Source organism: Procambarus clarkii, chromosome 79, assembly GCF_040958095.1.
Source record: "Procambarus clarkii isolate CNS0578487 chromosome 79, FALCON_Pclarkii_2.0, whole genome shotgun sequence".
Classification (NCBI taxonomy): Eukaryota; Metazoa; Arthropoda; class Malacostraca; order Decapoda; family Cambaridae; genus Procambarus; species Procambarus clarkii.
The window spans coordinates 13,742,259-13,814,347 of NC_091228.1; the positions used below are offsets into that span (position 1 = coordinate 13,742,259).

Consider the following 72,089-nt stretch of genomic DNA (forward strand, 5'->3'; position numbering starts at 1 on the left):
TAGCTCTGGGACGACTCTCGTTGCAAACCTCTGAACCTTTTCCAGTTTCTTTATATGCTTCTTCAGATGGGGACTCAATGATGAGGCAGCATACTCTAAGACTGGCTTCATGTAGGCAGCGTAAAGTGCCCTAAAGGCCTCCTTACTTAGGTTTCTGAATGATGTTCTAACTTTTGACAGTGTAGAGTATGCTGCTGTCGTTATCCTATTTATATGTGCCTCAGGAGATAGATTTGGTGTTACGTCCACGCCCAGGTCTCTTTCTCGCGTCGTCTCAGGTAGGCTGTTCCTCTTCATTGTGTTCTGTCCCTTTGGTCTCCTATCTCCTAGTCCCATTTCTATATCTTTACATTTGCTCGTGTTGAATTCCAGTAGCCATTTCTCTGACCATCTTTGCAACCTGTTCAGGTCCTCTTTGAGGATCCTGCAACCCTCATCTGTCACAACTCTTCTCATCAACTTTGCGTCATCCGCAAACATCGACATGTAGGACTACTCCTGTAAACATGTCGTTAACATATACTAGAAATAGAATTGGTCCCAGCACAGATCCTTGTGGTACTCCACTTGTTGCTGTTCGCCAGTCCGACTTCTCGCCCCTTACCGTAACTCTTTGGCTCCTTCCTCTTAGGTAGTTCCTTATCCATGCTAGGACCTTTCCCCCAACCCCCACCTGCCTCTCAAGTTTGAACAGCAGTCTCATATGCGGTACTGTATTAAATGCTTTTTGGCAGTCCAGAAATATGACTGCCAAAAACCATCTCTGTCCTGTCTTATCCTCGTTATTTTATCATAGAATTCCAAAAGGTTTGTTAGGCACGATTTCCCTGTCCAGAACCCATGTTGATGTTTCTTCACAAACCTAACGTTCTCCAGGTGTGCAACCAGTCGTAGCCTAATTATTCTTTCCAGTATTTTACAGGGGATGCTTGTCAGTGATACAGGTCTATAGTTAAGTGCCTCCTCCCCTATCGCCTTTCTTGAAGATCGGTACGACATTTGCCTTCTTCCAGCAACTGGGCAATTCTCCCGACATAAGTGACTCATTAAAGATCATTGCCAGAGGCACGCTGAGGGCCTGCGCTGCTTCTTTTAGTATCCACGGTGATACTTTGTCTGGTCCAACGGCATTAGTTGCATCTAGAGTTATCAAATGTTTCATTACCTCCTCTGCTGTCACCTCTATATCTGATAATCTTTCAACTAGGGGTAAACCCTTCCAACAATGGGAGCTGCTGAGGCTGTCGTGACGCTGAACCCCGGTTCATTCCGAACACAGCGATTACACAACACATAACACCTTGCCTCAGCAACCGTTACTACCACCGTGTACTCCTACACACACCAGACCCTTGAGGCGTACCACTAGGTTTGTACTGGAACACAATGAGTGAACACATGGAAGGTATTTAAAGGCCGTCGTGTTTTGTCATTTAATTACAAAGAATAGACTCTGACAAACAATAATATATTAACATAATCCACATTTCATCTTATCCATAAGACTTACCCACTCCGACACACCATCACCTCTGGTCATCCCAACCACTGATGACCTCATTATAACGCCACACATCCCTACAACCACTTCCTGCGTCCTAACGCACCGACCTTGCTATGCCAATACTCACCTTACCGACCACTACATGGCGCCCCTGCGCCACCATATACTCCACAACACCACACTCCATACCAGGCGTCCAAACGCCACTACACTACACCACCCAATGGCGTCCCCAACGCCCTCAACACAACACACTGCGTCCCCAACGCCCTCAACACAACACCCGGCGTCCCCAACGCCCTCAACACAACACACGGCGTCCAAACGCCCTCAACACAACACCCGGCGTCCTCAACGCCCTCAACACAACACACGGCGTCCAAACGCCCTCAACACAACACCCGGCGTCCCCAACGCCCTCAACACAACACCCGGCGTCCCCAACGCCCTCAACACAACACACGGCGTCCCCAACGCCCTCAACACAACACACGGCGTCCCCAACGCCCTCAACACAACACACGGCGTCCCCAACGCCCTCAACACAACACACGGCGTCCCCAACGCCATTACCACCACAGGCATATGCCTTGCGCCAGCGCGCATCAAAACACCACGAGACGTCACCACCAATAAGTAACCAGACGCCACACACACTCCCTTTTTTCTCGTAATCCGTTAATTACCTGACCAACACTCGTCAGGCATAATTTCTTGTGTAGTGGCCACCCGCCACACTCTACCACCTGCGTTAACATACTTCAACGCTAATGTCTACAATACACCCGGTGTTACAACAACCAGTTATGCTACACATGCTACACCTTGGCGCTACAATGCCAACAATGTCATGCACTATACTACATCCATAATATCAACAGTCAAAACATGCACATTACACTACAGTAAACTAGTCATTACGCTGGCGTCTAATACGCCACTACACGTGCATTACACTACACACCCCGGCGTACAATCGCCAATACACAACCATGCACTACTCTTGGCGTCCAAACACCAATACACAACCATGCACTACACTTGGCGTCCAAACACCAATACACAACCATGCACTACACTTGGCGTCCAAACACCAATACACAACCATGCACTACACTTGGCGTCCAAACACCAATACACACTGCGTCGCCACCTCCGGACGCCACACACCCCCACCGACGGGACACGCTCCCCGTGTCCCAGGTAACACTCTCCATAATGCTACCTGCACCCACTAAAAAATCTCCATGGACCTCTCCACGGTACACGAGACATCGAACCCCAGACGCCAAATTACGCGTCGCTCGCTATGCCTAGGAGTTCACAATTCACTGCGCCTATTTTTCTGTATCTACACCTGACAACGCCGGAACTCGCACAGTACTTTAGGTAATATTTCATTATCCTTAAAATATTCGATTTACACGTTACATGAAATTTAATTAACTTTAAATTACGTAGTTTTCACTCTTAATTTCACCTTAGCAACGGTTTCTCACTATTTCCGCCTTACCAACGATATAAAACAAGCTCCAAGGTGCGGCTCGCTTGGCCCACCCATCGCTTGGCCCGCACATGGCCGCACATGGCCCACGCTGGCCCACATTCACCCGCGCTAGTTTACCTCGCCACGCTGTATTATCCGCACTACGAACACTGTATAATCCGCACTACGAACACTGTATAATCCGCACTACGAACACTGTATAATCCGCACTACGAACACTGCACTTGTTTTGGATCCCGATGCTTCAGTGGTCCAGACTTGCCTCTTAGCCGTCTCTCGTTGCGGGAATCTGGAAAGAAAGAAATAAACCCCACATGTGCCCCACAATGGCCTAGTCCCTTTAATTAACTAACTCCTCTGACCTGGTCTCACCTGACCCTTCTTTCCTCCGTCTAGTCACCACCATTCTCACCACAACCCGACGTCTACCATTTCCCGAACATTCCCTCACCAACTAAACCAGAACCACACTTCCTTCATCTCGCACAGTGTTCCAAACCTGTTTGCGCTGCCACGAAATATGTCGTCTACCAATTCCCTAACATTCCCTCACCAACCAAACCAGGAACACTATGAAGGGACACATGGAAGGTCTTTAAGGGCTGTCGGGTTTTGTCATTTAATTACAAAGAATAGACTCTGACAAACAATAATATATTAACATACTCTATTAGGTCAATACACTTCCAATACCTATAGACCACTTGACCTCTGCGATCACCACACACACTCGTAACTTCCGCCTAAGTCCCTAATACGGAATGATTACTACAACGCTCCACACCCGGTTAGTCTTACATTCAATACTCACATACTGCAGACTTAACTTGGTCACTAAGATCACAACAGGCTCTCGCATAGCTGTCTGCTACACTTCGCTGCTGCCACAAACGGAGACCTCGGAGGACTTGCTAGTTCCACTTCCACAACCAGACTGCCTCCAGTCAGCCATGGCCTCAAACATTTCACCACTCCTCTCAAGGAAGGTATAATCCGATTAACCTTATCCCTAGAGCGGTAACCTTGATCCTAGAAGCCTGACGACGAATAATTCCTCTTTCCAGGAATTATTAATTTGGCTAAACAGCTTCGGTCTTAATCCATTGACCTTTCTTAGATATGTGATCCATAGTCTGTCTACTTACATGTACTTCCAATCATCATTCGTTAAGTGTTGTAGTAATGATCCTCTAGCTAATAATTCCTACTAACTTGTGGATTACAACAAGGCTCGTTAGTGAACACTCAATGGAAACTGGCATTCAGTGCCTCGCACATTTCCTTGTCACTTTCAGTATATGCCCCCTCTGTTTTCCTTAGTCTTGTCACTTGGTCGTTCACCGACAATTTTCTTCTTATATGGCTATGTAGTAACTTAGGTTGCTTTTTCGCTTTGATTGCAATATCGTTCTCATAGTCCCTTTCCGATGTTCGCCGTATGGTAATGTAATCATTCCTAGCTCTGTTGCATCTGATCATTTTGTCCTCTGTTCTTTGTCTTCTGTACTTCCTCCACTCCCGCCTGCTGGCCATTTTTGCTTCCTGACACTGTCTATTAAAGCATGGGTTATTATATTCCTAATTATTTTTTCCTTTTACTGTTGGTATAAATCTCTCTTCGGCCTCCTGGCATTTCTGTAAGACTAGGTCCATCATATCTTGGACTGTTTTTCCTCTAATTTCTTCCTCCCACTGCACTTCACCCAGATAGTCCCTTATCCTCTTATAGAGGATATCTTACAGATAGATAGATATCTTATAGTCCCCTTTCCTGTAGTCAACTCTCCTTTCCCAGATCTCTTGTCCCATGGTCATAAGTTTGAATTCCATCATGTAGTCAAAGAATAGGACACAATGGTCATTGGCCCCTAGAGGTATTTCATGCTCCAAATTCTCGATATCTTCTACGTTCTGGGTGAAAATCAGGTCTAATAGGCTCGGTGCATCTTCTCCTCTTTCCCTTGGGTCTTTCTTCACATGTTGTGTTAGGAAATTCCTGTCAATAACATCTACTAGCTTTGCTCTCCACGTTTCGTCCTCTACATGGGGATTCCTTGATTCCTAATTTATCTCTCCATGATTTAGGTCTCCCATGATCAGCAGCTTCGCTCTCATTCTGTGTGCTAGTGTTGCTGCCTTCTGCAGTTCATCTATGAATGCCTTGTTGTCATCATACTCCTGCCTGGGTCTTCTACTGTTTGGTAGGGTATTGTAGATTACCAAGATCACAATCTTCCTCCCATCTACTGTCAGAGTTCCATGTATGAACCTTGTGCACTCATTGGTAACCCGATTTCCTACGTCTTCAAACTTCCATTTCTGCTTTATTAGGAGTGCCACTCCCCCTCCCTGTCTCTGTGTCCTCTCTTTTCGTATCTTCTGGTACCCTGCTGGAAAGATTGCATCTGAGATCATGTCATTAATTTTAGTTTCCACAATTGCAACTATGTTAGGATCTGCCTCACTCACTCTTTCTTTTATCTCTTCTGCTTTATTAGATACCCCATCAGCATTGGTGTACCAAACCTTGAGATTCTTTATGGAAACTCTTGCACCAGAGTTCGCCCTTTCTCTGGGGGGACCTGGGGGGTGTCTAGGGGGTGACTGGGGGCTGGGGGGACCTGGGGGATCTGGGGGGTGTCTGGGGATGACTGGGGGTGGGGGGATCCGGGGGTGTCTGGGGGGATCCGGGGGGAGTCTGGGGGGATCCGGGGGGTGTATGGGGGGGTGAAAGAGGTCGAGAGGGGTGCTTTGGGGGGGGGGGGGGAATAATGCGGGCTGGGCATCTAGGAAGGTAGGTAAGAAGGTCTGGGTTAGGTCCTGGGTAGGTAGGTCTAGAGTGGGAAGGGCATACTGGGTCTGAAGATTAGGGAGGGTCTGATAGGCATAAAGGGGTTGGGAGATAGTGTAAGGTTGGGAGTCAGATAGAGGTTGAGAGGTTGGGGGGGGGGGGAAGGATTGAGGGGGGGGGGAACCTCCCATCCCCCCCTCGCAAGGGTGGGGTGGTCACATGGAAGGAGAGGGGATGAGGAGGGGTGAGTGCTGGGCGGGTTTTGGGGGTTTAGGGGATGAGGGCTGGGTGGGTTTTTGGGGTTGAGAGGATGAGGGCTGGGCGGGTTTTGGGGGTTGAGGGGATGAGGGCTGGGTGGGTTTTGGGGGTTGAGGGGATGAGGGCTGGGCAGGTTTTGGGGGTTGAGGTGATGAGGGGTTCCTTGGAATGTGGAATGAATTTGAATGCAGTGGGGTCAGAGGGGTCAAGAGAGGTGTTGAGGGAGATAAGCAGGGGCAGGGAGGGCTGATTTGGGGAGGGAGTGACCTGAGAAGCAGTTGTGAGCTGGTTAGCATGGGGTGGGTTAGCACTGGGGTGTGTAGCTATGCTCATATGGAAAGAGTTGTATAGTGGACGTCTGCTTGCCCTGTGGGCTATCTGTTCCTCTTTCGTCATGAATTTGTCAATATATACGTTGTAGTAATTTTGGCTACCTCAGAATAAGTGTTTGTGATGCAGTATGTAATTCACTGCCTCTTCGTTAGTGAACTGTACCAGGACAGGTCGTTTCTTGTAACAATTGTATGGCCAAATGCGTCGGTGCACATGCACCTCATTCCCTGCCATCTGGGCTCTCATGTCTCTCAAGATCTCCTGTAGCTCCAAATCTTCAATCTCCATCCTTCCCTGCCTCGATGGTGCCTTGGCTTCAAGCAATCCATGGGTTATGATTGTCCTCTTTCTCAGTGCAGGGTCATGCTGGTCGCCCCCCGCCCCCTGGCTGACCCCCACCCCTCCTACACCCACTACTCCGTCCACTACTACTCCTCCTTCCCCTGTCAAGCTTCTTTTATTCCTGTCAAATTCACTTATAAGCCTATTTATTTCTCCTTTCCATCCCTTTCATTCTGTTTGTTGCACATTTGCAGCTGTGAAATAAAATGCAATGTCACACAAAATAATTAAATCAAACTGAAAATAAACCAAAATCTATGAAAATTCAATATATCGATGCAATTGGAAACATTAAAATTGAATCGTAACATATCTTGTATATCGTATGTTGCTCTTACATACAACAGATGGCACTTTTTTTCAAAAATTGCATGTTTTTACCTGTCACAGTTGTTGCATCTAAATAGTCGGTATATCAAAACACACACGTATTCGAAAGGAACGGCGTGTCAAAATTTCAAAGCAATCGGTGAAGAACTTTTGTAGAATACAGCGTGTATTGCTCATACGTTCTACAGATGGCGCTTTAAAAAAAAAAATGTTTTTTTCCTGTCACAGGTGAGGCATGTATATAGTAGGTATATTTAAACTCTCGCATATTCGAATGCAATGTTATTTCAAGATTTCAAAGCAATCGGAAAAGATGTTTCGAAGATTTCCCTCACTTGAAAAACACATGAAAAACACAGCTTTTGAAAAAAAAAACATGTTTTTTTGTGGCTGTGGCTCAGCAACGCATGTGCGTTGCTGAGCCCAACTCCCCCATCCCCTCGCCCCCCCCCCCCCATTCCTACTGTGTCCCCTCGTTGTCCCCCACCATCCCCCACTCCCGTCCTCTCGTACTCCCCACCATTCCCCACTCTCTTGTCCGATGCATTCCTATATGATCTGGTATTCCCTTCAGAAAATTTGGAACAACAAATAATCTGATGTTCCCATCACTGAAAAATAAAGACAGTAAAAAACCAAATGAAAAACAATAAAATAATTAAAAAATAAACTATACTCATGAAATGAATGGTATGGTCAACAACACAGCTCAATTCTAAGGCAATGTCACACAAAATGATGAAATCAAAATGAAAATAAATCGAAATCGATGAAAATTCAATTTATCAATACAATCTGAAACATTGAAATGGAATCGCAGCATACTTAGTATTGTGGGGTGTTTTTCCTACGTACATCAGATGACATTGTTCAAACAAAGCATGGTTTTTACCTGTCACAGGTGTGGCATCTATACTTATTCTCACGAAATGAATGGTATTGTAAACAACAGCTCAATTCCAATGCAATGTCCAAAAAATAATTAAATAAAAATGAAAATAAATCTAAATCTATGAAAATTCAATTTATCAATGCAATCGGAAACAGTGAAATGTAATCATAACTTATAGTATAGCATGTGTTGCTCTTGCAAGAAACAGATGGCGCTGTTTTAAAAAAAAGTGCTTGTTTTTACCTGTCACAGGTGTTTTATCTATATAGTAGGTATATAAATGCATGCGAGTATTCGAATGAAACGTTGTGTCAAAATTTCTAAGCGAAGAACTTTTGGAGATTACAGCGAGTGTTGCTCTTACGTCCAACAGATGGCACTGTTTTTCAAAAAAACATGTGTTTTCCTGTCAGAGGTGAGGCATGTATATAAAAACATGCGCTTATTCGAATGCAACGTTGAGTCAACATTTCATAGCAATCGGTAAAGATGTTTCGTAGATTTCGCTCACGTGAAAAACACAGTTTAAAAAAAAAACATGTTTTTTCCCCATCACAGACGTGGCATCTATATAGTATGTATACAAAAATCCGCTCAGATGCAAATGGAACGTAGTGTGAAAATTTCAAAGCAATCGGTGAAGAACTTTCCGAGATTAGCGATTTGCAACAAACGAACATTTCCATTTTTATTTATATAGATAGCATGTGTTTTCCTCTTACATGTAACAGATGGCGCTGTTTTCAAGAAATGCATAGTTTTACCTGTCACAAGTGTGGCATCTATACTTATACTTATGACATGAACAGTATGGTAAACAACACAGCTCAATTCCATCACAATGTCACACAAAATAATTCAATAAAAAATAAAATAAATCGAAATCTATGAAAATAAAATTTATCAATGCAATCGGAAACATTCAAATGGAATTCGTGACATATTTAGTGCAGCGTGCATGTTGCTATTATGAGCAACAGATCGCACTGTTTTTCAAAAACGCATATTTTTACCTGTCACAGAGGTGGCATCTGTATAGTAGGTATGTAAATAGACGCGCATATTCGAATGGAACGTTGTGTCAGAATTTCAAAGCAATTGGTGAAGAACTTTGGGAGATTAAAGCGTGTGTTGCTCTTACATCCAACAGATGGCGTTGTTTTTCAAAAAAAGCATGTTTTCTCCGGTCACAGGTAAGGCATGTATATAATAGGTATATAGAAACACGTGCCTATTCGAATGCAAAGTCGTGTCAAAATTTCAAAGCAATCGGTAAAGAGGTTTCGAAGAGTTCTCTCACATTAAAGACACATGAAAAACACAGATTTTTTTTAAAAAGCGTGTTTTTTTCCATCACAGACGTGACATCAACAAATTATGAATATAAAAGCCTGCTCGAATGCGAATGGAACATTCTGTGAAAATTTCAAAGCAATCGGTGAAGAACTTTCGGAGATTAGCGATTTTGAACAAACGAACATTTCCATTTATATTTATATAGAAGATACTAGCTGAACCCGCCATGCTATGCTGTGGCACAGTCTGGTTAAATGGAAAAGAAAGAAAAGAGAAAATGAACGTTTCTAACATGTTTAATTTCACAATGCTTGTGGGAATACAATATTTTTTCTTGTTCCACTGTCTGTGAAGATATAGATAATGTCTGATTGCCGACTTTAGAACACGCAACATATAATTGTCCATGTGAGAAGCAATCCGTGTCTAGATCTAAACCGCACAATTCTGAAGATTAGCCCTGAGCTTTGTTGATGGTGATTCCAAACGCCAATTGAATTGGGAATTACAATCTCTTAAATTGAAATGGCAAATCCTTTGGAATCATAGGAATGTGAGGAATGAGGATATCTTCACCTTTTTTTTAGTATTATTATTTTCTACTACAGACGTTGCCACACATTTACAATGCTAATCAGCATATATACATTTTCTTCAGTCCTCCATGGACAGGGTTAGAGATGTGTTAAAAATATAGTTCAGGGGTTCATTGAACATTCAACCACAGAAAGTGATTCGGTGCTTTTAAAATGCTAAGCTAACCTACATATGTAAATACAGAGTGTTACGATAATCTTGTTCAAGAGAGATTTGGCCTGCTCTCTCCTATCGTCATGTTACTTCAGTACATCTACAACATCTAGATACTACAAGCAAGTGTAGTACATATTGAGCAAAATACGTTTCTGCCAGGCGCATACGTATCAGACACTCGCTCTCCACCTCTCCCCTCCACCTTCGTCGATCACCAAACCACCACTTCCAGCCAGTAGGGAGTCTGGCCCTAGCTTCGGTAAGGGGCGGACGTGTTGCATCGGCGCTCCAGCAGTTTGGTGTTGTTTGCCCGTTTCGGCTGGTTGGGGGCGGGTGTGTCTCTGCTCGCCTGTGCTGACGTGGCGTTACGATGGGGGTCCCTCTACCCCCAGTCGTCCGGGCTCAGTCTGTGGGACTAGAGTTCTCTGTGCGGGCTGGTTACCCGGAGATTGCCCTGGCTTGTGAAATGCTCTCTGTCCCTGTGTTTGCGATTTATGGGGTCGAGTTGGTAACGGCCAGTAGGGCAATTGTGAAGTTTGCAGAGGAGGTGGCGTATCGCGATTTTCTCCGGCGATACGAGGGGCGGACTCTGCCCCTGCCGGATGGTGCGGGCACTGTCACCCTCTCGGATAGAAGTGGTGCACTTACTTACATCAGTGTGCATGGGGCTCCTTTGGAGTTTCCAGAGGCTCTGCTACGGCGGTATTTTGGCCGGTTTGGCGCAGTTGTTAGTGTGAGAGTGAACGTGGTGTCTTCTAGTCCTCTTAAGGGTGTGAGGTCTAACATTCGCACCCTGGGCATGAGACTCCGGGCGGATATTCCGTCCTCTGTGCGCCTTATGGGGTACAACGTTCGGGTGTTTTACGCCCGTCAGCCGCGGACGTGTTATCGTTGTGGTCTTTTGGGCCATCAGGCTGCTGACTGTTCTGCGCCTGCTGTTGCACCGGTGAATCTCTTCAGTGAGGAGGATTTTCCGCCCCTTCCTGTGGGGGATGATTCGGTGGGTATGGACGTCTCTTCGGCTGAAGAGGTGCCTTCTGTAGCAGCTGTTGCTCCGCCTGTTGCGCCCCCTGTTGTTGCCGCATCTCCTCCGGAGGTTGGGTCCTCGCCTAGTGCTCCAGCTGGTGTCCCTGAGCCTCTTCCGCCTGCCGTTTGCTCAGACCCCTCGTCTTCCAGTTCTTCCTCTGCTGTGTCTGTCCCGGTCCCTGCGCCCTCGCCGTCTGTTCCGGCTGTGCTGGGAGCTGAGGTGGTTCCGGCATTCCCTCCTGTGCCTGGCCTGGTGCCCCGTGTGGTTGAGGAGGCTGCCGTGCTGCGGCGTGCGTCGGTTCGCTCGGTTGGTGCTGCGCGGGTCGCTGAGTCTGCCTCCGGGTCTGATGATGTGCGGCCCGAGCCTAAGCGTTCCCGGCGTTCTTCTGCGTGGGCTGATGTTGGCGAATTCGACGAGTGTCGTCTTTCCGTTGACGGTGGAGTGGCTCCGGATGTGGTGCACACTACGGTGGTGGCGGAGGTACACTTGCCTGAGGATGCTGATGCCGGCGTTTCGGCCTCAACTTCTGGTCCGGTGTCCGAGGGTCCTGCTTCAGGTGCGTTGCCTGCGTCGGATGGCTCCGGTTCTTCGTGGGCGGTGGTTCCCCCTGCTGTAGTTGGTGGTAAGCGGGGTAGCCTGGTAGTGATGTTGAGAAAGGATGCTCGCTCTGGATGTTCTGTGGCCCCTTCCTCGTTACCCGTTTCCTCGGCAGCGGTCTTGCCGCCTCTTCCGTTTCCTGCAGTCCCTTCCGTGTCTCCTGCGGTATCCGTGGAAGTGCTATCGTCTCAGCGTCCGGCGCCTGCTCCGATGACGAAGGCGTGGCAGGCTCGGAGGCCCTCGTCCGCTTCTCCGGTGTCATCGGCTTCCTCGAAGGGCGTGGTTGGCGCTCCCCGGCCTCGTTATGCGACTTGCGTCAGTGACCTTAGGCATTGGCCGATGCCGCCAGATATAGATGTTCCTGAGTTTATGATCCCCGCTCGAGCGCGGGGGGTCGAAAACCCTACCGACCTTGACGATCTAGTCTGGGAAGCTTACAAGGCGAAATATCCTCATGATCTTTTCCCGGAGAAGTACATTTCTCACGAGGTTACTCGCAAGTGATTTCTGTGTATTTTGTGTTGCCTGGTTGTGGGGTGTGTATGTGAGTGGGTGGGGTGGGTATTGTTTCCCGGTTCCTGCGTGCTCCGGTTTGTATTGTGGGTTTTCTTGTATGGCTAGTGGGGGGGTGTGCGGTTCCTGTGCGTTTGTGTGTTCGGTTGTGGATGTCGTGTGCGCTTGCTTGTCATATTGTGCCCTTCAGTGCTCTTTATGTGTGCATTATGTGTTTGAGGTGTTAGCAGACTTGTTTTGTATGTTTCTCGCCTCTATGCTTCCCTTATGTTTGTATTACGCTGTGTTTATATTTGTGTTATGTTTGTATATGCATTTTTTGTTTTGTGGTCAGCCCTTCTGGCTGGTCTTCTCTTGATTTGTTCCTTTGTCATTGTTCATGCGTGTGCTTTGTACTTTTGTTCTGTTATATTTGTTCTGTTTTTATTGTACATTATACGCATGCTTGCATGTAAAACTAAAAATAAAAAAAAAAAAACTTCCAGCCAGCACTCATCCCATTGGTGAATCGTCGTCTGCACTTTACTTCAGCGCCATCAACATTGCCGATGACTAAGCGTGCACAAGCCATTGGATTTAGAATATTCTGTGCTCTCAAAGCTGACACACCTATCTAATATACGCTCTGTGTACTAATGGATGTGTTTAGCCAGCAAATATTCTCAGCACCTGCTAACTCATTTTTTTGTCTTTATTCATTGTAGAGTAACGTAACCACTGTTTTATTTTATGTTAATTTTTGACTTTATAATCTTGTTTGTTTGCACTGTACATAGCCAAGGGATTGTCTTTGTTCATATTTTTTTTCAAGTTAATTAAAGTTTCATTGTTCATACGATTTGTTCTGCGTATTTACCCTTACTTTACCACAGGAGGCAACAGCCATGCAGTCAACGTTTTTTTGTAAATGTGATTGGCATTGACACCAGCCATTAGGAGGACTGCCAAACACCTACACTTCTTTTTTCCATCACATTTAATGGGGCCTGTCCTAGGAGCCTCACTCAGGTACTAGTACTAGAACATCAATTTGTGGTAAGTGTACTTGGCTTTGATACAGTTGCTTTTCAATATTTTCATAACTTTTAATATTTATATGGTGCTGTGTATTTTGTGCATTCCGTGGGTAACATATGGTGAGTGTTGGATAACTGTGGATTACGTGGTGACTGGAGGCCTCAGTAATCCTCTTAATTGGTCGTCCATCCCTCAGTGTTATTACTCGTGTATTCCACCTTTTTCGTCCCTGGAATATTTCTCAAATTCAGACAGATCATCTTGGTACCATGGTACTTTGGTTTGTCTTCGGGCGACGCACCCTGTCTTCTGCAATCCGACCAAAGGAGGATACAGAGGGTCATAGTTCCTCTAGCACGGACTACGCTGTTGAGTTGGGACCTCAACAGCAGTTCTCGTCACCAGTTGACACTCGCACCCCTATACGTCGGTCAGAGATGATGATATTTACTCAGGTAGGGAATTAGCTTTCTTTTTTCAGAGCACAAAGAACGCTAATTCTGTAAGTATCACATAGCTAAGTACGAAACCCCTTGCTTCTGTCGTATAGAGACCCGCAAGGTATCCCTACATTCTTAGACTACCCTTTCACTTTTGAAACAAAAGTTTTATTTCTTTTCGAAACTATTTGTTTCATTTATTTAGTAAGATTTTCTTGCCCTTATACTCTTATATTGAGTACCGGGTACAAGAATTCCTACGATTTTGATTGACTAAATATTTAACATCTAATATTAACGTTAATTGTTAACAATTAAATTTCCACAGGATAGTTATCAGTTGCCACGTCATCTTGTTGCTGACACTTATAATATCACGGGTATATTCGTTGTACATTTATTTGCTATCTCAAAATGTTTCGTCTCTCAGCATTTCGTAATGATCCAGGAAGTGAATTAGGGAACTTAATTCGTGCCAGAAAGACAGAATTACAAACTCTAGCACATGAGTATCACCAAGATGTTCCCCATGGAGCCAACAAAAGTGACTTGCACAACATTATCTTGGACCACCTCTTAGATAAAGGAATTATAGACTCTGATTCTCACGAAAACTATTCTGTTGCAGATCGACATGCTCTGGCAGCTATGAAGTTAAAGCTCGAGTTAGCAAAAATAGAGCGGGAACAATAAACAGAAGCTCTCCAGATAAAGAAAGACGAGCCTGCCCTGAAGAAAGAAGAACAGGAACGCGAGGCTGCCATAAAGAAAGAAGAACTGGAACGCGAGGCTGCCATAAAGAAAGAAGAACTGGAACGCGAGGCTGCCATAAAGAAAGAAGAACTGGAACGCGAGGGTACCCTAAAGCGTGACCAACTGCAAGAACAAGCTGCCTTTGAGAAAGAAGCTCTACAAAGACAGGAACGTGAGGTGGCCCTAAGGGAACGCCAAGTTGCCCTAAAGAGAGAAGAACAGGAACGTGAGGTTGCCCTACAAAGTGAGCGTGTGAGGGTACTGCTTGAAACAAGAAAACGTGACTTGGAGATACAACGTGAGCACGATAAACAGCAAGCTGAGAGGGCTCTAGTTTGTTGTCAACAAGAACTAACCTGGAAACTACACAACACAATCAGCGCCAACAAGCTACAGCTAGTCTTCCCGTAAGTTTCAATGTCTCCCATGCAAGTAAGTTAATGCCACCATTCGTTGAGACAGAGTTAGATGTGTTTTTTACTACTTTTGAGGCCCTAGCTAAAAAACTTAGCTGGCCTGAAGATCAATGGTCTACCCTTCTCAGAGTGCATCTCACAGGTTGAGCTGCGGTTACTCTCAGTACCTTAGCGTCTGTGAATGACTACCAAATCCTAAAGCAAGCAGTTTTAGACGCTTACCTTCTCTCCACCGAAAGCTACAGACGAAAGTTCCGTGATTATCTAAAGGCAAGTACCACAAACTTTTTAGAATTTGCCAATACTAAGAAAAGATATTTCATGAAATGGCTAGAAGCAGCAGATGTCTCTACATTTTCAGAACTTGTCAACCTCATTCTAGTTGAGGAATTCTTTAGACGTGCTCCCCCTTCCATCCGTTTATATTTAGCAGACAAAGAAGAAACCGACTACATCAGATGTGCGAAGTCGGCTGACACCTACAGCCTTATACACCGGCTAACACCTGACCCACCTTCCAGTAAGAAGTCTTGGTCTAGTTATGACAAAATGAGTACCGATCAGGCGAGATCTCAATTGTATTGTAAGTATTGCAAGCTCTATGGACATACCATAGATAAATGTGGAAAAACCCAATACAAAGGCTATTGTGAAACTCCTAAACCCAAACCGACTCCTCCTAAGTCCAGTGAGCTTGTGATGAATGTTGGTGTTCCTGTTAATGATCTTTCTCTCTTCAGTACACACCTGTATCCTGAAACTGTCTCTGCCAACAGTACAGATTCGGAGGGATGTTTCAAATTGAAGATCTTGAGGGACACAGCGGCTCTTCAGTCAATAATATTGAAATCGGCTGTGCCTAACATCACCTACACCGGGGAAACCGTCCTTATCACTGACCTCACTGCTACCACTCCGTATCCACTCGCCAGATTCTACCTGGATTGTCGTTTCGTGACCGGTGAAGTCGTCGTCAGGGAAAAGCCTTTTCCCATGAAAGGGGTACAAGTTCTCCTGGGCAACGACTTGGCTATAGATCTGCAACCTTCCAACTTGATCATCATGGACAAACCCCAGGTATGTGACTCTGTAGTGGAAAGTATGTTCCAAGAAAGACATCTTGAAGTATGTTCCAGCAGAGGTCCAAGAAAGTGATGAAGTCTCTCCGGTTTTGGTGACAACCCGTGCGCAAGCTGCACGCTCGCAACCAGCTGACTCTACTGCAACAGCTGTCCGTCAAGACTATCAGAATCTTCTGCCGAATCTTACTATGTTGGAGTTCCGTAAGTTACAGAGGGAGGACCCTTCATTAACACCATTATTCTTCCAGGCTGAGACTCAATCTAACAGTATCCCTAGGTTCTTCCTAGAGAATCAGTTGCTCTACCGAAGGTACAGACCCAGTAAGCTAACGGAGGATGACGATTGGGCTAATGTCGACCAACTAGTAGTTCCCTTCAGCCTACGGCCCTATTTTCTACACCTGGCCCACGGAGCTCTTTCTCACTATGGATTTAACAAAACCTATCACGGAATCAGGCAAGACTACTACTGGCCAGGTATGGTTAAAGATGTAAAAAGTTATGTGCAACAGTGTCATACATGTCAGATGGCAGGAAAACCTAACATCCCGATTCCCAAGGCTCCTTTAATTCTTATCCCGGTGCCTGCTGAATTTTTCTACAGACTCATCATAGACTGTGTTGGTCCTTTACCCCGGACCAGTTCTGGCAACGCTTATATACTAACCATCCTGTGTCCAACCACCAGATTCCCCATAGCAGTTCCTGTAAAGAACATTACGGCTGCTACGGTGGTAAAACACTTATTGAAGATCTTTACCCAATATGGATTTCCAAGGGAGGTTCAGAGAGACTGCGGCACCAACTTCACCAGTGATCTCTTCAAGAAGACGCTGGAAGAATTCAACATCACTCAGGTATTGTCCAGCCCCTATCATCCTGCTTCACAGGGTTCTCTTGAACGTAGTCACAGAACGATAAAAGCACTCCTCAAGAAATTTTGCAATGAAACCATGAAAGACTGGGATAAACAACTTGACATCATCATGTGCATTTTCAGAAGTCTCCCTAATCAGTCTCCAGGAGTATCTCCTTATGAGATGCTCACCGGACGTAAGTGCCGTACTCCTCTCAAAGACTCTCTATGTAATGCCACCTTCAGTGACCCTCAGCATGTGCCCCAGTTTCTTCAAAACTTAAAGCACATTCTACAGAGAGTACGTAAATTTGCTAATGACAATCTATTGAAAGCTAAAGATAGGTTGAAGACTCATTTTGACCAACGCAGCAAAATCAGGAAATTTAAAACGGTAGACTTCATGTTGGCCTATTTTCCGATCCCAGGTTCTCCATTGCAAAATAAGTTTTCAGGACCTTACCGCATCAAGGAGTGCAGAAGCAACCACAACTACGTTCTTGAGACTCCAGATAGGCGGCGGAGGACCCAGTTGTGCCACGTCAATTATCTAAAGGAGTATAAAGGTATTCCCCCTACTTTGCTAATATCACTCACCACTTTCAAAGATCCATACCTCCACAGTGAGACATTCCCTGCTTCTCCTCCGGAATGCACTGACTCTGAGTCAGTGCCTTCCAACTCGGAAATCCTTAATGATCTTCCTAAAAATTTACAAGACTGTAATAGTGCTTCTCTACTATTTTTTCTATCTACTATTTTTCTGATCCCATTCGCGCCTCTCCAGATATTACGAAGCCTTTCATCATCAATGTCGACGCCAGTGACACCGGCATCGGGGGCGTCCTAATGCAACAACGTGGCAAAGAGGTTCTTCCTGTCAGCTACTACAGCTACAAGTTGAAGCACCATCAAACGAACTATAGCACTATAGAAAAGGAACACCTCTCCATCGTCCTGAATCTGCAACATTTCGAACCTTACCTACAAGGAATCAGTCTATTACCATCTACTCAGACCACAATCCCCTGTGGTTCCTACAACAGGCCCAATTTAGCAATCAACGTCTTCTAGGCTGGGCTCTGTACTTGCAGAATTTTTCAATGAACTACATGTTCAATGGCAATTTCAAAGCCAAAGTAGCAGTTCTTCCACCTCGTAGGAATCTCGCAGCTATTCCGGGCGATGCAGGAGCTAAGGATTTTTAAAGAGCCATTTTGGGATCAAAATGTTGCCAAAATCAATCTAATTAGAAAGATTGTACAGTTCCTATTGACGCATCTAGGAAGATTTCTCCTAACCCATTATTGACAGTTTGAATTATTTGATCGTAAATGCCTTTTCGCTCAAGCATTAGCTTAAGAATATTTGATTGCACATACGATAAAAGATCACCCGTGTTGTAATTTTGTTTACAACGCAATTCAACATTGAACGAAGCAGCAGCAGATCGATTCGGTGATAGCATTCCCAATTGATTGAGAACTTTGTTCGCGATTTCTAAGCACAAATCTTCAATCATTATCAACGTTTCGCTGTAGTTTTCTGCTGTGAAATTCATGTTCATATTTGAATTTTCTTTACGTATTCGACGGACAATATCTTCAGCCATGTGAGAGTTGTGTTTCTCCCATACTCTGTGGAGATAAGGGGGGAGAGCTGGTGGTCAATATGATTGCAAGCAATGCACGAATTTGATTTGGATGTGACTTGTTGGACGTGTCATTAATGCATACATCCCAGTGTCGGTGGTTCTCCAATAAATTCAGAGCTTGACATGCACTATGGAAAGTGGCATGTGCTATGCCGCTGAAAAATCTCAATTGCTGAAAAGACATTGGATCAGAGCACATTTACCAGCAGCTTGCGAAGAAAGAAGCATTCATCTTGATGGGAATGCACGGAGTACAGTCTGACTGTCGTAGTTTGTTTGAATATGCCAGGCTGTCCGTCGACTCGCTCTCGTCGTTTACGTTGTTCAAATGATTTTCTACTGGCATTCCATGTGTAATACGTAGACACTTTCGAATACAGCAATGTTTTAGCAAATACGTCATTTTGGCATAACATGAAGAATTTGATTTTGATTGAATGAAAGATTTTGGCATAACTGACGTTGTTGCCGGTGGAGTCATAGCTGTTTGTTTCACATTTGCAGCTGTGAAATAAACGTGTTGTCTATTTTCCTGTTTTCAAACAAAAACAAAAAATAGTGACGAAATATTTCAATTCAAACGCCTATCAATCGACGCATCTCAATTTCACCACCAATTGCACTGAAAAATAAGAAGAACAGTTAAAAAAGGAATGAAAAAAATGAAAAAATAAACAGTTTATACCCACGAAATGAACGATATGGTAAACAACGCAGCTCAATTCCGGCACAATGTCACACAACATAATTAAATCAAAATGAAACTCATCAAAATCTATGAAAATTCAATAAATCAATCAATGTAATCAGAAACAAGGAAATTGAACCTTAACATAGCTTGTATATCGTATGTTGCTCTTAAATGCAACAAATGGCGCTGTTTTTCAATGAATGCATGTTTTTAGCTGTTTTAGGTGTGGCATCTAAATAGTAGGTATATCAAACATGCATGTATTCGAAAGGAACATAGTGTCAAAATTTCATAGCAATCGGTGAAGAACTTTGAGAGATTACAGCATGTGTTGCTCATACGTCCTACAGGTGGCGCTGTTTAAAAAAAAAAAAACATGTTTTTTCCTATCATAGGTGAGGCATGTATATAGTAGGTATATAAAAGCACTCGCCTATTCGAATGAAAAGTTGTGTCAAGATTTCAAAGCAATCTGTAAAGAGGTTTCGAAGATTTCCCTCACATGAAAAAGACATGAAAACTCAGCTTTTATAAAAAAAACATGTTTTTTCCATCACAAACGAGACATCTATATAGTATGTACATAAAAAAACACGCTCAGATGCGAATCTAATGTTATGTGAAAATTTCAAGGCAATCGGTGAAGAACTTTCGGAGATCAGCGATTTTGAACAATCGAACATTTCCATTTTTATTTATATAGATAAACACTGTAACATCTTCTTTAGTTACCTTTAACTCAGTATACGTAAGATGAGTGTAGGTGAAGAATCTGAAACTTCTTTCTTGACGTTTCAGACATTGAGGGTCTTCTCTGCACCGTCGACCTTGCCACTCTTTGAGGTCTCTTCTTTATGCTTCCAGTACCAAGAAGACGACCTTGGAGATGTCTCTTCAATTTCGTTAAAGGCAAGTTTATTAGGATTAAGGTGAGATTTTTGGCCAAAACACATTTCTACAGTTCTTAAGAGGCACGAACTTCTCGAACTTCTTCACTTCTGAAGCATGTCTTAATTTCATATTCACAATTGATGTTGCTGTTGCTGATTTAGGGCATTCAGTGTTGTTTATCAATGTTCATTCAATGTTTTGTAAGAATGAGGTGATTTGATAAAATGCTATGCCCAAGATTACCATCCGAGTGCTGGGAAGGAAGTGGTTCAAATAGCTTCGGCTATCACTTCCTTATGTCCGGTCGTGATGATCAAGCGGATGAAGGTGTCCTGTACATACCAGTTGCGTTGCTCTTGGCAGTATGGGTTCGAATCACTTCTGGGGTGTGAGTTTTCAGTTGCATATAGTCCTAGGGACCATTCAGGCTTGTTCACATTTGTGTTCCTCACATGTGCCCCAAAGAATGAGGTGATTTGATAAAATGCTATGCCCAAGATTACCATCCGAGTGCTGGTGGGGAAGTGGTTCAAATGGCTTCGGCTATCACTTCCTTATGTCCGGTCATGATGGTCAAGTGGATTAAGGCGTCCTATACATACCAGTTGCGTTGCTCCTGGCAGTGTGGGTTCGAGTCACTTCTGGGGTGTGAGTTTTCAGTTATCTAATATGTATATATATATATACATATATATATATATATATATATATATATATATATATATATATATATACACATATATATTTGCTTTATTTGAACTTTGTTACAAAAAAGGAGTTACATATAGGTTACAAAGATGGTTATCATAGGTTGTCGAGTTCCTCCAGCTCCTCAGATGGAGGGCAGGAACCCTGGATGCAGTGCGCATTTCCCCTCTGTATCGCCATGCTGAGGCGCTGGAAAAGAAAGCTGGCAGCTCTAGGGTCCCTTGTTGTTTCAATGAGCCTAGAACTCGGTTCCTTCAAAAAAACTGGTAGCACTTTTACCCCAGGCGCCGAGTGTCTCAGAAGCAATGGGGACAAAATTGTAGTGGTGATCCAGTTCTCTATACTTACGGGATTTGGATGCTTCCCTGTGAGTTGCAGCGCCACCTGGTTGTGCAACACTGAGTGAATGTAGGTGTTAGCTAGGGTTGATACGCACGTGTAGTCCCATACCAACTGCTTGCCATTCTTCCAGGGGTTCACTGTGATACCATCCAGGCGACCAATAAGAGCTTCAGAGTTACGGGGCGTTAGGTAACGGGGCTCTCTTTCAGCTGGGCATCCAGCTGTGGTGAGGCTCCTCTTGATGATGTCGTTAACTTCACTGTGCCTCGAGTGCCATCCCCCTGTGCTTTGGCAGAGTAGGCCATGGTGGCCATACCTGTCAGCCACCACCTCGCCGCAAATACACCTATATCTGGTGTGGATTGGATCAGCAAGGCAAAGGGCCACAGCAATTCGAAGGGCGTGTGGTGTGAGACGTGTGCCAGTTGCCGACATTAGGGTTGCTAACAGGAAATCCCCTGCATGTGGGGCTGCTACTGCTGTGAGGCGAGCAATGTCATGTTGTGTTGTTGCAGCACCCAGGCACTCTGCAGCAACTTGGTCTACAATGGGGCCATGCCAGCTGGATTGCTTGTGGGCTTTTGGGGATGGTGGTTGAGGTGATGGGCCTGCACGAGAGGCCCACTCTGTGGCACAGCGTGTAAAATTGGGATCATGTACACCTGCCAGCTGATGCAAGTGGGCAGGTAGAATTTCCTTCACAAGGTCGTCGGATGCTGATAAGGACAGGAAGGCTGGAACAGCCTTCTTGTCCTCCTATATATATATATATATATATATATATATATATATATATATATATATATATATATATATATATTATTAAATATGACCGAAAAAGTAAGATTAATAATCCTAACACGAATTTTCTCTATCTTTCTTACGTTTCTTTTCACTGTTGATGGTAATTCAAAGATCAATTCTCCAAAATTCATTTTTATTTCTAGTCTGACGCGACACTTGATCGCGTTTCGTAAAACTTATTACATTTTCAAAGACTTTAGTTTACAAACACACAACTGAAACTGAATAGAGCTTACACATCTTGGAGTTTTTATCTACATTTGGGTGAGGTGGATGAGGTGAAAACAAACTTTCAACAATGGGTATTGAATGGGTATTAAATTCAAACACAAGACAGAACACGAAACAATGGCTATTGAATGGGTATTAAATTCAAACACAAGACAGAACACAAAACAATGGGTATTGAATGGAAGTAATTGTAGAAAGCCTATTGGTCCATATTTCTTGATGCTTCTATATTGGAGCGGAGTCTTGAAGTGGGTAGAATATAGTTGTGCATTAATTGGCTGTTGATTGCTGGTGTTGACTTCTTGATGTGTAATGCCTCGCAGACGTCAAGCCGCCTGCTATCGCTGTATCTATCGATGATTTCTGTGTTGTTTGCTAAGATTTCTCTGGTGATGGTTTGTTTGTGGGAAGAGATTATATGTTCTTTAATGGAGCCCTGTTGCTTATGCATCGTTAAACGCCTAGAAAGAGATGTTGTTGTCTTGCCTATATACTGTTTTTTTGAGGCTTACAGTCCCCAAGAGGGCATTTGAAGGCATAGACGACGTTGGTCTCTTTTAAAGCGTTCTGCTTTGTGTCTGGAGAGTTTCTCATGAGTAGGTTGGCCGTTTTTCTGGTTTTATAGTAAATCGTCAGTTGTATATTCTGATTTTTGTCTGTAGGGATAACGTTTCTACTGACAATATCTTTCAGGACCCTTTCCTCCGTTTTATGGGCTGTGGAAAAGAAGTTCCTGTAAAATAGTCTAATAGGGGGTATACGTGTTGTGTTAGTTGTCTCTTCAGAGGTTGCATGGCGTTTCACTTTCCTTCTTATGATGTCTTCCACGAAACCATTGGAGAAGCCGTTGTTGACTAGGACCTGCCTTACCCTACAGAGTTCTTCGTCGACTTGCTTCCATTCTGAGCTGTGGTTGAGGGCACGGTCGACATAAGCGTTAACAACACTCCTCTTGTACCTGCCCGGGCAGTCACTGTTGGCATTCAGGCACATTCCTATGTTTGTTTCCTTAGTGTAGACTGCAGTGTGGAAAACTCCGCTCCTTTCCATGACTGTTGCATCTAGAAAGGGCAGCTTCCCATCCTTCTCCATCTCGTAAGTGAAACGCAACACAGAATTCTGCTCAAATGCCTCCTTCAGCTCCTGCAGATGTCTGACATCAGGTACCTGTGTAAAAATGTCGTCAACATACCTGCAGTATATGGCCGGTTTCAAGTTCATGTCGACTAAGACTTTTTGCTCGATGGTACCCATGTAGAAGTTTGCAAACAGTACACCTAGGGGAGAACCCATGGCGACCCCATCTACTTGCTTATACGTGCGTCCATCCGGGCTCAAGAAGGGTGCCTCTTTAGTACAAGCTTGGAGTAGTTTCCTTAGACTGTTTTCTGTTTCGTGTACTCCACTTGACATACCAGAAAACAGTCTAAGGAAACTAATATATATATATATATATATATATATATATATATATATATATATATATATATATATATATATATATATATATATATATATATATATATATATATATATGTCGTACCTAGTAGCCAGAACGCACTTCTCAGCCTACTATACAAGGCCCGATTTGCCTAATAAGCCAAGTTTTCCTGAATTAATATATTTTCTCTAATTTTGCTCTTATGAAATGATAAAGCTACCCATTTCATTATGTATGAGGTCAATTTTTTTTAATTGGAGTTAAAATTAACGTAGATATATGATCGAACCTAACCAACCCTACCTTATATATATATATATATATATATATATATATATATATATATATATATATATATATATATATATATATGTGTGTGTGTGTGTGTATATCACGAAAATAAACACGTGATTAAGAATGTGACAATGTCAGACCACGGAGGAAAATGAAACAGGAATTTCCTTAAGTACTTTCGTATATTAAATACATTTTCAGAAGGAATCAGGGAACTTCCTTCTGAAGATGTATTTAATATACGAAAGTACTTAAGGAAATTCCTGTTTCATTTTCCTCCGTGGTCTGACATTGTCATATATATATATATATATATATATATATATATATATATATATATATATATATATATATATATATATATATATATAATATGTCGTACCTAGTAGCCAGAACTCACTTTTCAGCCTACAATGCAAGGCCCGATTTGCCTAATAAGCCAAGTTTTCATGAATTAATATATTTTCTCTAATTTTTTTCTTATGAAATGATAAAGCTACCCATTTCATTATGTATGAGGTCAATTTTTTTTAATTGGAGATAAAATTAATGCAGATATATGACCGAACCTAACCAACCCTACCTAACCTAACCTAACCTATCTTTATAGGTTAGGTAGCAGAAAAAGTTAGGTTAGGTTAGGTTAGGTAGGTTAGGTAGTCGAAAAAACATTAATTCATGAAAACTTGGCTTATTAGGCAAATAGGGCCTTGCATAGTAGGCTGAGAAGTGCGTTCTGGCTACTAGGTACGACATATATATATATATATATATATATATATATATATATATATATATATATATATTATATATATATATATATATATTGTGACGGTAACGCGTTGGTGTTCGGCTGTTTAAGGCTAGGGGTATGGCCTCGTCACATAGTTATAAAAAAAAAGAAAAACTGGAACGTCGTCTGTGGTAAGGTAAGGAGAAGACACACAAAACACAAGTAAATTTTAACAATGAAATTTTAATTACGTTAAATAAATCAAAACATGAATAAAATGCACAAACAAATTCTTATAATAAAATCAATCAATCAAAATAATAAGAATACTTAAATGACACAATGAAAAGTTACGTTAAGGCAAAATAACAAGAAGTGCAACACAAAATTAAATGGGAGGTGCTGGAATATTGGCTTTAAGCTATCACCTCTCTCAGTACACGCTAACGTCTAGCCGGGAGGAGTGATAACTACGAAAGCACTGAACATTCTGAGGTCGTGGCGACCCCAGACATCAAGTAGTATGGGGGGGCGAGTGCAGGTGCAGCCAGACTGGCGACCAATCAGCGGGGCCGGTAGCGATCAACGAGTAGTTTGGCGGTTTGAGTCTGAACAGGTGTCTCTGGCTGCAACGTTTTGCGCTCTGGCAAGCCTTGCTGGTGTTGTTGTCGTTGTTGTTGGACATTTCTTCCATAGTAGTTTTATATAACCACAACGACGTAATTGTGGAGGGAAGAGCAGGCTCAATCTCTTGAAAGAGATTATCGTCACAACTCTCCCCCGAAGCCTGCGGTTCTGGAAGAAGTACGTCGTTATGTGGTGGAGTAATGGATGGAGTCGCTTCTACTTCATAAACTCTGGAGAGATCATGGGCTAAGATGTTGTCAGACTCTTGGTATAGCGTGTCTCCAGGTTGAATTTCTGCAGTTAGCAAGCCCATAGTAGAAGACGTTGAGATGAGAAGTGGGCGTGCTGCAGGAGGTGTAGGGTGGTGTGGTCCGTGTGGATGGTGGACCGAGCACTTTTCAGGTGTGGAGTGAAGTGCTGAAGCTTCAGGATGAGGAAGAGTAGCTCCTTGCCAATTGTTCCGTAGATCCTTGTAGCAGTAGTTGTTCGCTGACAGGTGTATTCTTCTCGCCTCGTTGCTGCATCACGACACCACCAACGTCGGTACCATTGGCGTCGACATGGAGGATGAAGGGCTTATCTGACGAGGTGAGAGTGGAATTAGAAGAGGGCAAAGGAGCACGATTATTATCCTGAAAGCATTTGGGAAGATCATTAAGGATTTCGGAATTAGAAAGCGCTGACTCCTTGTCAGTGCTTTCGGGAGGAGAAGCTGGGAAGATCTCACTGTGGATGTAGGGTTCTGTGAAGGTAGAACAATTAGTCAAGACAGTGGGAGGAGTACCATTATATTGCTTCAGGAGGTTGACGTGGCACAGCTGGGTCTTCCGCCGCCTATCTGGAGTCTCTATGACGTAGTTGTTGTTGCTTCTGCACTCTTTGACGCAGTAGGGTCCTGAAAATCTGTTTTGTAAAGGTGAACCTGGGATAGGGAAATAGGCAAGGACGAAGTCTCCCGGCTTGAATTTTCTTACTTTGCTGGTCTGGTCGTAATGAGTCTTCATTCTCACCTGGGCTTTCAATAGATTATCATGGGCAAAGCGGTGGACTCTCTCTAGAATGTGTTGAAGGTTTTGAAGAAACTGGGGCACATTCTGATGCTCACTGAAGGTGGCATCTGTGAGAGAGTCTTTGAAAGCCTTAAGGGGAGTACGGCACTTACGGCCGTAGAGCATCTCATAAGGAGATACTCCTAGGGACTCATTGGGGAGACTTCTGAAAATACACATTATAAGGTCAAGCTGCTTATCCCAATCCTTCGAGGTTTCACTACAAAACTTTTTCAAGAGTGCCTTGATGGTCTGATGACTACGTTCAAGAGAACCCTGTGAAGCAGGATGATAGGGGCTGGACAATACCTGTTTGATGTTGAACTCCTCCAGTGTCCTTTTGAAGAGATCACTGGTGAAGTTGGTACCACAGTCACTTTGAATCTCCCTGGGAAATCCGTATTGAGTGAAGATCTTCAATAGATGTTTTATAACCGTAGCAGCCGTGATGTTCTTCACTGGAACTGCTATGGGAAATCTGGTGGTAGGACACAGGATGGTTAGGATGTAGGCGTTACCTGAACTGGTCCGAGGTAAAGGACCAACACAGTCTATTATGAGTCTGTGGAAAGGTTCCGCAGGCACCTGTATGGGAATCAGTGGTGCTCTGGGAATGGAGACGTTCGGTTTGCCTGCCATCTGACATGTATGACACTGTTTTACGTACTGTTTGACGTTATTTACCATACCTGGCCAGTAGTAGTCTTGACGAATCCCATGGTAAGTCTTGTTGAAGCCGTAGTGGGAGAATGCTCCGTGGGCCAGGTGTAGAATAGTGGGCCGCAGGCTGGTGGGAATCACAAGTTGTTCGATGTTGGCCCAATCGTCCTCCTCCTTCAGTTTACTGGGTCTATATCTGCGGTAGAGCAAGTCGTTCTCTAGGAAGAACCCAGGAATACTGTCGGGTTGAGTCTCAGCCTGGAAAAACAATGGTGTTAAAGTAAGATCTTCCCTCTGCAACTTACGGAACTCCAACTTGGTCAGATGCGGGGGGAGTTTCTGAGGGTCTTGAGGGACAGCGGTAGCAGTAGAGTCAGCTGGCTGTGGACATGCGGCTTGTGCACGGGTGGTCACGAGAACCGGAGGAGAAACTTCATCACTCTCTTGAACCTCTGCTGGAACATACTCTAGAATAGGGTTTATTGGCACAGAGTTACACACCTGGGGTTTGTCCATGACGATCAGGTTGGTCGGTTGCAGGTCTTCTGCCAAGTCGTTGCCTAGGAGAAGTTGCACTCCAGGCATGGGAAAAGGCTTTTCCCTGACGGCGACTTGGACTTCCCCGTTCACGTAGGGACAATCCAGGTGGACTCTGGCGAGAGGGTATGGAGTGGTAGCAGTGAGGTCAGTGATGAAGACGGTTTCTCCGGTGTAGACGATGTTGGGCACAGCCGACTTCAAGATGATCGATTGTAGAGCCGCTGTGTCCCTCAAGATCTTCAATTTGAAACGTCCCTCCGGATTTGAACCGTTGGCAGAGACAGTTCCAGTATACAGATGGTTACTGAAAAGAGAAAGATCATTAACATCAACACCAACATTCATCACAGGCTTACCGGACTTAGGAGGAGTTGGTTTGGGTCTTTGTTGGTCAGTGGTTCCCTTGTATTGAGACTTACCACACTTGTCTATGGTATGTGCATAGAGTCTACAATACTTGCAGTACAGTTGTGAACCAGCTTGATCGGGGCTCACCTTTTCGTAACTGTACCACGACTTCTTACTGGAGGATGGTTCGGGTGTCAGCCGGTGGATGAGGCTGTAAGAGTCAGCCGACTTAGCACACTTCAGGTAGTCGGTTTCTTCTTTATCTGCTAAGTAGAGGCGGACAGGAGGTGGCACACGTCTCAAGAATTCTTCAACAAGCATCAGGTTGACGAGTTCTGTAAAAGTAGAGACATGTGCTGCTTCCAGCCATTTCATGAAATACCTCCGTTTCGTGTTAGCAAACTCGAGGAAGGTAGTGGTACTTGCCTTCAGGTGGTCACGGAATTTCCTTCTATAACTTTCGGTGGAAAGTAGGTAGGCGTCCAACACTGCTTGTTTCAGAGTGTAGTAGTCATTCTCAGACGCCAAAGTACTGAGTGTGACTGCAGCTCTACCTGTAAGATGGACTCTGAGAAGTGTGGCCCATTGGTCGACAGGCCAACTGAGTTGATTAGCAAAGGTTTCAAAGGTGGTAAAGAACACATCAACTTCTGCTTCTACAAAGGATGGCATTAACTTACTTGCATGTGATATATTAAAACTGACGGGAAGATTGGCAGTAGCTTGCTGGCGTTGAGTGAAGTGTGAAGTTTCCAAGGCGATTTCACGTTGACGACACTCTAGAGCCAGAGTCGCTTGTTGCTTGTCATGTTCGCGTTGTAACTCTAACTCGCGTTGTTTGGTTTCGAGCTGTAAGCGTTCCCGCTCCTGGAGTGTTTCAAGCTGTACTCGCTCACGTTCATGGAGCAAGGCGACCTCACGTTCGTGTTCTTCTCTCCTCAAAGCGGCCTCGCGTTCTTGTTCGTTTCTCCTCAAAGCAGCTTCACGTTCTCTGAGGGTGATTTCTCGTTCTTGTTCTTCCCTTCTCAAAGTAGTTTCACGTTCTCTGAGGGTGATTTCTCGTTCTTGTTCTTCCCTCCGTATGGCAGCTGCTCGTTCTTGTTGTTCGAGGGCTTCCCTTTGCTGCTCACGTTCAATCTTGGCCAGTTCCAATTGGAGTTTCATCGTTGCCAAATCAGTTTTTCCTGCAATATAGTAAGTTTCATGAGTTTCAGAGTCTATCTTACCTTGCTCTAAATAGTAATCCAGCAACAGGTTGTGTAGGTCATTTTTGTTGGCTTGGTAGGGAACTTCTAGTTGATACTCATGTGCAAGAGTTTGTAATTCAGTCTTCTTGGCACGACTCAAAGTCCCTATTTCACCTGCTGGATTTGCACGGAAAGCTTGGAGACGAAACATTGTGAAATTAGCAAATAAAGGTACACGAATATTCAATAGTGAATGTCAGAAACAGGACAACGTGGCAACTGGTACCTATCCTGTGAGATCTTTAACAATTAAAGTTAAGAAAAAGATGTTAAATGATTAAATTAAATCAAGGGCGCAGGAAATCTTGTACCCGGTACTCATGTAAGAGGATAAGGGCAAGAAAATCCTACTAACAAATGAAACAGAGTTTCGAAAACAAATGAAACAGTTAAATGCTTCAAAAGTAAAATTGGTAGTCCAAGGATGTAGGCATACCTTGCCACGTCTCTATAGGACATAAAGCAAGTTTTTCCTACTGAATTTAATATGATACTTACAGAATTAGCGAACTTTTGTGCTCTGAAAAAATAAGCTAATTCCCTACCGTTGTATGTATCATCATCTCTGACTGACGTGTAGGGGTGCGTGGTGTCAACTGGTGACGAGAACTGCTGCTGAGGTCCCAATTCAGCAACTAAAGTTCGAGCTAGAGGAACTATGGCCCTCTTTGTCCTCCTACAGTCAGATTGCAGAAGATTGGGTACTCTTGACCCGGGGCAGACCACAGTACCAGGGTACCAATATGATGATCTGTCAGAATGAGAAATATTCAAGGGACATAGATGGTAAACACGAGTAATAACACGGAGGGAGAGATGACCAATTAAGAGTATGACTGCGGCCTACAGTCACCACGTAATCCAAAGTTGTCTCACCTTCACCATATGTTACTCTCGTAATGCACAATACACCGCACCTTATAAAAAATGAAATTGAATATGAAAAATAGTAAAGCTACGTTAACAAAGTTAAATACGCTTACCATAAATTACCACTTGGCACCAGTACCTGAGTGAAGCTCCCGGACAGGCCCCCATATAACTTGTGACGGTAACGCGTTGGTGTTCGGCTGTTTAAGGCTAGGGGTATGGCCTCGTCACATAGTTATAAAAAAAAATTAGAAACTGGAACGTCGTCTGTGGTAAGGTAAGGAGAAGACACACAAAACACAAGTAAATTTTAACAATGAAATTTTAATTACGTTAAATAAATCAAAACATGAATAAAATGCACAAACAAATTCTTATAATAAAATCAATCAATCAAAATAATAAGAATACTTAAATGACACAATGAAAAGTTACGTTAAGGCAAAATAACAAGAAGTGCAACACAAAATTAAATGGGAGGTGCTGGAATATTGGCTTTAAGCTATCACCTCTCTCAGTACACGCTAACGTCTAGCCGGGAGGAGTGATAACTACGAAAGCACTGAACATTCTGAGGTCTGAGGTCGTGGCGACCCCAGACATCAAGTAGTATGGGGGGGCGAGTGCAGGTGCAGCCAGACCGGCGACCAATCAGCGGGGCCGGTAGCGATCAACGAGTAGTTTGGCGGTTTGAGTCTGAACAGGTGTCTCTGGCTGCAACGTTTTGCGCTCTGGCAAGCCTTGCTGGTGTTGTTGTCGTTGTTGGACATTTCTTCCATAGTAGTTTTATATAACCACAACGACGTAATTGTGGAGGGAAGAGCAGGCTCAATCTCTTGAAAGAGATTATCGTCACAATATATATATATATATATATATATATATATATATATATATATATATATATATATATATATATTTATATATATATATATATATATATATATATATATAAAAAAGTTGGAAAGAAGTTGAAAAAGCACGTGGAAAGTTGGGAGATGTTGGATGGAGACATTTATTATGTTTAGTTTATTTTAGTTATATGTTTGTAGAGGAACATCTTTATTGGCATGCCAATGGGTTGCAGGTTTGTCTGGGGGGAAGGAGTTGCTGAGAACTTCGAGGCCAGAGGAGTTAATGGGTGGAACTTCAAGGCTGTGGATGTTAAACTCTGTGGAAGAGCAGAGACCCCATAGTCAGGAGGTGGATCTCTGTGGGAAGAGGAGCAGTGAAGTGAACTTTCATGTGTTTCTGTGATACCAGTGGTGGAGCACCATTTCTGTTTGAGGAAGATTTCATGGTGTAGCAGCCTGGAAGGGCTGTATAGAACCCTGGTAGATAATTGTGGAGGAGTCAGAAGACGTTCAGGGCAGTGAGCCTCTGATTGTAGAGAGGAGGGTTCCTAGTGATTACTTACAGAAAGTTGACAGAGTGATTGTCATTAGCATGCATGACGCAGAGGGAGGTGAATGATTGGACATTTGTAGCAAGGAATATTTATATTAATGTGTACAGTGTTACAGCCATAGGTTGGATTTCCTTGTGTGTATTTATATATGTTCTAGGGCTGATAGTGCCTTATTGTATTGCAAGATTTAACCCACTAGATGAGGTTGGTAGCATAAGTGGTGAGCCAGGAGTTTGGCTACCACTTGATATAAGCAGTTGATAGAGTCCTTGATGGTATTGGATTGCAACCTGATTACAATAGCATAGAGTGTTGGAGTCATTATTGTATCTTGTGTGTGTTATATATGCTCTCTGTATATTAAATATTTATAACCAGCAGGTGTTTGCCCTTGTGAGGCTTCCCAGAAAGTAGAAAAGAGGGAGAGAGAGAGAGAAAGCACCATAGCTGTGGACAGGGTGGTACAGAGTTATAATTCAAAATAAAGGGGGATTGAGGAGGGCATACCAAATAAGGTGAGCGTGGGGAGTCACAGCAGCTTGAATTGGGTCTGTACACGTGACAACGATGGCAGTGTTGGAGCCGCACCCCCTGAATGTGTGACGCTGAGCCCCTCTCCAAGAACAAGAAGCGTACAGGGTGATCTCCTGATCAAAGTATAAACACTCCCCAGAGATTTTGGTGAGTTGTCCGGAAGGGATAATAAATTGACTTACAAAAACGTAAAACATTAAAGTCACTGGGAGGGTCACAATTAAGGGTGTCATTAAGGTGCTGGAATAAACCAGTTTTCCCGTAAGCAGGTGTTGGTGCGGCGGCGGTACAGTGCATACCTCTTCACTACCCTCGGTCCTTGCTTCATCATCCAGGGCATTGGTTACATGACCGAGTTCTTCGACTACTACAACTTCAGGTGAGGAGGTTGTCAGTTTATCCATTACTTGACGGCTGTCACTTGTCAGCATATGTTCCATGTAATATACCAGTTTACACACTACTTGGTAGCTGTCACTTGTCAGCATATGTTACATGTAGTATACCAGTTTACCCACTACATGGCGGCTGTTACTTGTCAGAAAATGTTACATGTAGTATACCAGTTTACCTATTACTTGGTGGCTGTCACTTGTCAGCATTTATTCCATGTAGTATACCGGTTTACCCATTACTTGTGCAATACCCATATTTTCAAGAAGCCTTCAAGAACAGTGGCCTTTTCTCCCTTGTTGAACCTAGCTTATGAACCACATTCCCAGCTTTAGTTTAGCTTGAGGAAAGTTCAATATTTTATGCATAAGGGCATAGTGACTTTTAGCCCTGCCTGCTGATTACTTAGCTGCATATGCAAAATTGCAGATATATTTAGAATGTGTTTTCTAGTATGCAAGAGAAACATTTATTATAATTATGTATTGTTTAGTGATTGTCAAATATCCTTAGCTTAAGAAATCAAATGTATTGTATCATATTACATCACATCATCATAAATGATAATAAATTAATGAAATCTTCATAAATTTATGTGTTAATCATAAAATTGGAAACCAAATGTATTGTATCATTATTTCACATCATCATAGATGATAATAAATTTATGAAATCATCAAAAATTTAACAATTCTATTTAAGATTTTTAAGCTCCTTAACTAGTACAATGTTGATAAAAGAAGACAAATAAAATAATTACATTTATAAAATAAAGAATGACTGTAAAACATCCTTAGCTTGAAGATTTTAATCATAAAATATGATAAAAATATTTATGAAGTGATTCCGATGATAATAATTTGAATACTTGATTCTAATGCAAAACTGATTTAAGAAGTTTAGAATGACGGAAAAGTAAATCATTCAAGATTCGGTTAATCATGAGATATTTATACAACATTACTGTATCAAGATGACAATAGTTATAATGACAAAGTAAAAGAACAAATACATGTTGCAGTCTTACCTCTGATCCTTGGGACTCCGTCTGCATCATGAGTGGTAATGAGCAGTTTCTTTCCCATTGTGTGTGATTAGTGAATAGATTAGCGTACACATTAGTGTATACGTTAGTGTATGCATTAGGTTGCTCATACACCTGTATACGTAGAGTGAAATATAACATTTTGTCGTATTCGCGGATGTAAAACAGCTGGTGCTGAGCACAGTGTCCTCCTGTCTGTTCTTGAATTATAATATTGTTATAACTTTCTGGAGGTCAATTATGGTTTTTCTTACATTACATGTATTGGTACTTATGGTAAAGCAAGTGAAGGTAGATTTGATATAAAGACATAATCTTCAGAATTAAACAATGTTATCATCAAAATGGTTTTGTCCGTGCACTTCGTCATTCACTGAGTCTTTTCTTCAAGTAATGTTATGGAACAGTTTCAGTGCCTTCTAAGATGCAGTGTTATTTTAATGTCCTACATCCCTCTAGACACACCCTTCCCTTCTTCCCCCCACACACCTCCCCCCACACATCTCCCCCCCACACACACCTTCACCCTCACACCTTTTCCCCCACACACCTTCCTCTACACATCTTTTCCCCACACATTCTCCCCCACACACATTCTCCCACCATATCTTCTGCCCCACAAATTTTCACTCCTCCATACTCTCTACCCCCCACACACACCATCTTCCCCACACATATTCTCACTCCCCTCCCCCCACACACCTTTTTCCCCACAAACTTCTCTCACTCACCTCCCCCACACACACACCTTCTCCCCTACACATCATCTCCTCCACATACCATCTCCCCTACACACCTTCTCCCCCACACATCTTTTCACCTACACAAGGGGGGAACAGACGGCTGAGTGGACATCGTTCGGGACTCGCAATTCTAGGGGCCGGGGATCGATCCCCGGCGATGGCGGAATCAAATAGGCAGAGTTTCTTTCACCCTGATGCATCTGGTCACCTAGCAGTAAATAGTTACCTGGGAGTTAGAGAGCTGCTACGGGCTGCTTCCTGGGGGGGGGGGGGGTGTGGAAAAAAATCTGTTCATTGACAATTGAGAGGCGGGCTGAAAGAGCCAGACCTCAACCCCCACATACACAACTAGGTGAATACAACTAGGTGACTACACATCTTCTCCTCCAGATACGCTCTCCCTTACACACCTTCTCCCTTACACACTTTCTCCTCCTCACATAATCTTGCCCACACTCCTTCTCCCCCAAACGTCCTCCCCCACCCCCGCCACACTCTTTGTCACCCACATATAATACTCCTCACACACCTACTCCCCCCCAAAATTCCCCCCACCATTCACCTTTCCCCCACTTTTTAACCCCCCCCACACTTCCGCCCCCCCACATACCTCCCCAACACACCGTCTTCCCTATGGTGTATTCTGCTTTAGGTTACCCTAGCTGGGGGTCCATGAAGGTTGAGTGGATGGAGGGATTTGGTGTATATTGTTTATACTGCTGGTGGTGACCCCAGCTGAGGGGTCCATAAGGGTGGGGTGGGTGGGGGTGTGGGGTCTAAGGTGAATATTATATAATGTTCTTCCTAGTGATTGGTCTGAAGATCTTGGCAACCTTTGATCTCTGATCTTGCGTTTACTGTACAGTATTCACACTATTATCTGGTCATAATGCATTGTTAATTTTAAATGTTTATGTGTGTGTCGTGTATGTACTTACATTTTGTTTATTGTATAAAGTAAAGTTATATATTCAGAAAATGTTTGATATATTAGTAGAAAGTAAGTAGTGAGGGAGAGCTAATTAAGCAATTTCTCCTTCAGCGACCGCATCATGGTGACGGTGTCGTGTCTCATCGTCATTGGTACACTCTTTGTTCAGACGGCCTCAACCATGCCTTCCTCAGCCTCCGTCAAGGCCATCGATATCTTCTTCTTCTACTTCATGTTCCGTCTTCTCTTTACCTCCTTTCATCATTCTATCCTACTGCTGCTTCAGCGCTATGTGAATCACCATAATAACAATCAAGAAAACCACACCAACAAAATCACTCACCGGGTGAGCAAGGAAGGAGCCCTGACATTGCAGGTTTTAGGTGATGGAATCATTGCTAATGAAGAGGTTATTGCCGCACCCACATGGCCCATGAAGACTACTACACAAGCAGGTGTAGGCGCCCGGGTCCAGAGGGACGAACCAGCGATGGCATGGACACATCAACCGTCTTCATCCTCTGGTCTACTCCGCCAGCACCTCACCCCGCCATACCTGTGATCATGTCTTCGATGTCACCTGCATTCTCTTTGGCTATCTCATGGATATTGTGTGTAGTATAGGGTTTGGGATGTGGGTGATGCGAAGCCGTAGGTCAGTCATTGCTGACTTCGAAAGCTGCATGTAAAAGGCAATCTATAGAATTATTACCAAAATTTATGATATGCACATATATATTATCTTATTCTAGTACACTTAGTACAAGTCACTTCTTTATCTACTTGTCTTATAAATATTATTACTCGCATGCAGGGAACAGCTGAGTGTAGAGAACATTCACTATGCAAGGTTACAAATAAATGGTCCCGAGTTTAATTCCTAGTGCAGAACGAAAAACCTGATAAATGGAAGGTATATAACTGTTGTGGGTTGCATCCTGGAGAAGGTCAGTCGTTGGCCTATAGAACGACGATAAGCCTAACAGGCTGCCAGCATTACTGATATGTATACAATAAATTTTGTTCTTTTAATAACAGAAGCATATGAAATCTCCCCACTTAAATAGAGGAACATAATATATAATGTGGAAAAGCCATTATAAAAAGAATCCTTTTGTCAGAAGGATTCTTTATAATAATGAAAATTATTCTATAGGATTCTATAATGAATATTATTCATTATCATTCATGATATTTTATTATTTTACAAGTATCTCTTAAGGAAAAATATCATGTAAAACTTGATAATGATGACATCCAAATACACAATAGGACCAAATAGAGCAGTTACTATGATTGATACTAAAGCAAGATAAAGATTAAAGCTCTTTGATTCACAATAGGCTCGAACAGAGCATCGCTAATGATAGCTGTCGAGGGTAATATAGAGAACAAAACTCGTTGATATATGATAGGACCCAAAAGAGTAGTGTATGCCTTGTTAACGGACGTTTTGTCTACATGCAGCCGGGTTTGATATTCAAGATGTCGTGTTAGTTGTTCCAACTAACCCGAGAACATAGGTACACTCCAGTACCTGAAAATTTGGATAATCTCCTTTAATTTGTTGATCAGGAGTTACTAATCTAGATCTGTAAGAACATATTGGCTTACTGCGTTGTTGGCTTCCTCATAAATCCTAGGTGACTATTTTTATAGAATCCACAATACCTAGAAATTTAATAACAATAAAGTTTGCATTGAGAAGTTCCTTGGAAGGACTTAGTCAATTTTTAAAATAAATATCGAGTGTGGCTTGTAAAAGGAACGGAGAAGAAGTGTTCCCAAAGTAAACGGAGGCAAAATAGTAGGTTAATATGAGGCTGTCTGAATCATTTGGATCCTCTGGTCAAAGTAATTTGGTAAAATTCAAATCCACCTCTTTGAAACTATTTCTGAAAAAGGCGTTTGAAATATCTGATGTGTATGTTAATGGATTTCTTCTGAATTTCAAGAGCAAATCCCCTAACTTTTGAGTAAGAAACAATTATATGTATGTAAAAGTACGACTTTTAAACTATCCACATAATCCTCTTATAAATAAGTATAAATGGATTCAAAAGGAACTTAGTCATTTTTTCCAAACATAATGCAAGCTGTCAACAAACAAGATTCTTATCTTATACCGAATATTGTGGCCTTTTTATTGTATGATAAAATATATAATGCTCAGGTACTACCTTAAGGGGCCCTTCGATTGGTTTTGGAAAAGTTGTTCAATGTCAACCAATATTTTGTTACTAGTTGTATATGAAAAGGGCTGCAATTGTTCCAAGTTTCAGTACTGCGGCGTAAATAGAAAGGGAGTTTTTTTTCCAACGAATTTTACACATTTTCAAGTTAAAATAAACAAACACACCTTTCAGATATAATCATTCTATGACACTTTTCCGACATTAGCATATAATAAAGGATTGGTAGTGAGAGTTTCCAAAACATCTTTAGTTTTCCTAATAAAATAGTCAAAGTTCCCCCCCCAAAAAAAAATTATGCAAATATGTCATGTTTATTGCTATTATGAGATCAATAAATGAACTTAAGAAAACACGCTCACTACCAATTTTAGAGACATACACTTTACATATAAGGTGTATGGTTCATGTAAATTGAATAAAAAATGAAAAAGTTATTTGAACGTTTATGTTACTTGAAAATAAATACAAAAATAATAAAGTCTAAGGTGCTGCCATCTGTGGCTGAGGTTGACATCAACCAGTTTTCTGCAAAATTGGCACCCTTAATAAATAGGCTTATGTGCAGTCAGGTGTATAAGTTTCATGAAAATCGTCCGATAAAAAAACTAAAAAAAAAAAAAACTAATTTTTTTAACTTAAATTGTTTTCAAATAAAACTAATTATATTTTTTTAATATATGCTATTGTGATAGCTGAGAGTCATAGAAATTATTTCAGTTGACACTTGTGTTTGATAATCGTTTTTGACCATTTTGGAATAATTTTGACACCTACTTCAATATTTTTTTCTCTCTTCCTGTTTATGCTACGACTTGGGCCAGATGAAACTCTTTTCATGTACAACTTGTCAAAAAAGTTTGACTGAAATCGAACCAGTTTTCATTTATTGCATATTATGGGCAAATTTGGACGTAACACCCCTTTAACATTATACAAATAAAACATAAATAAATACATAATCTTAACGACCAGCATGTTGGGAACGACCCGTGAGATTTATATTTATTTAATTTTAATTTATTTATGTAGAATTTATATTTACGTTAATTTATATATTTCGATAGCAAATTGTCTGATGTTTAGTACACTGTATTTCTAAAATGTCTCACAATTAGATCACCTTACAAATTATGGGGGTTTATGGTTTATATATGTAGTCAATCAAAATTACTGATTAGCAGACATTCACTACAATATTAAACTACATATATTAATAATTAAAATTGGGAAGCTATACCTTTTTGTAGGTAGGCCTGGTCCATCAGTTATTAACAAGGATGATTACACCAAATAATCCTCGTGTATGAGGGTGGCATCAACACCATGTACCGGTGTACCACTGTTACAGTCACTATGGACCAGTAACCAGGTTCTTGATGGATAAATCTTGTTTGTAATATCCGACCCCAAGTCGGTAGTACGCTTTAAAGATTTTGCTATATAGTGCAATGTATAAATAAGTAGGGGGGGGGGGGGGGGGATGAACAAAACACTCTTCCCTTAACCAATGTATTTACCTTAACCGACAAAATATATTAAAACAGAGTATTTCTACGCTTATATACAGGGTGTCTCTTTCACTTAAGACACCAAAAGCGCTCACATGCAATGTTCGCCAACCCCACGGTTTCCATTACTCAGTACCTTATCCACTCGAACTGGAAAACATTGGCGAGTTCACCTTTTACGTGAGCCAGCCCACCGGCACAGTATCACGAGGTGCCTATACCCCACTATCGCTCTCCAGCCACTCACTGGCAGAGGACTTCAGTCACATGCTGATCGGGGTCACAAAACAACCGGCACAGGGGTAGCGAACCCCTGGCAGAAGCCTCTAGCGACCAGCTAGCAGCACTTCACAACCGGCCCCTCTCTGTCTTACGTTACTCTCCTAAGCCAATCCTGGGGTACGCAGATCTCTTCCAAACACTATGTAATCTTGAAGAAAATATGAAGCTTACGTACTGCTTCAGATCGGCGGCAGATTACTTAGTAGTCTTCCAGGACCAATTTCAGAGAACGTGGACTGCCCAAGGTAAACTGACCTCATCAGTACGACTGCCTCCACACGTCACCTCTGTGGACATTAAACGCCATCAGTTAAATGGACGGTACACTGTGTAAACCAGGAGGTAACACTCACTGGGGAGTTAACATTATGCTCGTAGCACAATCTAAGTGGCGCTAGTCTTGATACGTCCACCACCAGAGGTTATCCACAACGACCTCTCTGTCTGACCAAGGCAGGAAAGCAGGGCCATTTTCCGCTGTTACGCCACTACCAATAGGTGGCGTTGTCTACGTAGCGTCCAATATCAGGGGGGTTAGAGTGCAGACCCATAGATAGCACTGGAATTGCCACTCTACACTCTGACGAAGGTGACGAATCCGTAACAACCATGTAACTGTTCTGCTTCCTCTTCAATTGTTCCCAGAGGAAATATTGGTAATTTAAATAGAGATAAGAATATTACTCACTCTGGGTTGGTTGCTACTGCGTGTTCTTAACATAAAACAATCCTGTCTACCTAACATTACTGGCCAGGAATGACTAGACAAGATTTCGAAATGAACACTTCCCTTGTTCTGATGGTGACTGTGTGTTGATGATGGAAGCACTAATTTTCTCTCCATAACACTTCGTCCAAGGGAGTATTATTGGAGCTGTTCTGCTCCAGCGACCTGTTGTTAAAATTGACAATGGCTGAGGTATCACTGGTATCCCACTGACGTATCCCTTGTTCTCTAGTTGCGTCAAGAAAGAGTTAGAGAGTTCCTACATTAACTCTATTTTGGTACTAATAATTAAGTTAATTCAAGTGAGATGTTTTTATGATGATTACAATCCCGAGACTGCTGTATTAAGAATGTTCCCAACAGAATTAGTTGGTAAATTAATAGCGACATGTGGCAATAATATCCCAATTTCTATTGACGGAAATTTCCACTGTGCTAAATTTTATGTATGAATAAACACTATTTCTAGAGTTAATTTGTTATTTACACAACAGCAGCAATATTATCTATTTATTGTATTTGATATTCGTAAATGGTGTCGGGTTTTCCAACACAGCATATATCTCCATCACCTGATAATTACTTATGTGTATTGGACTCTGCAAATATAAAAATTAATTAAACACTATTTCTAGGGTTAATTTGTTATTTACACAACAGCAGCAATTTTACCAACATATTGTATTTAATATTAGTAAATGACGTCTGATTTTCTGACACACCATATATCTCCATCATCTTATAATTACTTAAGTGTACTGGACTCTGCAAATATAAAAATTAATTTATCAATCATTGACTCCAGCTTCAATGTCAACATTACCTTTATTCTTACCTCTGTTACAAATCAGTTCATCACCTCATTCTTACTGTCATCATGAAAAGCATAAATTTCCTCCCTCAAATTATTATTAGGATGAAATTTTTATACTGTATCGTTTGCTGTATGAGTATTTTCTTATGATTTTGTATCATGTTGTCGTGTGTCAGTATTGATAGTATTATTTCATATATTTTAATGGTTTATAATAATTGAAAGGAGTCAGTATGGCATCTCTTGGTTGTCATGATCATATAAGGAAGTTTTGTCTCCAGCAGTGATGAGTGTGTCGTGACCAGCTTGGCATCATTGACCAACCCTGTAATTATATTTTTATATTATATTCATATCACTGAATTGTTTTCTATTAAGCCAAGTGTATATATAATGTTTATATTTGTGTTTGGAGGTATTATTCTCAGTATATCAGAGTGTCTGAGAGTATTCCTGTCTGGTATATTTTGGTAACTGTGTGGATGCCATGCTTGCACATGTGGAAAAGCTTAGTAGCGACAGTAGTATGGAGCTGGTCGAACATGTTTCAGATAAGTCAGTTTGGTTACTGTTTTATGTTCATTATGATTGACACGATGTCTGGTTAGAGTGTTAATCATATTATATGCGATCTGTCTTGTCGAGTATTAGTCAATGATCAGTGCTTAGAGGTTTTATTTCACCCCATTGTTGTATGAAGGTTACTGGATGTTAAGTGGTTATTCTCTGTTGTGTGCTATTGTTCCTCATCATGCAGTATATTGATGGTGACATATAGACAGTTGTGTTTCACTTTCCTTGACTTATTTTTAATAATACTTGTGAGACCCATTTTACATGATTTACAACTGTACGGCAACATGAACCATTCCCAGATGCACTTGGGTGCAACAACCTCTAACATCTTCGTCTTCACCACAAATGTCCTCAGAACAACAACAGCAACAATACACACCCAATTCAGCACACTCGTCTCAATTACTACCGCTGCCTTCCACACCTCCATCTCCACTACTACTGCCACTACCATCCCCACCTCCATCACCTTCATCTCCACTACTACTGCTGCCATCCCCACCTCCATCACCTTAATCTCCACTACTACCGCTACCATCCCAACCTCCATCACCCTCACATTTGCCCAAGATAGAAGTAGTCTCTGTGGTCACATGATCAACTCTAAAGTGAAAAGTAATAACAAAAAGCTAGAACGATACCTTCTGAAGATGCACATTCAACAAAAATGTTCCCATTAGGAACAATAATAATGCAATGGCTAAATTTATTAATGAATTAGGTAATCAAGATCTTGATATGGTAGATGGTATATTTTACCATTTTACAATCTATATCTATCCATTTTACCATCTATCCATACCTCAACTATGGTATTTGTGCTTGGGGTTCTACTACCCAAAGTCATTTACGTCCTCTAATTACCCAACACAAAGCTGCTATTAGGACAATAACCAACTCTGGCCCCAGACATCACTCGGTACCCTTACTCAAATCTCTGAATATGTTAGATATTAAGTCACTGCACATTCTCTCTTGTGTATTATACATATATAAAACGCTGAACTGTAATGCCAATCCTGACCTCAAAAGCTTCATTGAAGGTTGTAACAGAACCCATGAGCACCACACCAGAAATAAATACAGTTTTGATATTCCTAGAGTACGACTTAATCAAACTAGAAATGCTCTACAAATCAAGGGACCCAGAATGTGGAATGACCTTCCCAACCATGTTAAAGACTGTACCTCTCTCAACCAGTTTAAGATAAAAACTAAACACTACCTAATAAATTCCCTGTAACCTACCTCACTCCTCTATTGTCAACCCATGTCTGTTATTTTTTTTAATCAACACTGTTTGTCAACCTATTGTATTTGTGCTGCTTTTTCAGTCATGTTCCCCCTTTTTTTTTATCTTTATTTGTATTTGTTCTCAACACTTTTTATTCTTTATGCTCAAATAGTATTAAGTTCTAGATATTAATGTTTTTCTTGCCCGAAACGCATTGCGTAATAGTGGCTTTAGGCATTGTATGTACTAGCTTTATCTATATATCAATCCATTACTGTAACATTACTTGTATGTATGTACCTTACCTGAATAAACATATTTATTTATATTTATTTATTTATATATGGTAGATGGTATATGTTGAGAAATATTCTATGCCATTTATGGTATCGAGTATATTATCGAATCATTCTGATATAAAAAAACGTCTGGCAGTTATTTAAAAATGTACCAGGCCATATTAAAGATATTGCTCTGAATAGATACCCTCGTTATCTACATGCTATAAACATGGTATTAAAATCTTCATGGTCGATTTGTAAGTACCCTATAAAGCGTTAAAAATGTCTAAAAGATAAATGTTGATAAATTACTGAGCCCATCAGTCAGTCTTGGATTTAAAAGATAAGGAAACATTCTCAACCAACCTCTTGTAATGCAAATTTAATAAATGTCTTGGTTAAAGCAAGTCAAACATGGTATAATAGAATATAAATATTGATGGTAGGGTCCAAGTTGAATATAAAGTAAACAATTCTTTAAAACTGGAAAGAAAGATGAAGAAATAATTGAATATGACAAAAAGTAATATTCAAGATGTAAAATGTTTAAACATAGTCAGATATGAGAATAAAATGATCGGTGAATAAAGTGATCAATGAATAAAGTGATCGCACTAATGAATGAAAATAATAAACCACCTTTTTTTAAATTATATATATATATATATATATATATATATATATATATATATATATATATATATATATATATATATATATATATATTAAGGAAATATACAGTCTACGTTTCCCTTGTGTTTTCACAAGGGAAACGCTAGTAGGTTATTATTTTCATAGTCAGATATAATTGTATTACTGTTTTTTGTCAGAAATTCATTATACATCTGTTGAATTTCTTTTTCAAACTGGAATAACAGAGTAATTATTTTTTAAATATATTTAATATTAATATATCATAAAATATTTTTTTAAATATGATTAACATAAATTTATTGAATGTACAAAACTATAAAATATAATGACTCAGATTTTTATGAGTTCTTTATTCTTAATTTCCCTATTAGGACTTTACTTATTCACTTATGAAGAAAATTAACCAATTCCTTTGCTTAACACAGTGACAGAAGATGTCTTGTCATCATCATCATCGTCAGTTATTCTAACATTTATTGAAGTCACTAAGTAAAATCAATCAGAAAATAATATCAACGATCCTTCCATACCAGAGTGCTCAGAATTAGCAGAATTATCTTAACTACTTTCCCTCCTACTATCTTTAGAATTAACGTTCTCGCCATTATCGATATACAATCACATAAAGGTCTCCTTATTATATATAAACTATCTATTTAGTATAATCCTAAAAATGAAAGCAAAACCAAGCATCGAATAATAAACCCATTTCATACTTTAATAACAAATTATGCATCTTATTACAAACATATTATAAATATATGAACCATTATATGTAGATAAAATACTTAAAATTCTACATTTAATAAGGGATATTGTACAAGAAGATCAATTATTTTTTTATCTTTGTGAAATATTCCTGATATCATACCTAAGATTTATATGAATTTAGGAGATATTACAGATGATTATACATTAAAGGAATGTATAAGCAAATTCCAAATGAGAGTTCAAGAGTAGACATTTCCCATTAAATTGGACAAATTGTGACTATTATTTACTCATATGACAAGCAACTTACATGGATTTTATGGCTGAATTGCCTATAAGAAAATTAATTGCTCTCATTTCTTATTATGTCACTTGAACGTGAAATTGGGCAACAGCACCAGCAGCACCATCACCACTACCAGAAGCAGCAGCAGCACCACCATCACCGCTACCACCACCAGCAGCACCAGCACCATTATCGCTACCAGCACCAGCAGCAGCAGCATCACCTCTACCACCACTGGCAGCATCGCCAGCAAGAGCAGCATCAGCGGCAGCACAAGCATGGACCTTTTGGAAAAGTCCCTGCTAAGCCTTCACTCTTAAAAGGGTCTCAACCAAGGCAAGATAGAGAGAGATGAGAGAGAGAGAGAGAGAGAGAGAGAGAGAGAGAGAGAGAGAGAGAGAGAGAGTGAGAGAGAGAGAGAGAGAGAGAGAGAGAGAGAGAGAGTGAGAGAGAGAGAGAGAGAGAGAGAGAGAGAGAGAGAGAGAGAGAGAGAGAGAGAGAGAGAGAGAGAGAGAGAGAGGGAGAGAGAGAGACAGAGAGAGAGAGAGAGAGAGAGAGAGAGAGAGAGAGAGAGAGAGAGAGAGAGAGAGAGAGAGAGAGAGAGAGAGAGAGAGAGAGAGAGAGAGAGAGAGAGAGAGCGAGAGAGGGAGAGAGAGAGAGAGAGAGAGAGAGAGAGAGAGAGAGAGAGAGAGAGAGAGAGAGAGAGAGAGAGAGAGAGAGAGAGAGAGAGAGAGAGAGAGAGAGAGAGAGAGAGAGGAGAGAGAGAGAGAGAGAGAGAGAGAGAGAGAGAGAGAGAGAGAGAGAGAGAGAGAGAGAGAGAGAGAGAGAGAGAGAGAGAGAGAGAGAGAGAGAGAGAGAGAGAGAGAGAGAGGAGAGAGAGAGAGAGAGAGAGAGAGAGAGAGAGAGAGAGAGAGAGAGAGAGAGAGAGAGAGAGAGAGAGAGAGAGAGAGAGAGAGAGAGAGAGAGAGAGAGAGAGAGAGAGAGAGAGAGAGAGAGAGAGGGAGAGAGAGAGAGAGAGAGAGAGAGAGAGAGAGAGAGAGAGAGAGAGAGAGAGAGAGAGAGAGAGAGAGAGAGAGAGAGTTGTTCTCTCTTCTGTTGTACTCAAGTGCCAGATCTCAGGACCCAGCGGGGAATTGCTGATCCTGTGGAGTACGACACGGAATCTGACTTTGCACCACAGCATGACCTGACAAATTCCTGCCTAGCTGACACATCTACTGATCAACAGGCTGCGTTTATTCAGTTTTACAAACTCTCCCAGAAGTTTCTCCAACATAGGGAGGCTCTAATTGACATTCTGGGGCTCATTGAGTCCTTCAAGGCAGTGTGTGAAAATCAAAACACAGTTTCAACAACAGACACAAGCTGCTCTGCACAAAGGGCCGAGGTTGACAGTTGCTGGTCTAATCACATTGCTAGTAACTCCGAGGCTAAAGCTTGGTGGGACTCTATCCAACATAAAGCCTCACAGGAAGCTTTGAACCACAACTCCGAATCTGCAAATCCATCTGCAGGTCTTCCAGACACATCTTTGTTGCAACCAACACCTTCTGTCACATCAACTGTGGAAACGCACAGCAGTTTAAATACAATACCCAGTGTGACTTCCACTCCTGCTAATTCTGACACACTGGTACCGACATCTACAACTGTCAATCAAGCGGTGCCCACTGCACCAGTACAAGGGCCAAATCAAAACTCAACTAGTCAACGAAGGTCTAGAAGGAGTGGTCGAAGACATATCCGTCCTTCTCAGCGTTCTCGGCCTTCACACCCTCAGCTACAACATAACCATAACCAGGTACTGCATCACCAACCTCAACAAGGCCCTGAACAACAACAACACCGGCCTCCACACCCTCAGCAACAACATAACCTGGCACTTCATTCCCAACCTCAACAAGGCCCTGAACAACAACAACACCGGCCTCCACACCCTCAGCAACAACATAACCTGGCACTTCATTCCCAACCTCAACAAGGCCCTGAACAACAACAACACCGGCCTCCACACCCTCAGCAACAACATAACCATAACCAGGCACTGCATCATCAACCTCAACAAGACCTTGAACAACAACAACACCGGCCTCCACACCCTCAGCCACAACATAACCAGGCACTACATCACCTACCTCAACAAGGCCCTGAACAACAACACCAGCAACACACTCAGCATTGGTCTCATCACCTGAATCAGTGGCCTAGCTCTGGCAGTCAACCTCCCAGCGTTAAAGTAAGCCCCTGCTCTAAATGCAATCGCAGGGGGCATACAGCAGATACGTGTCGAAGAGATCTCAGATGTAATTACTGCCACCGAACAGGTCATCAACAGGACACTTGTCGTACCAAAAGAGTCCTGGATAGACAGGAGCAAATGTTTAGAGATCTTATCACAGATCAATCTCAGAAATACTCAGACTTGGTGCATACTCTTACTCGTCAGCACCCTTACTATCCATACCCAATCCCTGAAGGTGTCGTTGTGCCTTATTCAGCTCAGCAGATTTACACTCCACCAGCACAGCAGCTACGTAGTCTGCCTCCATACACAGCTGCATTCTCAAACAACTTGCAGACATGAGGAGTCAATCGATCAGCATATTGTCTGCCAACATCAGGGGCTTCATGACCAATGTTGGCGATCTCACACACAGCTTTGTGAACACTCATCGTCCTGATGTGGTTGTTGTGCTAGAAACATTTCTAGATGACAGGACCCCTGAGAACTTTGCAACAATTGCCGGTTATACCTCATGGTTGCGCCGAGATAGGCAGGGTCAAGGAGGGGGTGTTGCAGTGTGCACCAGCAAATCTGTGTATGCACAACACATTGATGTGGTCATTCCTGGTCATCTTGAAATTATGTTCTTCAAAGTATGCTTAAATCCAGGTACCTCAATTCTCTTATGTGCAATGTACAGACCTCAATGGCAGGGTGCTTCTCCAATCACCTTCCTGATGGACAACCTTGATTCCCTGCTAATGCAGCACAACTGTCAGCACATTATAATTGTAGGTGACCTCAACCAGTATCTTATACAGAGGGATTTTGATGAACTCTTAGCAGTTTTTAACCTTGAAAATTTTGTGAGCTTTCCTACCCACATATCAGGCTCGTCCCTTGATCCTGTCGTAACTGACCTTCCTGCAAATATTGTTAATTGCAGACCTCTGGGATATGTTGGTTCTTCAGACCACCAGGCTGTCTTTACTACATTGGCTATCCCGACAGATCGAGGTGAAGAATCTATTCGAACTACCTGGCTATGGGACAGAGGGAACTGGCCAGCCCTACGTTCAGAGCTTGAAGTAACTGATTGGCATGCCTTGCTCTAGGGGGACGTGAACAGCCAAGTAAACGCTTTCACCAGTCATATACTGGACCTCCAGTATAGGCATATCCCTCACCGGCAGTATGTGACCAAGCCCACTGATCAGCCTTGGTTTGGATATCGCTGCCGGATGGCAGCTGAAGCCAAAAACAAGGCCTGGAGGAGATTTAAACGGCATCCCTCAGCTCATAACAGAAACATTCATAGACAATCTTGTCGAATAATGAAAGAAGTTCAAAAGTGGGCTATATCCAGATGGGAATCCGAAACTCGAAGAAAACTTGCGTCTGGAAGGGTTGGATCCAAGGTCTGGTGGTCCCTGGTGAAGGATCGGCAGGGGTACTCATCTGAGGACACAATCCCACCTCTAAACAGAGAAGATGGTACTGTGGCAACCAGCAATCAGGAGAAGGCTGATTTACTGGCAAACCACTTTGCTTCCAAGATGCAGGTCCCTGATCCTGAACGTCAGCCTCCACATCTTGCCCCATGCACTGTGTCTAGGCTGACTGAAGTGGTTATAAATCAGGCTGAAGTTCTCCATCTCCTTAACACGCTAGACACAAGCAAAGCTGTGGGGCCAGATAAGGTCAGTCCAAGACTACTATGCTGCTGCGCTGACCTGTTGGCTCCACCTCTCACGCGCCTCTTCCAACTGTGCCTAGTTCAAGGAATTTGGCCCTCCTTATGGAAGAAGGCAGATGTTGTTCCAGTGCACAAAAAGAAGAGCCGCTCAGTAGTTGGTAATTACAGACCTGTGTCACTGCTTTCCATTACTGGCAAGATCCTAGAATCATTAATTGCTCAGCAAATGACATAATTTTTTGACCGTCATCGGCTAATTTGTGATCGACAGTATGGTTTTAGAAAAGGCCGATCTGCTGCTGATCTTTTGCTAAATCTTTCCTCTAAGTGGCATCAGTCACTGGATGAGTCCAAGATAAGCTGTGTTGTTGCTCTAGATATAGCAGGAGCCTTTGATCGGGTCTGGCACTCTGGACTAGCAGTGAAGCTTCAAGCTTTAGGCATTGCAGGCTCCATCTTAGTGTTATTAAAAAACTACCTTCATGAACGGACTCTAAGGGTGGTCCTCAATGGAGCATAATCCGATAACCACTCAATTGGTGCCAGCGTTCCACAGGGTAGTGTGCTTGGCCCTCTGCTGTGGAATGTTTATTTCAACGATCTTCTTCATCTCATTCCTGAAGCTCAAGCCTATGCTGATGACTGTACTCTAACCTTTACATACAGAAAGGAGGAAATGCTAACTGCTGCAAGAATCATTAATCACAAACTTTCAGCAATTTCTACCTGGGGTAGGAGATGGCAGGTCACATTTGCGGCTGAGAAGGCTCAAGCGATGATGATAACTAGACTGCACATGGCGAATCGGACAGAACTGCAAATGGGTGGCAAATCCCTAGAGTTCACAGAAGAATTTGATATCTTGGGAATGAAGTTCGACTCTTCAATGACAATGAAGAGCCATGTGATAAACCTAGCTAAAAAGGCAGCCAGGAAACTTACAGCACTACGGCGCATCTCATATCTTCTTGACAGCAAGGGATGCAAAACCTTATATGAAGCTCAAGTTCGCTCCCATCTTGAGTATGCACCCTTTCCTGGATTGCCTGCCCCCCATCTTTCGTCAGACTGTTGGACAAAGTGGAGAGACGGGCTAGAAGGCTTATCTCTAGTCTTGACCAAGTCTGGTGGGAACGGTCTGAACATCAGAGCCTGCAACACCGTCGGGACGTTGTTGGTCTTACTGTTATGTACAAGGCCAACATCCTCAAAGTTCCGCACTTGGCCCAACTCCGTGGAGTACCAGTAGTTCCCACTCGTAACACTAGGCTCTCAACCTTCAACAGTCTCATGCTGGAAGTGCCATTCTCAAGAACATCACTCCATCAGCGTTCATTCCTTCCGAGACTTACTCGCATCTGGAACTTGTTCGCTCAACAGATTGATACACGGGAGATCAGGTCAACTGTTCACATGAAGACTCTGGCACACAGCTGGCTACAAGCTCATCCTGTTCCTTATATGATTGTTACTTAATGTTTTTTTAATGAATAAAGGCTATTCCTTCGAAAGCAAATAATTACACGCTCATGAAATAAATGGGCATATAGGAGTAGGTTTCAACTTAGCTTACATAAGTTAAATATATGATAGTTCCCAATGTGTTAGTTTCAAAGTATACTCTTATGAAATAAATGAGTTTCTAGGTGTAGACTTCAGATGAGCTGAGGTAGGATAACAGCTCTTGCTTGCAGTTTCACTAGGTATGTTATTAGGCATCCCTTATGAATCCTAGTCTTAGTTTAAAAAAAAAAAGAGAGAGAGAGAGAGACAGAGAGAAAAGAGAGAGAGAGAGAGAGAGACATACAGACAGAGGAAAAAAAGAGAGAGAGACAGAGAGACAGAGAGAAAAAGAGAGAGAGAGAGAGAGAGAGAGAGAGAGAGCGAGAGAGAGAGAGAGAGAGAGAGAGAGAGAGAGAGAGAGAGAGAGAGAGAGAGAGAGAGAGAGAGAGAGAGAGAGAGAGAGAGAGAGAGAGAGAGAGAGAGAGAGAGAGAGAGAGAGAGAGAGAGAGAGAGAGAGAGAGAGAGAGAGAGAGAGAGAGAGAGAGAGAGAGAGAGAGAGAGAGAGAGAGAGAGAGAGAGAGAGAGAGAGAGAGAGAGAGAGAGAGAGAGAGAGAGAGAGAGAGAGAGAGAGAGAGAGAGAGAGAGAGAGAGAGAGAGAGAGAGAGAGAGAGAGAGAGAGAGAGAGAGAGAGAGAGAGAGAGAGAGAGTGAGAGAGAGAGAGAGAAGAGAGAGAGAGAGAGAAGAGAGAGAGAGAGAGAGAGAGAAGAGAGAGAGCAAAAGAGAGAAGGGAGAGAATGAAATAGAGATAGAAAGAAAAAGATAGAAATAGAGAAGAAGAAGAGAGAGGGAGAGAGAAGAAGAATAGAGAAAAAGAGAAGAGAGAGAGAAAAGAAAGAGAGAGGTAGAGAGAAGAGAGAGAGAGAGAGAAGATAGAGAAGAGAGAGAAATAAAAGAAAGGGAGAGAAGAAGAGGAGAGAAGGAGAGGAGGGAGAAGAGAGAGAGAGAGAGAGCTGTGACGGGCGGGAGCGGAGGTGTCAGGAGGTGACAGCTTTGCAGGCGGTCGTACGCAATAGCAGGGGGTGGCGGCTTTGGCGGCAGTTGCAGGCGATGGTGGGCGTTGACAGGCGGTGGTGGAGGGTGGTAACGGGTGATGGCTGGCGGTGAGGGGTGGTGGTGGCTGTGGCAGGCGGTGACGGGCGCTGGCTGGCGGTGATGGGTGGTGGCAGGTGGTGGCAGTTGATGGTGGATGGTGTTGGAAATTTCCAACAGCTATTCTCATCCCTAACACAACAAGATGTATTTCCTGTATTAGGCTTCATACACATCTAATATTCATTTACTAATCCTAAGTACAATAGGATGTATTTCCTGTACTAAGTGTAATAATTAACTAACACCATTAATAAGTAGTTTAGTATCATAGAATTTACTGTATTAGGATGTGGAACATCATGTAATTTCTCCTAGAATTGTGAAGTGTTGCGTCAGCCACTCACGGAGAATAAAATTTCCACATGCCTGTAGATCTAACTCAAGTGTAACTATTTTCTTCCCTTTATTAGGAATAATTATTTAGTAATAGGTTTGCCTTTAGTATACAACAGTTTACTGGAATTCCTTTACCCAGCTTGATTGCCGTTCCAATAAATAATATCATAATCTAAAACCATATACCATATATATATAAAACCTCCAAGCAAGTATAGTTATATTTGTGCAGTCTATTTTAACTGACTTGCACTGTGAGAATCAAACATCACCACATAAAGTATTTAATCAAAACATCAACAATATTTATAAACGCCCCCTTCCCTATTTAGCTTTAATAAATAAATATAATTTATGCTCGAGCCCCTACTGGGAGCTAATGCGTGACTTTCGAGAGGGAAGGAGACAGGACTCTCCCCATATTAGATCAACAAGCAGCACGGTGCTCCGAAGCAGTCCCAACAAATCTTACTATCCAGAGGGCATCCATACATTCCTGGATGCTAGATTAAAGACGCAGCTTACCAGAATCACGGACACCAGTTCGGCAGGCATTTTTACCTCATTAGTTCTATTTAACGAGCTCTTAAATAAGTTCATGTAGGTGCCATGTCGTGACGCTGCGGGCGTAAAAAATAATCCCATGTGAGTGCAACTCTTTCCCCTCCAGATATCTAGATATTGCTTTTATATGTGTGTATACTAGTTTGGAGTGGAAATTATGGAAATATCATTATTGCAGCATGTTGTAACACCCCTGAGGAAGTGCGTGACTGCCGTACCCTCACATGTTCTGAGTATCATTATCTCAAACTGTTTCCAGACTGTCGTACAGTGGACTGCATCTACGTTTCTCTGTCACAGCTGAGATTTAATCAGTTTTCATTGTTGATAGTATTTTATTATTCAGAGTCCATATATATACTATATTACTTTTATTTATTATTAATCTTTACATTGCAGTAGTATTTCTTGCATTACATATTTTTATCATTATCTATGTGTGTACATATCATCCTTATTATTATTATTATTATTATTACATAATATATGTTACACATAGACTAATCTTATAGAAGACCCCCCAAAATGTGTCATGGGAGGCTGGCTCTAGAATTATATAATTTACAGTCATTGCTTAATAGAATTCATTCATACATAATCATAGATTTATATGCCACTGATTTTCTCATTTAACCCTTCAATTGCGTATCGCATCATATGATGCTTTGCCCGACTTGCAGTAAATTGCGCATTGCATCATATGATGCGCGGGCGTACCGAGCACGATTTGAAAGGCCCGCGGGGTAGAGGGGGTCCCCATACGCTGCCCAGGGGCTATTGTAAACATCCGCCATTTTGAAAAAAATCCAGCTCACGCTACTATCGCTTGGGAGGCCTCAGTTACCCGGCAGCCACCATGTCGAGCGCACGGCCGAACGCTTCTCGGGCACGCCCCACGCAATCACTCACCCAAGAGCAAATAACCAGTGAATTATTTTTTGATGGTGAGGAAAGTGTCTTTGATGACTCTGATATTGATAAAGACTACACCCAATTGACCGATGTTGATAGCACGGACAGTGAATATGAGATACAGCCGCCTCCTATGGCGAGGCCTATACCCTTACCCATGCCGCCTCGGCCAGCGTCGACCCCAATATTCCCTCGGCCACACAGTTCCTGTGATTTTTTAGAGTCTGAGGATACTTTCGGTGACGAGTCAGAGGAAGGTGACTCTTTTTCTGGTTTTAGTGAAGTGGAATCAGAACATAGTGTTACCGAGCCTGGTGCCAGTACCAGTGGTGTTACTGGGCGAGATTTTGTCATGTCAGCAGTGTCTCGCCCAGCCAAGCGCCACCGCATGGAACAACATGTAGCACCAAGAGCCTCGTGTTCACGTGCACGTGTCTCTATCTCACGTGCAGGTAGCGGCCGTACTGTGCGTAGACGGGCTTCAGCTCCTGGTCCACGGGGTGCATCGCTTCCTCGCCGTAGTGCCTCTGCTGCGTCCCCTGCGTCTCGCAGGACACCAGGTGTAGTAGTGTGGAGTGATGGTGCTGGTTTTATTCCCCGAATTCCTGCCTTTGACGATAAAGACGTTGGGATTACAGATCTTTTCCCTGATAATGGTGATGATATGAGTGAATGTGATTATTTTACCGCATTCTATGATGAGCCCCTCATGGAATATATTGTACACCAAACGAACCTGCATGTGGCTCATCTCATTAGAAAAGATATATCAGAATTTTCACGCATGCAACGTTGGAAAGACACCAATATAGGGGAAATGCATATGCTTCTTGCAATATGTATGTTGATGAAACACTGTGTCAAACACACTATCACAGATTACTGGAGCAAAGATCTGACTATTCCAACACCTTTCTTCGGGAAATATATGTCCAGAGACAGATTTCAGATACTCCTCAGATGTGTGCATTTTGCAACTAATGAGGACCGGACTGAGGAGGATAGACTTTGGCGAGTGAGGCACTATATGAATGAGGTGATTGGAAAATTCAGAGATTTTTACGTACCAGCACAGAAGCTGGTGATTGACGAATCCCTTATAATATTCAAAGGACGTGTTTCATTCAAACAGTATATTCCCTCAAAACGAAACCGATTTGGCTTGAAATTATTTGTACTGTGTGACTGTGAAACAGGATACGTGTTACACATGATTCTGTATTCAGCTAGCGATGAAGACATTCCCGGTATCGACGAACATGGATTCTCGGGTAGTGTGGTGAAGTCACTGATGGCACCATGAATGAACAAGGGCCACATCCTATACACAGATAATTACTATACAAGTCCATTGCTAGCTAAGTTTTTGACTGAAAATAGAACCGGGTTGGTTGGCACAGTAAAGCCACGAAGAAGGGAAATGCCAGTGTTTGTCGGTGGACTTGCAGTTGGTGAGTGCCAGGTACGGAAATGTGATGACATTCTCTCAGTACGGTGGAAAGACAAGAGAGAAGTGAACCTGCTGTCAACCGTTCATGATGGTACAATGTTGAACAGTGGCAAGGTGCACCATGTAACGAGAGAACCAGTATATATGAGCCAGATTGTGTTCTTGACTACAATATCAACATGCGTTTGATTGATAAGGCTGACATGATGATTGGCACTATCGAGTGTGTGCGGAAAACATTGAAGTGGACGAAAAAAGTGTTTTTCCATCTTGTTCACATGAGCATGTTGAACTGCTATAATTTGTACCTGGTGAAAACTGGACGTAAACCTGTGTTCCGTACATTTGCTTTTACACTTGCAACACAGTTATTAGCAAAGTTTGGTCAAGAAGTCCCTGGCATACGAAGACCATTCATGAACCCAGTGTTGCAACATGATGCAACACCCAGGCTCGCTCACAAAGATGCCTTTCAGCAACACAGACTAAAGAATTTGCCAGCAGGTGGAAAGCGTGCAATAGGCCAACGTGCATGCGTAGAATGTAAAACAACAAAACGAAGAGAGCAAAAACGTAAAATGGTGCAGACATGGTGTGAAGGGTGTGGAGTTGCATTGTGTGCTGTCAACTGCTTCAACGACTACCACACACTCCAAGACCTCTAAATGTGCAATAATAGTGCAAAAACCTGTACATAGTGCGTGCTAGTGTGTACATATAAAATAATGAACATTGTGATTACTGTACATAATATAATGCCATAATGGAAAACGTTTGTGCGCGCATGTGTATACTCGATGTGTGCAACGTATATTGACAATAACTGTCAAGTGACATTATGTGCAACATAATTAGTGACTAATATTGCAAAGAATACATGCATAAACACTGTAAATAATGACGCGAAAATAAATTCGTGGCAACTGTGGCTGTTTGAAGACTGCGCGCGACGCCTCCGGGACGCACAGTGCATGAGCGAACATGCAAACTGTGACGTCATCACCCATCTTCTCGGCTCAATTACATCGCCGGTAAGTACAATACATTTTTTTTTTTCCCGTGATCAGGGAACACGACTTAACAGGTAAGGAAGAAACTTTTTTTTTTTTTTTTTTGCGCCTGTGGGTGTCAATCAGTATATAGCCATGCGCCATTTAAGGGTTAATAACGCATTCTGGTCTTTCTAGCTATCTTAGAATTAATTAATATTTTGCATTCTTAAAATTATACATCTTTTTAGTATTATACTGGAGTCAGATTTCCCCACATGTGGTCTGAATTTACTGTATTAGGATGTGGAACATCATGTAATTTCTCCTAGAATTGTCAGGTGTTGCGTCAGCCACTCACAAAGAATAAAATTTCCACATGCCTGTAGATCTAACTCAAGTGTAACTATTTTCTTTCCTTTATTAGGAATAATTATTTAGTAATAGGTTTACCTTTAGTATACAACAGTTTACTGGAATTCCTTTACCCAGCTTGATCGCCGTTCCAATAAATAATATCATAATCTAAAACCATATACCATATATATATAAAACCTCCAAGCAAGTATAGTTTTATTTGTGCAGTCTATTTTAACTGACTTGCACTGTGAGAATCAAACATCACTACATAAAGTATTTAATCAAAACATCAACAATATTTATAAACGCCCCCTTCCCTATTTAGCTTTAATAAATAAATATAATTTACGCTCGAGCCCCTACTGGGAGCTAATGCGTGACTTTCGAGAGGGAAGGAGACAGGACTCTCCCCATATTAGATCAACAAGCAGCACGGTGCTCCGAAGTGGTCCCAACAAATCTTACTATCCAGAAGGCATCCTTACATTCCTGGATGCTAGATTAAAGACGCAGCTTACCAGAATCACGGACACCAGTTCGGCAGGCATTTTTACCTCATTTGTTCTATGTAACGAGCTCTTAAATAAGTTCATGTAGGTGCCATGTCGTGACGCTGCGGGCGTAAAAAATAATCCCATGTGAGTGCAACTCTTTCCCCTCCAGATATCTAGATATTGCTTTTATGTGTGTGTGTATACTAGTTTGGAGTGGAAATTATGGAAATATCATTATTGCAGCATGTTGTAACACCCCTGAGGAAGTGCGTGACTGCCGTACCCTCACATGTTCTGAGTATCATAATCTCAAACTGTTTCCAGACTGTCGTACAGTGGACTGCATCTACGTTTCTCTGTCACAGCTGAGATTTAATAAGTTTTCATTGTTGATAGTATTTTATTATTCAGAGTCCATATATATACTATATTACTTTTATTTATTATTAATCTTTACATTGCAGTAGTATATATTGCATTACATATTTTTATCATTATCTATGTGTGTACATATCATCCTTATTATTATTATTACATAATATATGTTACACATAGACCAATCTTATAGAAGACCCCCAAAATGTGTCATGGGAGGCTGGCTCTAGAATTATATAATTTACAGTCATTGCTTAATAGAATTCATTCATACATAATCATAGAAATCATAGAGTGGCATATAAATCATTATATGCCACTGATTTTCTCATTTAATAACTCATTCTGGTCTTTCTAGCTATCTTAGAATTAATTAATATTTTGCATTCTTAAAATTATACATCTCTTTAGTATTATACTGGAGTCAGATTTCCCCACATGTTTTATGGTCCTACGAACCAGAATCTTGTTTTGAGAACCAATGAAACATAGTTAACATTAGAATATATACCGGTTCTCAGAGCCCATGTTTTATGGTGGACTTCGAGCTACATTTAATACTAATCTATGTTGGTTCTCGGACCATATTTCATGGTCCTTCGAGCCTAGATAGTCTTGGCAACAAGACTATAATTACGAACTAGTATAATCAGTAGAATATAGCCAGAAGTTAGGCTATCTACAATTCATTAATCATTTTCATCCCTGATATCATTATACTCCTTAATTAGGGAATATTATCAGGTGCTAGGATAGAATTTATGGCAGCATATCTGCCACTCTCATAGAATTTAGGGCAGCATACCTGCCACACACATTGAATTACGGCAGTAGATTACCTGCCATATATATAATCTTTCGTAGTAGTAGAATACTTGTCATACATATATAATCACTTGTATATGCTCTATATAAATAAAAAATTATAAAAAACAAAAACATAGCACTATCCTGAATCTGCACATCAGTAGTATTATAGCATTTTATGTCAACCCATGTAGAATAGAATTCTTAGACTGGAATTGTACTTATTAGTGTACAACTCTAGCCTAACTCATTATTACTAGCCAACCTAGTTAGGTAGGATTACTAGTAGACTAGCATTGTACAAGGCAGTACAGTCTAGTCAACATTTATTATTGTGCAAACCCAAGTCAGGGTAGGACTTATCATTATTTTACACAAATTGTGTTTTTATATCATATTATATATATATATACTGTGTACATTTTGAGTGTTATTGAAGTGTCACTACCCATCCAAAGCTGATTATGAAGAGCTAAGCAGAGGAATTCCTGTAAAGACACTGAAATACCACTCAAATATTAGCTGTTTACTATTAGGTAGGTAAGCTAACCTCTACGTAAGGTAGGATTAATATAGCCTAACAAAGAATCAGATATTAGGCTACCCATAACTGTATTGGTTACACGTATGTACGAATCAGTACCATAGTTATTTTCATAATCAAATCATGGCACCAACTAACCCAAAATCCACAGACAGTGCACCAGAAGAAATGTCCAGCAACTGCTTAATATATTTTAGATCATACACGAGACACAAAGGCCATGTGACCTAACAGTTGAATAAGTGTGATAAGCTGGTACAATCAGGTGCCACAGCCAAAGTATTAGAAAACCGCATAGAGACGGCGAAGCAAAAGTTGCAAAAACAAATGAGGCTGCTGATGACTATCTCAGAGTCCTCATGCAACAGAATGCTGAGCCGGATCAGCTAGATACCTTCCATGCCGAGATGGAAAAGTTTGAGGAGGGTATCCAAGATCATCTAAATAGATTAACACAATCACTAGAGAAATTGAAGATCAACTCAGTTTCTCAAAATACTCTAACCACGAGTGAAACTAATAAACAGGAAACACTCCAGGAAGTTCGTCTTCCTACAATTGATCTCCCTCACTACCATAGTAGAAATGATGAGAAATTTGAATGCTATTGGAACACATTTGACTCCTTAGTAAACTCCAAAAAATCTACTTGCAAAGTACCCTAGAGGGGTGAAGGAAAAGCAGTTGTTGAACACCTAATTCCTAATGACAAGGACTACGATACTGCTATTCAGTTACTAAAAGTTAATTGATGCATCCACACCCAGTTGCTGCCTCCACACCCACTTGCTGGCTCCACACCCAGTTACTGGCTTTAATTACAGCAATAAAGAAATTGCTAATCTTTATTATAAGTTAAGAGCGATACCTACACCAGATACCACCCATGAAGCTCTACAAGAATTTAGGCTCCAGGTAGAGTCTCTAATTAAAGCTCTAGGTGTCAAAGCAGATGTATCTAAAGCAGAGTGGGTATTGAAATTAGAAATACAGAGTAAGTTTCCTAAGGAGATTCTAGCATCCATCTGTTCCCATTATAGATCAGATATCCTATCCTTAGATGAAATTTTCGAGGGATTAAGGATAACAGTTAATCAACTGAGAGCTCATGAGAAAATAATATCTGACACTGACAAATCAACCACTGATAAAAGTCAAATCCAAAGGTACCTCCAAACAGCCTAATAAGTCTAAAACCGCTGCTTCTACTCCAAAATGGAAGAATACTACAGTAGGTACCTACACTATCAGCCCTTCTAAACCTGTAGCCCATAAGTCACCCAAGTTAGTGACTCCTACATCTACTACAGGAAGGAGATGCTGTCTCTTGCCAAGAGAGTCATACTATTTATCAGTGTCAAACCTTTCCTGATCGCGTTTCTAGGATAAAGCGCCTCAAGGAATTGCACAAGTGCACCAGGTGTTTGTACATGACCCTAATCCATGCACCACCCCATTACACATATGTAACAGGTGCCACCAGGATCAACATCATTCAGCATAGTGTGGAGTTAATAGGCCTCAATCATCAAAACTCCAGGTGAAACAGGATACTTCCACCATTGTGCAGTGTTGCAAGGTGCGACAAGAAGTAAAGGTGCTTAACATTAAGTCTCATAATAATGCCGTATTACCTACTGCACAACTACAATTAAATAGTAAGAATTCTAGAATCACTACAAGAGGTCTATTCGACCAGGCATCCCAGAGAACGTTCATCACTCAACAAGCAGTTAGCCAGCTGAAACTTTTATCCTTGTGTAATGTGACATTGAACATATCAGGATTCCTAGCAGACACTGGACCTCAAGAATTTGAAGTAGTACAACCACTAGTATGCGTAGGTAGTTATGTCCGTCCTGTTAAGGCCATAGTAGTTGATCACATCCCTGTTGACATGAATGTAAAAGGTCTAAGAGACACAGCCAAATTTTTACAGAAAAAATAGAATCAAATTGGTTGACTCCAAGATAAAGTCTGACCACCTCACCAATGTAGATCTATTAGTAGGGGCAGACCATTATTATCAGTTCATTACTGGAACTACAAGCCAGCATGGAATGAACTTGTTGAATTCCATGCAGGAGGCTACTTACTTACAGGTAGAGTCTTGAACCTGAAGAAGCCTATGCCAGCTGACAACCAACATTAATTCCAGATTGAGTCTAGTACAATTAGTACTAGCCATTTAGTTTCTATGGACCTCAGTGGATAAATCAGTGGTCAGTAGCCTAAAAATTGGCTGCAGGTCACCGCGACAAATACCATTGACCCCACTGTAGACCCAGAACTATTCTCGACAGTAATAATTGACCACATTCAGTCTTCATAGCATTTCATAACATCTTATCACCTTTATCATACCTTAGGTAAGTCTTCTAGAAAAGACTACATTTATACTAAGTCGTCTGGACTAGGATTTAGTAATCCATTTAATGTGATACACCTGCAGGGTTGTATCAGTTTTGTTTGAGCTCCTGCGTTCTTGTCTCTGCCCACAAGCAACCTTAGAGACAGTTTGGAGAAGTATCTTAGCACAAGCAAAATTGAAGTTTGCAACAGTCTGTAAGTGAGCATTTACCAGAAGACTATTAGAAGTGAAACAAGTTGTTTCTCATAATAGAATAAACTCATCTTATCTTTTAAGTTATCATGTACTTAATTATAGCTCCAGAAAGTTATAGTACTGTAACTTAATGTATATAAACCGAATAGGTTTATTACTCATTTAGAATCTTTTGGCTGCTATATGTGTTTAGTTATACTTCCAGAGAAGTTATAGCACTATAGTCTAATGTATATAATTCACATTTACCCTCTTCTTAGATAGATTTGGGAACATTAGTTAGGGTCAGCTGAGTGCAAGTTGAATCTGTACTCACTATAGCATACCACTGACTGCATTTATAGAGACTGATACTCACATACTCAGTTCACTACTTTATCTAGAATTTAGCTAGGTAAGGAACTTAGTTATTATTATTGCATAGCCTAAAATACATGTTCAGCAAGAACTACACCTTAGGCTAAATTTTTATTTGTATAAACACAGAATTTCTCATTTCATGTTGAGATGATTTGTGAGTTTGCAGTGGTCAGTTAGTGTCTAGTAACTCATCTAGTTACATGTCACTGCAACCCTAGACACTGCTCTCACTGTGAATTCAGTATCTCCTTGATCTCAAAGAGACATATAGAATAATACTTTAATCATTACATAGATGTACCCATGATAACAGATCATACCTGTCACACAGATCCGGGACATTCGTTATGTACATACTAAAATACTAACATAAAAGAATGCAATTTCAGGGAAAGGGAATAGGTACGTTAGTACTTAACATTGAACTACGACCCATAATTTCCCGCCCCGGAATTATGTTGGAAATTTCCAACAGTTATTCTCATCCCTAATACAACAGGATGTATTTCCTGTATGAGGCTTCACACACATCTAATATTCATTTACTAATTCTTAGTACAATGGGATGTATTTCCTGTACTAAGCGTAATAATTAACTAACACGACTTATACGTAGTTTAGTACCATAGAATTTACTGTATTAGGATGTGGAACATCATGTAATTTCTCCTAGAATTGTGAAGTGTTGCATCAGCCACTCACAGAGGATAAAATTTCAACATGGCTGTAGATCTAACACAAGTGTAACTATTTTCTTTCCTTTATTAGGAATAATTATTTAGTGATAGGTTTACCTTTTGTATACACCAGTTTACTGGATTTGCTTTACCCAGCATGATCGCTGTTCCAGTAAATAATATAATCTAAAACCCATATGCACCTCCAAGCGAGGATAGTTTTATTTGTGCTGTCTTTATTAACTGACTTGCACTGAGAATCGAACCACATAAAGTATTTAATCAAAACATCAACAATATTTATAAACGCCCACTTCCCTATTTAGCTTTAATAAATAAATATAATTTATGCTCGAGCCCCTACTGGGAGCTAATGGGCGACTTTCGAGAGGGAAGGAGACAGGACTCTCGCCGTACTAGATCAACAAGCAGCACGGTGCTCCGAAGGTGTCCGAACAAATTTTACCATCCAGAAGGCATCCTTACATTCCTGGAAGCTAGATTAAAGACGCAGCTTACCAGAATCAAGGACACCAGTTCGGCAGGCATTTTTACCTCATTTGTTCTATTTAACGAGCTTTTAAATAAGTTCATGTAGGTGCCATGTCGTGACGCTGCAGGCGTAAAAAATAATCTCATGTGAGTGCAACTCTTTCCCCTCCAGATATCTAGTTATTGCTTTTATGTGGATACTAGTTTGGAGTAGAAATTATGGAAATATCATTACTGCAGCATGGTGCAACTCCCCTGAGGAAGCGTGTGACCTTCATGTGTTCTGAGTATCATTATCTCAAACTGTTTCCAGACAGTGGACTGCATCTACGTTTCTCTGTCACAGCTGAGATTTAATCAGCTTTCATTGTAGATAGTATTTTATTATTCAGAGTCCATATGTATACTATATTACTTATATTTATTATTAATCTTTACATTGTAGTAGTATTTCTTGCATTACTTATTTTTATGATTATCTATGTGTGTACATATCATCTTTATTATTATTATTATTACATAATATATGTTACACATAAACTAATCTTATAGAAGACCCCCCAAAAAATGTGTCATGGGAGGCTGGCTCTAGAATTATATAATTTACAGTCATTGCTTAATAGAATTTATTCATACATAATCATAGATTTATAAGCCACTGATTTTCTAATTTAATAACGCATTCTGGTCCTTCGAACTATCTTAGAATTAATTATTATTTTGCATTCCTAAAATTATACATCTTATCAGTATTATACTGGAGCCAGATTTCCCCACAGGTGGTGGCTGGCGGCAGGCGGTGACAGTCGGTGGTGGCAGGCGGTTACTGATGACTGTGGCGGGTGGTGGCAGCCAGTGGGAGGTGGTGGGGGGCGGGGGCAAGTGGTGGTTGGCAGTGGCGGCTATGGCAGGTGGTGGGCAGTGACGGCTGTGGCGAGTGGTGGTGAGCGGTGGCGGCGGTGGCGGGTGGTAGCAGGCAGTGGCAGGGGGTGGCGGGTGATGGCGGGCAGTGGCTGGCGGTGGTAACTGTGGCTGGTGGTGGTGGGCGATGGCGGGCGGAGGCATGCAGTGGCGGGTCCTGACGGGTGGTGGCTAGTGGTGGTGGGTGCTGGCAGGTTGTGGCGGTTATAGCGGATGATAGCAGGCGGTTGCGGGCGGTGGCTGGCAGTAGTGACTGTTGCTGGCAATGGTGGGTGGTGGCCGGTGGTGGCAAGTGTTGGCGACGGTGGGCGGTGATGAGTGATGGCGGGCGGTGGCAGGTGGTGGCGGGCGGTGGTGGACAGTGGCGGGTGGTGGCGGGCGGTGGCGGGTGGTGGTGGCGGGCAGTGACGGGTTGTGGCTGGCGGGGACGGGTGGTGGCGGCTGTGGCGAGCAGAGGCGGGTGGTGGCAGGTTGTGGCGGCTGATGGTGGGCAGTGACGGGCGGTGACAGGCAGCAGTGGTGGGCGGTGACTGTGGCGGGTGGTGGCAGGTGGTTGCTCTTACTCACTCTCACACACTCTCGCTCACTCTTACACACACTCACTCTCCTACACTCTCTCATCCACTCAATCTCACACATTTTCACTCCCCCACACTCTCACTCACTCTCCCACGCTCTCACTTACTCTCCCACACACTCTCATTCACTCTACCACACTCTCACTCTCACTCACTCTCACACACACTCACTTCCCCCACACTCTCATTCACTCAACCCCCACACTCTCACTCCCTCTTTCCATCTCCCCCACACTCTCACTCACTCTCCCACACTCTCACTCACTCTCACCCATTCTCACTCACTCTCCCACACTTTCACTTATTCTCCCACACACTCTCACTCATTCTCCCACACTCTCATTCACTGTCCCACACTCTCACTTCCATACACTCTATATCACTCTCCCACACTCTCACGCACTCTCACACACTCACTCACTCTCACACACTCTCACTCTTACACACTCTCACTCACTCCCCCCACACTCTCACTCCCTCTTCCCATCTCCCCCACACTCTCACTCACTCTCCCACACTCTCACACATTCTCACTCACTCTCCCACACTCTCACTTATTTTCCCACACACTCTCACTCATTCTCCCACACTCTCACTCACTCCCCCACACTCTCATTCACTCTCCCACACTCTCACTCACTATCACACACTCTCACTCACTTTTACACATTCTCACTCCCTCTCTCCCACACTTTCACTTACTCTCCCACTCACTCTCACTCACTTTCACTCACTCTCCCCCTCTCTCACTTACTCTCCCACACACTCTCACTCACTCCCCCCACACTCTCACTCTCAATCACTCCCCCCACACTCTCACTCACTCTCCCACACTCTCACTCACTCCTCCACACTCTCACTCTCCTACACACTCTGACTCACTCTCCCACACTCTCAATCACTCTCTCACACTGTCACATACTCGCACTCACTCTCCCACACTCTCACACACTTTCACTCACTCTCACACTCTAACTCACTCTCCCACACTCTCATACACTCCCATTAACTCCCACACACTCTCTCACTCTCACTGACTCTCACACACTCTCACTGACTCTCACACACTCTTACTCTCACACACTCTCTCACTCTCCCACACTTTCACTCACTCTTCCACTCACTCTCTCCCTCTCTCCCACACTATCACTCACTCTCACACACTCTCACTCACTTTCCCGCACTCTCCCACACTGATTCACTCTCCCTGTCTCCCACACTCTCCCACACACTCTCACTCACTCTCCCACACTCTCACTCACTCTCCCACACACTCTCCCACACACTCTCACTCACTGTCACACATTCTCACACACTCTCCCAAACTCTCACTCTACGATTTCATTAACTGAAATTTGTGTATATTATACGTTCAAAAGAAATAGAACAATAGAAATTCAAATTTATACGTTCAATAGAAATAGACAAATAGAAATTGTCTGATTGCCGACTCTAGAACATGTAACATATAATTGCCCATGTGAGAAGCAATCTGTGTCTAGATCTAACCCGCACAATTCTAAAGATTGACCCTGAGCTTTGTTGTTGATGATTGCAAACGCCAATTGAATTGGGAATTACAATCTCTTAAATTGAAATGGCAAATCCGTTGGAATCATAAGAATGTGAGGAATGAGGACATCTTCACCTTTGAAGGTCCTGTCAAGATTGTTGCTTCTACGACGTTGCTGAATAATTTTTACTGCAAGCCGCGTGCCGTTGCTAAGCTTTGGCTGGTTGATATTTCGTAACATGATAATTGGCACGCCGATTTTTAATTGCAGTTCGTGCGATGGTGGTATCCTTGGCAGATCGGGTGAATTAAAAAATTATTTTCGATAATTAACCGCTATATCTGCTTCCACCACAGTGTCGACGGACTTGCATGTGATTGCCACATTTCCATTCCCAATTTCAAGAAATTGATGTGAGAATATCTCAGCTGATGTTTCTGATGTCATAGTTTTGCAATTGGACACCCATATTTCTAGTTAATTTTAACATCTTTACCTGGCACCACAAAGTAGAATATTTCAGGCTGGCATTTATTTCGTCCGCTGCTGTTGATCGAGGAATTACAGGTAATGTTTGTATGAAATCTGCAAGCAATATTTATGCGTTCCTAAATGGTCTAATGTTTCCACCCAAATCTTGCAATAATCGATCAAGAGCCTCGAGCGAGTTTTTGTGGGCCATTGAGCATTCATCCCAAACAATAAGTTTACATTTCTGCAATACTTTTCCCATGCCGGATGCTTTGGAAATATTGCACATGAGAGTTTCAATGAACTGCATGTTCACTGGCAATTTCAAACGAAGTAGCAGTTCTTCCACCTGGTAGCAATGTCGCAGCTATTCCAGACGATGCAAGAATAAAGCCATTTTGGGATCGGAATGCTGCCAAAATCAATTTGATTAGAAAGGTTTTATAGTTCCTCCTGACGCATCTTACAAGATTTCTCCAAACGTGTTATTGACAGTTTGAAATATTTGATCGTAAATGCCTTTTCGCTCAAGCGCTAGCTTCAGAATATTTGATTGCACATACGACAACAGATCACCCGTGTTGTAATTATGTTCACAACGCAATTCTAAATTGAACGGAGCAGCAGCAGATCGATTCGGTGATGGCATTCCCAATTGATTGAAAACATTTTTTTTATAAATAAAACAAAGACAAGAACACATAAAACACAATGAAAGCCAGTACATATCAAGTATACCAAAGAAAGAACAGTACATAGGGACAAAAAAAAATAACAGTAAACAGCAACAGTAACAGTAACCGCAAAAGCAAAACATAAGCGGTAAGTAAAGAAAAACACAATACAGGGCACAGCCCCGATACCTCAACACGAGCACCAGTAAATCAATGGGATAAACAGTACATGGAAACAATGTGCTAAACCGTACATATCTATGTAGCAACACAGAACATAGCAAAGAAAAGCAAATGAAAAATAAAGTAAATCATAAAGTACTTAAATAACATAAAACACACCCATAACCAAATACATAAAACAGACACAGACGTGGTAATAGAACCACGTGCACAAAACCACACCTACCACACACACACAGAGGAGTAAAGGAGCATAGGACCATACACACACCACAAATGTGTACAACATATACAAAATGACAAGAAAGTGTGAACACACACACAAAAACACCCTTAAACAACAAGGCAAACACACACATACCCACCAACACCACAACCGCACACCACACAATACCCAAGCATACAAAATTATGGGTCACAGGCCAAGGCAAAACACGGCCACAAATATAATATTAGAAAACAGAACAGCAGAAAACCCAGGCTCACGCAGGAGCCAAAAACCTCCCCCAAATCCACACACCCACACGCATACGGCTAAAACCGGCACCCGGAGGCACTGAAACACACCACACATGCACAGGAGCAGCAGCATCACAAGGGGGACACACACACAATCACACGCAACCCCCGCCAAGGAGGCCCAAAGGAACGGGAAGGGAACACATAGTCAAAGCAAACCACCCCAACTCCTCCAAACCCACACCAACACCCAAACCCCTCCCAAGACTGAGAACATCACCTGCCCACCAAGGAACCCACTGACCCAAAGACAACTCCCACGAACATAGGCATCCGTGAACCACCGACCAAATTCTACCGGAAAATCGCGCTGCAACCACTACCAGGTAAACCGCATGCGCCCCCGTGAAAGGCCTAAAATTCGGGTAACCCAATAACCCTCCCTCCTCCCAACCCACACGCAAAACACATAATCTGCAATCAAAACATAAACGTATTACGCACCCGCCTCGATTAACCCGGAAAATACAAAAACAAAAACCGCAAAACACCACCCCGACAATCCAGACCACAAAACATCTCCAGGACATCCCGAAAACAGGCAACCAACCCCTGCAACCGGATACCAAAAATAAAATACATGCATCTGTGATTCACTAAAGCCACAGTGGACACACACCTCAGAATCATGCAAGCCAAACATACACAACCGCTCATTCGTCGTCAGCGACAAATGCAGAAACCGAAACAGCAATTCGTGCTGTTTCGCTGCTGAGGCACCAAGAATCTTCCCCCCAAACACAACCAGATACCACCCCAATCCCAACACGGGAATAAGCCCTCCACTCGAGGCCGCACCCAGGGCAACAACATCCCATACATAGCCTTACATGAGAATGACAGAAACCCAGGATGGCGGCAGAGTTCCCGAAGAATCCCCACGGCCCAAAAATAAACGGGGGTAAACAAAGCCACCTCCTGACAAACCTCCAAATCAATTAAATAACTGAAGCGAAGCGAGCAGAATAAAAACACCCAACTCATTCAACCCCACGCCGAGAACCAGCCCCTGACGCAACGAGACCCAGAAGAGGGCCTTGGCCTTCGTGAAGACGTCAGGAAGGCCAACACCTCCCTCCCTCACCCCTAACACCAACGTCGAACGGCGCACCGGTTGATAACGCCCACACCACACATATCTGTATACCATAATCTCCAAACCCAAGGCTTTCCGACGATCCAACGGGAAACACCAAGCCACAAACTATACACGCAACAGGACCTTACACACAACAAGCAGCCCCCGCTGATAAATCGCCAATAGACGATGCGACAAGAGGCCAATCGCAACCCCAACCGACCGAGAGATAGCACCACAATACCACTCTAAGGAATGGTCATAGGAGGCAAACCAAGTAACCCCAAGAACCCGAATCCACGAGACCACCGGAAACCACGACCCATCCCACACCAGGCATCGATCCAGGCGATGACAGGCACCGGCACCAGGCCTATGCACCGATCCCCATCAACCCCGACTTCGCCCGATTAAGAATGACCTCCGTGGCGGACTCAAACCGCAAGAAAACGTCCTGGACAGCACCGACAGATCCCACTGAAGCTACGAACAGAACGGTGTCGTCAACATACCCGCAAATGGGTAGCCGAAGACCGGACGGCAGACGAGGAGGCACAATCAAGGAACATGCTTTCACCGCCCGAAAGAGAGGTTTCTGAAAAATCATATACAAAAGCATTGACATGGGACACCCCTGACGAAGGGAACGGTGAATACCAAAAAAAAGGAACTAAAAAATTCATTCACAGAAACGCGACTGCGACTCCAGATATGCAACAAACGGACCCAACCCACAAACACTGCTGGAAACCCAAGCTGCTCCATAGCACTAAAAACAAACTCCAAAGATACCCGATCAAAGGCCTTCGACCAGTCCAAGCTGATCATAGCCGCCGAAAGCCGATACTCCGACGCATAGAGAAGCACGTCACGAAATAAAGTATTGCAATGCACCAGGGCACGACCAGGTACACCACAAAACTGCTCCATAGAGACCACCGACGCAACGACACCGCGACAGCAACGTGCTAAAACCTTACACAGAATTTTGTAGTCAACGTTCAAGAGCATAATAGGCCTCCAATTCGAAAACAACTACAAATCGCCCAGCTTTGGAAGCAGTCGCACGATCCCAACACAAAGGGAATAAGGCAGAGCACCCAACTGCAGACACGCCTGCACCACCTCCAAAAGAACCTCCACCAACACATCCCAAAAGGTAAGGTAAAACTCAATGGGCAGGCCATCCGCACCTGGCACTCTCCCTGAACGAAACGACCGAACCACCTTGAGGAGCTCCACCATTGAAACATCCTGCACCAACCAGGCACACTCCGCACCCGACAAACCGGGGAAGCACCCATCCAAAAAGGAACCCGCGAGCACACTATCTGCAGCAAACCAAACCTCCCGGACCCCTCCTGCTTAGCAACAACCCCCAAAAAAACTTGGACACTCCACCTTACACCATTCCCACCAAATGAACAGTGAGAATTGAGCTTTCTGGGCAACGATTCCAACCCAACAAGCCCGAAACTGCACACCAATATGTGGATAACGCAATGTTACGGACCCGAGTCCAGCGTCGAAGCACGGAGCAGTGACGACAACGCCATCTGTGAGTCTGCTCTCGAAACCCACTCCAAATGGACGATGCCATCTAGTGGTGACAGGATAAGCCAGCAATACGTGTTGGATTCCTGTCCTAGTCAGCTCAGGACGTAGCCGCTGCTGACCTCTGGTGAGGTGGCGCTTAGACAGTGAACGCCATCTATGGAGTGAAGAGGTGGACGTTTCTGTCTAAGCTTGTGAGTGAAGCGTCCCAGGATTAGTGACGTGTCTGATTGCAGAGTCGACCTGGGACTGCTGTGTTGGACGATGGACCAGTCTACCCAAGGCAGCCAAGGTCTCTTCACCAGTCTGCTGAAGAAGCTGTGAGCCACCCCTGGACGAACTCTGTCGAGAGTAATAGCCTGCCTGAGGCGTGGCAGTGCCGGGAATCGCCTTATCCGGGGTTGGCTGGTGGAGGAGACCACCCACTGGGGTGCTGTATGAGGAGAGTGACCAGCGAGTCACACGAGGCTCCTGGCTAGGGCACGCAACCCTAAGTATCAGTCGTGGAGTGGCCTACACAGCGGAGCTGATTGGTACCTGCCAGCTACAGGCTGGATTGTGGTTGAAGGCCTCCACAATGAAGCACCCAGTGGGACTGTGATTTGGCTGGCCTGTGGCCAGGGTAGATTCGTCGTAGAGTTATCGTGGATGCATCGTGAACCATGGAAGCAGAGACCAGGGCTACCTAGAAGAAGCATCGCAGAGAGTTGAACGTCTTCAGAGAGGGAGACCTCATTGTACATTGTGTAGTTATAATTCCCTTTTATGACTTTAAATTACGGTGGTGGAAATATATATATAAATTGGAATATTTGTATCCCTCCCCCTTTAGTTTTACTTGCGTTACGGAACACACCCCTTGAAAGCCTCTACTAACTTAGGGCCAGATTCCCAAACTCTACTACCATCAGAAAAGAACCCGGTTGCGTCCCAGTAGGGCCGTAACACGCAACAACTGACAATTTAGTTTCCACCACCCAGGCCCCACCCCCACCAGACTCTGGACACCAACCTTGGCCACCACCAAACAATGATCCGAGAATGCCACTGGGACCATGTGAAAGTCAAAAACTTTCTGCCACTCAAAATGGCCGCATCACAAAACCCGCATTCATGCAAAACCTCAATGAAAGTGGCCGAAACATTCCGCGGGTGAGTACTAGAGCAATCCCGCACACTCGTAACACAGTTAAAATCACCCCCATAGATCAAATCCCTCGTATCATGCCACAGGTATGGCAGAAGCCCCTCCAAAAAAATAGCTCCCGGTCCTGACGATGCGCCACCCCAGAAGGGGCATACAACATTAAGAACGGAATCACAACCCCCTAATATTCTGCCCGAAAAAACAAGACCCGCCCCTCTTCATCTATTTCCGTGTGAAGCACGGAAATAGACGCCCTCTGCGAAAACACCACAAGCGTCCCCTCCAAAGGATGTCCTCAGCAGGTTCAACACAACATGATACTCAGCACACAACCCCTGCAAAACAGACACATCCCGAACATGGTGCTCCTGGATCAGAGCTACATCCACATGCTGCTCCCTAAGCACATCCACAAGGCCCAACTGGACCGCCAGAGCATTCAGACCACGAACATTCAAAGACACACAAACAATAGCAGGCGCCATCGAAACCATCAATGACCCCTATTCCCCCCTGGCTCACCAGGAAACACATTGCTAACCACTGTAGAGGCGTCATCAGCAACCTGAGACTCAACCTGCAGCCGCCCCACCTCCGGGGAATCCACCAGAATGCCGGGTCTCGGACCCTTCAGGAAGCGAACAGTGCCAGCATCACTCAGCAAAGCACGCAGAGACCCCGCTGCCACTGAACAGGTACAACCAACGTCCACCATCGACGATGAAATCTTGCTGCCATCCGGCACTGCATCACCTCCAGAATCCCCATCAGACACAGGAGAATTTGGAGGAAGAGGGGGGGTACCAACCAAGGCACAACACCGCGAAGCCTCAACCCGTTTGCCAGAGGGGCTCTCCACTACATGAGCGCCCCCCTCCCCCCCCGCAACGCGCTTCCGGCGAGGAGCAGGGGAGGACAACGCCCCCTCATAGTGTGCACCCCCAGGAGGAGCAGAAGGCGGACGTGAAATGCAGGCAACGGGAACGCTGGCACCATCGACGACACCTCCATCACCCTCAGAAAACGAACCCTCTTCAGCAGGAGGCACTGATACGACACTTCCACCACCATACCCATCCACCACCAAAGCACCAGGGACGGGATGCACCTCCACATCCAACGGAAGTAGAAGACACGAAGCAAGGGCAGCTAAGTCCTTCACTGCAGCCAGTACAGGAGACACCACAGGCACAGACGGAACACCAGGCACAACCGCCGCAGGTACACCACCAGGCATACCCCCATGCCGAGGACTGGCCAGGGAGGTACCATGCTCATGCAGGGTACCATAGTTCCCTTAGGGAAAGTACTCCAAGCTTGTTCTAAAGAGGCTCCCTTCTTGGGCCCGGATGGGCACATGTATAAGCAAGTAGATGAGGTCGCCATGGGTTCTCCCCTAGGTGTCCTGTTTGCGAACTTCTACATGGGTTCCATCGAACAAAAGGTCTTAGTCGACATGAACTTGAAACCGGCCATATACTACAGGTATGTTGACGACATTTTTACACAGGTACCTGATGTCAGACATCTGTAGGAGCTGAAGGAGGCATTTGAGTGGAATTCTGTGTTGCGTTTCACTTACGAGATGGAGAAGGATGGGAAGCTACCCTTTCTAGATGTAAAAGTCATGGAAAGGAGCGGAGGTTTCCACATTGCAGTCTACACTAAGGAAACAAAGATAGGAATGTGCCTCAATGCCAACAGTGACTGCCCAGACACGTACAAGAGGAGTGTTGTTAACGCTTATGTCGACCGTGCTCTCAGCCACAGCTCAGGATGGAAGCAAGTCG

At 42.8% G+C, this 72,089-nt stretch overlaps 2 protein-coding genes across 2 annotated transcripts; one reads left to right on the forward strand and one right to left on the reverse strand.

Annotated features, from left to right (window-relative positions):
* Positions 1 to 41,277: 41,277 nt before the first annotated feature.
* LOC138357701 (uncharacterized) lies at positions 41,278 to 44,479 on the forward strand. The gene is made up of 3 exons (XM_069314689.1): positions 41,278 to 41,608; positions 43,588 to 43,651; positions 44,269 to 44,479. Exons 1-3 carry the CDS (start codon positions 41,278 to 41,280, stop codon positions 44,477 to 44,479), a joined length of 606 nt encoding a protein of 201 aa, XP_069170790.1.
* Positions 44,480 to 62,785: 18,306 nt separating this feature from the next.
* LOC138357702 (uncharacterized) lies at positions 62,786 to 63,220 on the reverse strand. The gene has a single exon (XM_069314690.1). The coding sequence runs from the start codon at positions 63,218 to 63,220 to the stop codon at positions 62,786 to 62,788; it is 435 nt and encodes a 144-aa protein (XP_069170791.1).
* Positions 63,221 to 72,089: the final 8,869 nt, after the last annotated feature.

Bases quoted from the DNA above. Each gene is read 5' to 3' on its own strand.
- LOC138357701 (XM_069314689.1), top strand. From the start codon at position 41,278: ATGAACCATTCCCAGATGCACTTGGGTGCAACAACCTCTAACATCTTC. The intron at 41,609-43,587 runs GTAATAACAAAA...TGCTTAACACAG, and splicing joins GATCAACTCTAAAGTGAAAA to TGACAGAAGATGTCTTGTCA. The intron at 43,652-44,268 runs GTAAAATCAATC...ATTGGGCAACAG, and splicing joins ACATTTATTGAAGTCACTAA to CACCAGCAGCACCATCACCA.
- LOC138357702 (XM_069314690.1), bottom strand. From the start codon at position 63,220: ATGTGTGAGATTGAGTGGATGAGAGAGTGTAGGAGAGTGAGTGTGTGT.